Source organism: Monodelphis domestica, chromosome 2 (assembly GCF_027887165.1).
Source record: "Monodelphis domestica isolate mMonDom1 chromosome 2, mMonDom1.pri, whole genome shotgun sequence".
NCBI lineage: Eukaryota > Metazoa > Chordata > Mammalia > Didelphimorphia > Didelphidae > Monodelphis > Monodelphis domestica.
The window spans coordinates 326,877,144-326,949,232 of record NC_077228.1 but is presented as its reverse complement, the minus strand read 5'-3'; the positions used below and the strand labels follow the sequence as shown (position 1 = coordinate 326,949,232).

At 35.2% G+C, this 72,089-nt stretch overlaps 1 protein-coding gene across 1 annotated transcript; it reads left to right on the top strand.

The window, feature by feature from the left end:
* Positions 1-20,184: 20,184 nt before the first annotated feature.
* Positions 20,185-71,673, top strand: TMEM30A (transmembrane protein 30A). Its single transcript, XM_001373889.3, has 7 exons — positions 20,185-20,760; positions 41,398-41,508; positions 53,205-53,312; positions 62,505-62,592; positions 64,667-64,804; positions 65,876-66,082; positions 68,928-71,673. The coding sequence occupies exons 1-7, from the start codon at positions 20,485-20,487 to the stop codon at positions 69,119-69,121; spliced, it is 1,122 nt and encodes a 373-aa protein (XP_001373926.1). The 5' UTR covers positions 20,185-20,484; the 3' UTR covers positions 69,122-71,673.
* Positions 71,674-72,089: the final 416 nt, after the last annotated feature.

The window sequence follows — 72,089 nt, the reverse complement described above, 5'->3', positions numbered from 1 at the left end:
CTCTCTCTCTCTCTCTCTCTCTCTCTCTCTATATATATATATATATATATATATATATATATGTTTAGTTAAAATCTCCATAATTCCAATTCCCAGCTGACTTGGGTATTTTATTATCTGGGAATTTTCCCTAGCAATCAATCATTTAGATTTAAGTCAAAATACTAAAATTATACTTACAATAGACATACAACATGCATACATATACAAAATTATTTTCCAAGGGAAGACACTAAAAACTGGAGGGGTCAGCATATATTTCTTCTAATTCTAATTTGATCTAAACTTTGAAGAGAGTAAAGGATTTTCCAAGGTAGTGGTGAGGAGACAGTGCATTCTTGGCAGGAAGAACAGCCTGTGCAAAGGGACAGAGGCTGGAAATGAAATGTCACGCATGGAGAATAGCAAGCAGTTCAGTGTAACTGGAACAGATTGTTCAGGAAAGAGAGTGATGGGTTGATAGATGGTGACTTCAGGGACTACTGTCATTTCTCTTATTTTAAAACAAAATTTGAAATAGGATCCTTACTTTTTCTATCTTTGGTTCAAATTGATTTTTAAAAATCAATATCTGTCCACAAGGAATTTTTTTAACTTAGCTTTTCCTGACTTTACAATTTAAATCTCATAAGCACTTGATGAGTATACAGCCCAATTTTATAGTTGCATTTAAAGCACAAAATACTTACTATGTTCATATTTATGTTATCATTTCATTTCTTTCTTTCTGCAGAAAAACAAAAAGATATCTAAGCCTGTTCTCTCTCCAGTATCCAACTTTGACTCAAGACTCTGAATGTCCAATGGAAAAAAATTACTTATTTGATTTGTAATTTACTTTTCTACTAATTAGAATCAATACTGGAAGAGAGAATGATATTCCATCAAGATCTTTTCAAAACAATAGCAAAGACATCCTTTATCCTTTGAAGATATGTGGGGGGAAAAGTTGTCAGAATTAGTAAATGGTCATTTTTCAGAAAACAAACATAATTAGTTTCCTTTCAGTGTTCTAACAGCTTAGTCTAGAATGAATAATAGCATTTATATAGCATTTTAAAGTTTGCAAAGCATTTTACATTCATTATTTCACTGGGCTATATTTAAAATAGGATTACTAAGTAAGAATTTTAGGAATGTGTAATATATATTTCCATGTGGGTTATCTAAACATATAGGCAGTTCATAATGGATATGATATGAAGTCCAACCCACCTCTATAGAGAGGAGGAGAGTCAAGGTCTGTGCCTGCAATCAGCATACTAGATGGGAACACTGGGAAGGGAAAAGGACAAGTAAACTTCCAGAAGTGCCTGGACTTTGGGAAGAGTATTGAGCTAGAACTGTATTTATCTGTCTCTGAATACTGTGGATGAGAATCAGGGCAAAAGTCACTTCTCTTAATAACTTAGCTCCTTCCTATCAAGCACTGATTACACAAAAGATCACAAATACTAAATACTGAGTAAACTCATTTATCCAAGAAAAAGGACCCATGGTCCTTATGGTACAGTGGCAAAGATGTTAATATTTCTTCTTTAATGTTGTTTCCACTGATCAAATGATATCAGTTTCTGATATTGAACCATTTGATAATGCCATGAATTTTGATGGCAATAATTTTCTTTTCTAGGTCTTCAAAAGCTGTGGTGACTACCAGGCAGTATCCATAGGAGTTGCTAATTTAGATTACTCCACCCTACTTAGATCTTACTTTAGGGAGAAGATGAAATTGTAATCTCCTGATTGAACAGTGAAGGTACTTAGTTCTTACTTTATAGTGAAGCTAGAACTTTAAGCTAAGTCTATTTTTAGATCTTAATACAAAAAGATGTTAAGTAACAATAAAGGGTAAATTAATCACAAAAAGGTCAAGTAACTAACAAAAGGTGAACTTAACAAAGAAGTGTTAAATAACTCAAAAGATATGATCTAATCAAAGAAGATGAGAACTAAGGAATGGGCATTTAGAGGAGGGGACACAAGGGTAAAAGGTCTATATATCTGGCTCACTTCCTCTCTCCGGGACCTTTTTGGTGGCGGAGACTTGGCTGGTGGCAGCATGCTAGGCCTTTCAACATCTTAACGTGGCTACAAGCTATTATCCAGTTCGGTGATGAGTTTCTGGCTGAGTTTTTTCTCCTTTACTTTCCAAACTTATCCTCTTAGAAGCCTCTAATCTCCTTCAGAGACCTAGCAGCAGAAATCTTGAATTCCCCCTGGCACAGGCCAAGCGAGAGAAAACCTATACCCTCTTCCCTCTTTCTCCTTAAATCCTTCCCTCTATATTAATTAAAATTACCATAAATTTCCAAACTGACTTGGGTATTTTGGGGGGCATTTTTTCCTTGGCAACCAATCAATTTAGATTTTAAGTCACAACCCTAAAATTATCTTTACACAGAATAATTACTGCAGACATTGTGCTTGAAACCTTGGCTTCCCCAAGGCTCTTGGGCAAGTCCTAGGCTGTCTCTATCAGAAACTGAGGGGAGATAACAGCCAAGGTAGTGATAATGGTTTGATTTGCCTGGAATAAGCTGCCCACTGTCTTTTCCTTAAGGTGCTTCTCCGCTTCAATTAGGCTGGCCTGACTGTTCTGTGTGCCAGCTAGTAGGCAGTTGATGGGAATGGCTAGCCTCATTTCCATGGGAGTCACCTCCCCAAATAATGGCATGAAGACTAGGCTAGAAATAGGACCAGTAATCTGGGAGATGTTCCCATGCTCCAGGGCTCTTGTGCCTATTTGACTGGTGATGGCAGTTGGTCAGCAGTTGCTGCTAAAGAGAGTGGAGAAAGTGGACCCCCTTTCCCATAATGATGGCTGCAGGGACTAGGCTGGAAGAAGGTCAAGTGACTTGGGAGACTATTTCTAAAGTTCTTGGGCTCAAGGTCCTGGCTTTCTCCATGAGGTTCCAAGGGGAAATAGGGGTGAAGGTGGTGGTAGTGGTGATTTGACCTACCTGACACATACTGCATCTTGTCTCCCCCTCTAGTGACCTTCTACTTCAGTGAAGTTGGCTTCCTTGGTCTATGGATGGCAGTTGGTTGGCAGTTTGTGGGGGTATCTAGTTCCCCATCCACAGGAGATGCTTCCTTGGATATTGGCTAGTGCTCCCAAGGCTCCTATGCTTATCTGAGGTATGGTGACAATTGGTCAGAAGTTACTGCTGATATGATGAGAAAAGGGGGCTTCTCCACAACAGTTTAATGAAAACAACAGTGCATAATACAGGATAAATTAGAGATAACTAAGGGGGGAAAGTACTAGCACTAAGAGGAGTCAGGAAAAGTTTCTTGCAGGTGGGCCTTGAGCTGAGAATTGGAGGAAGCCAGAGAAATTCAGAGGCAGAAGATGAAGTAGAAGAGAGTTCTAAGCATGGGAGGTAGCCATGAAAACGCTCAGTGTTGGGAGATTGGGTTTCATGTAAAGAAGAGCAAGGAAGCCAGTGCCATTAGATTGTAGAATATATGCATGGGGACATGAAACATGGGGTAAGAAAACTAGAAAGGTAGGAAGAAGTCAGATTATGGAGGGCTTTATAAGCCAAACACAAGAGTTCATGTTTGAACCTGGAAGCAATAGGGGACCATGAGAGCTAACTGAAAGGGGGTTGATAGTTGTGAGTGAAAGACAGACTGGAGAAAGAGACATGAGATAGGGAGACCAATTATTATCACAAGTTACAGTAATAATGCATGCAAGAAATGATAAGGTCATAGCTTTAGAGAAGAGGGAGCATACAAAAGATATTATGAAGGTTATTAAGTAGCTTAGATTTCTTTGAGAATCATCTCATATCTTCTGATTAACAGTTGGGGAATAGCTTTTGTTCTTATGTATGCTATGGGAATAATTTCCTTGTGTATCTTGGCTATCAGACCTTTCATCAGAGTAGTTTTTGCTGAAATTTTTCCCAATTAATGATATCACTCCTCATTGGAATTTTGCGTGTGTGTGTGTGTGTGTGTGTGTGTGTGTGTGTGTGTGTGTGTCTGAATGTAAACTTTATGTGACTTTTGTGACCTTTTCTATCCCTAGATTGGTCATGAATTCTTCTTTTTTAAGCTGAGAAAGACATTTCCTTCCTTTGTCTTGTAATTTATGATGTGAATTTATTTAAATCATGTATCTATTCAGTATCTATTTATGTATGTTTCTATTTAAATCTATATCTATTCATGTGCCTTTGCAGGCTTTGAAATGTTGATTTAACCCTAATTTCTGATAGTTTTCTCTGCAGTTTTTGTCTAATAGTAAGACCTTATTTTAATAGTTAGGCTCTTTGAGTGTATCAAACATTATACTATTATGTAGACATGCTTCTATATAATGTGTACCTAAGTCATTCCAGTGACTGAAATTTCTGACTTTAACCAATCCCAAGTATTTTTGGCGATTGTAATAATTAAAAGGGATTGTAGAGAGTGAAGAGGTATCAGGGGATAAGAAAGGGTTTGTAACAGGGAATGGAGGAGTTGAAGGGACATACGGAATATGGCTGCTGGTGAGGTAAACGGAGAGAGATACATCCTGGTGAGAGGCTGTCTTTGAAAAATGGGGTTCCTAATTGGGCCAACTTTGATAGCCTGAGGGGATGTCTTCTCTATTGATTGATATTGAAGAAACCCCAGGGCAGGTAAGCACGGACCCTCCTGAGGGACAAGCCTCTCTCCTGACCCAGGTCCCTGGGCAGGGGTCCAATAAGGACCATCTATGGTAGAATGGCTGTTCTTTGGTTCAACTCCCTCGATGTCCTCCTGAAATGATAGTCCTCTTATCTGACTGAAGTTTATTTAAATAAAGATAAGTTTTAATAACAAGTTTGGATTGGGAAGATATCAGGGAAGTGAGAAGGATGTCACTAGATTAGGTTTGAATCTGTCTCAGCTTTTGAGCTGAGGCCAGGCCTCACAGGCTGGTGGAGAGTTTCTTTTATTCCTGTCTATGCTAATCTGTGCTAGGTTTCTTAAATTCAAGGTCTTTAGCAGTAGACAGCAAGAGGAAGAAAAGGTTCTGACATTCAGAGCTGGTTGGGCCTGTCTCTTCAGGCTGATGCCCTGAAAACCATCCTTAAAGTTCAAACTGCTCCTCTTAAATCCTTTTGTTCGATGACATGATCACAGGAATCCAGGTAGAGCACACAGTTGGGAAAAGTCCAGGAATAGAGGTACTTCTATCCTGAGACAGGGAGAGAGACTCCTTCTAGTTCGGAGGCCAAGAAAGAGAGACCACAAGCCCTGCTGTCATTCCAAGTTCCCCTCCCCCTACCACCTATCATTCTTGTCAATATCTTCTCTCTAACATTCCAACTGCTGTTTGTTCCACCTGAGTGGAAGAAATTCCAAAACTTGCTTCAGTTTTCCTTTCCACAATCATTCCCCTTTTTTTTGTGACCTTCCCAAGATCACTTATTTTTATTATATTTACCAAGCTACTAAATCTACTTTCTAACTACTCCCCCCAAAATAATAAACTTCCCTCAATTACTCTATCACCATTCTATGCTAATTTTATCTACTCTAAGGAATTATATGCAGGAAAGTTTGGGTAAGGGTAGTTTTAGGGTTTTAAAATAAATTCAGTACAATAAATGTTTGAACAAAACCATTACAAAGAAATTTGAATATTAGTGCTAATACTACTTACTCTTGCTAAGTTAAACTAATACTTTAAAAATTTTTTTTAATTATAACTTTTAAATATTTTTTCCTATTTTAATTATCCACAATTAATCTCAAACTATTTTATCTATCTATCTATACATATTTCCATTAAACACAATTTCAACATTAGCTTTACAATAAACAATTAAAAGTTTACTATCTGCAAATGCAGCTTAAGTCTATTTCTAAATATAACTGTCTATGCCATACCTTAACTTACCCCTAATCTATTCCCTACTTATTATAACTATTCTCTAAGTCCCTAGTCTAATCTATAACCTAATTTTATGTACAACATATATACATACTATGCTAAATATTTACAGACTCTATCACTATGTTGCTAACCTAATTATAGTATATACATTATTTACAGATAAGACAATAATATACATAGTTCCCTAATCTTGATGTCAGTCAAATAGAAATATTTCTTGATCTTTCTATTTGCCTAAGACCTTGTGGAACTAACTATAAACATATTTACATTTTGCATAAATGCAATTTCAGACACTTCTTTATTTAAACAAGGTCTCCCAATATATGTCAGTTTGTGATTTTGTTTTGTGTCTAATTGTGTTGTGTTGAATTAATACTTACTAAGTTTCTTTGGATTTCTACATCTCATGTTGACTGATGGATCTCTTCTTTCTTCCAAGTTATGTAGTGTTGCATGCTATTTCCCTAATATGTGAAATTAATTTTGTTTTATGATTTCACTGCACTCAGTATTACATATAAATCCTGTTTTCCATTTATCCTCTTCTTATATAGACAAATTTACAAAGTTCAAAGTCTTAGTTGTCCATTTCAGCATTTTCTCTTTGTTTCTTCTCTCTAGCAGCTTTTCTTGATGCTTTTCCTCTGGGATGCTTTAAAATCTTTTCTTCTAGGCTGGTTTAAAACCTTTTCCTCTGGGATGCTTTTCCTCTGGGCTAGAAAGTTTTCTTCTCTTCGCTGTGGTATGCTTAACTGCTGGGATGTCATCTCAAACATGATGTGTCACAATTGTTTCTTTGTGGTGTATTTTTTTATGTTAATCAGTTTTTGTTTCCACTTCACAACACTATCTTTTGTGTAGCTATCTTCATCTTTTATGTCTGTTACAGGGATTTTGGATTTTTCTGGTTTTATGTGAGAACAGTGGAACCATGAGTCTTTCCCTGCAATTTTTATAGCTGTTGGGTTAGTAAGCAATACTTCATGTGGTCCAGTCCATTTTATGTCTGTAGCCAATTTTCTGTTGAAATTTTTTAAGTATACTTTGTCTCCTGGTTTGATGTTGTGCAAATTGTAATCCAGGGGTACTCTTTGTTTTATCAAGCCCATTTCATGCACCTCTGCTATTCTTGTTTGTAAAGCTTGTATATATTTTGTTAATTGACAATCTCCACCTATCATTGCAATGTAAGATGGTTTACAAGTCCTTCCTTGCCAAATTGCTTGTCCATATAGCATCTCAAATGGAGAGATGTGCAGATATCCACTGGGTCTTGTTCTCAGATGGAACAGAACTAATGGTAGAATGTCTATCCATTTTTTGATGTGTTTCTGCACAAAATTTTCCTATCAATGTTTTGATTTCTTTTTTTAATCTCTTCACTTGCCCTGAACTTTGGGGATGATATGGTGTGCATTATGTTGCTTGTATTCCTAGATTTTTATAAATTTCATTTAATATTGATTGAGTAAAGTGACTCCCACAGTCTGAGTCCAATTTTGTGGGAATCCCAAATCTAGGTATGATTTCTTTTAATAAGATTTTGACCACAAACGCTACATTGTTCTTTTTGGAAGGAAAAACTTCTGGTCATCTAGTCAGTCTGTCTATGATGACAAGGCAATACTTAAACCCTTTGTCTTTTGTCATATTGATAAAATCTATCTGTATACATTCAAATGGAGTACATGCTAAGGTATTACCTTCTAACCCTTTGGTCTTATAAACTCCCTGATTGAATTGCATACAAATTTTACATTTTTAACAGACTCTTAGGCATATGAGGATATTCCTGGTGCAGTCCAAAATCGTCTCACTGAATCAGTTGCGGCTTGGTTTCCATAGTTTCCTTGTGCATGTATTGCGTTGCACACGTGATAGAATAATATTCTAGGCAGGATAGGCTTGCCTAGTTTTGAAAACCATATATTCCTTATTTGTTTTGCTCCTAAGTTCTTTATCCATGATTGAATTTCCTGTTCATTGTACGCATTAGTTAGATTGTCCTGTTCAACTATTGAGAAATTCAAAACATAAAGAGGTTCTTTTCTAGCTCCAAATTTTGCTGTAATGTTAGCTCTATGGTTTCCTAAGGACAGATTATCTTTAGCCCCTGTGTGTGATCTATAATGGATTATTGCCACTTCCTTGGGCAGTTGTACGGCTTAAGAAGTTGCATTATGACTTTGGCATGTGTTATATCTTTGCTTGCACTTGTCAAAAATTTTCTGTTTCCAAATTTCTGCTGTGGCATGAATTACTGAGAATGCTTACTGGGAATCTGTGTAAACATTGACCTGTTTACCTTTCCCAATTTGTAAAGCATTTAATAAAGCAACTAGTAGTAATAGGCACCTTTCCTATAGACTTTCTATACATTCCCTGTCCCCATTATTTCTCTTGAGATTTGTTCCTCCAAATGAATTATGGTTTTTTCCTGTTCTTTGAAGTAATTCTTTAGTAATATAATTGGAATGGCATTGAATAAGCAATTTGTTGATGTTTAGTTTTTTTCAGTTGTATTTGACTCTGTGATATCTTTTGAGGTTTTCTTGGTGCATACTGGAGTGGTGTACTTTTTCCTTCTCATTTTATACATAAGGAAACTGAGGCAAATAAGGTTAAGTGACTTGCCCAGCATTATATTGTTAGTAAGTGTCTGAAATTGGATTTGAACTCATGAAGATGAGTTCTTTGGGAGTTCATTTGTTGTTTGATGAATTTCTTTTTCTGAAAATGAGTTGCCTAAATTCTTTAGTTTTAATTCTGTTAACCTGGATATTTTGTGATTTGTAAATATTCATCCAAGTTCTTGGATTTAAGTTATAATTTTTGATGGTATATAATTAGGCAAAAGAATTTCTAATCATTTCTTTTAATAATTTGTTGTGCATTTCTCCTTTTCATTTTTTAAACTGGTAATTTTGTTTTTCTCTTTAAAATAGTTAATTTTTCTATTTTATTAGGTTTTTTAAAAATCATAAATCATATACTGAGTAGGTTTTTTGCTTTCATTCAATTTCCGCAATCTTTTCTTTGATTTTCGAAATTTCTATTTTGGTGCTTAGTTAAAGGGTTTAAAAATTTCTTATATTAAGGAAATTTCTCAGGCAAATACCACAGAGTGAGAATAGGAAGGCAGCATAGATAATTGAATTAGAAACATGTCTTTATCATGTGCATAGTAAAACTGAGTTTGATTTAAGGGGTATAGGTTATTTCTTTAAAAATCAGTTACAGATATGTGTAATAGAGAACTATTGCTAAAGATAGATGTATGATTCAGTAATTGCTGACTAGGAAAGAAAAATTGTTTTCTGGAATATTTATGGTGTGTTTTGGTAGTTGTTTGATTTTAGTTATGTAGTTATGGGAGGGTGCCGTAGGGAGACCAGCCCTCACGGGGTCAGGGGGTCCTTGACTGGATGACAGCATCGGCGAATGAATAAGATGGGAGACAGTTAAAGTTTTAACCTGCAGCCAGGAGTCACAAAAAAACTGCTCCGCCTTGGCTCGGACTAATTTCTTTTTTATACCCTCAAATGATTACACATCTACTTGCCACACAGTTTCATTTTCAATATACATGCTTCCTTACAGGTAATGGAATAGGTCATACATTAACTTTTACTAAAAAGTTTGATTGATATTCTATAATTATCCTACATTTTTTGTTCCTATGGTTTCTAACAACAAAAGCAAAGCTTAGAAGATATATGTATTCTTGCCATGGGTGTAGCTCAACTAGAGGTCAGTTCCTCATTAACCTGTAAGGTACTAGACATGCAGTTAAACTAGGAATGATTATTCATTACACTAATCAACTATATAATCCATCAGACTTCAAAAGATACAATTCATACAACATTGTTGCCTAGGCTTTGAGGTCAAAGGGTATAATCAACATAACCCAGTTTAAGTATTATTCCAGTAATTATTTTTCATTTTCCAATATTTTTACTAAGGTTTCCAAGACATATTGCCTTGCCTACAGAGTTAATAACACAATTTAGTGGAGTAGAACGTACCAGCCTTTCCATGAAAGGCAATGAATATACAGTACAGTGTTGGGGATTTATTCTCAAAGGGGGTCCCATCCATGATACCCCATCTAAATGAGTACATAGGAGTCCCTAGATCTGATTTTGTAAGTAGAATCTCTTGGCAATATTTTAAGGGGAATTTCTGTATCATTTCATATAAAGGTGGAGTTTTCCTGGAGCTGAGTGAGAATAGTATTTGTAACAATTCCAATAATAGGGGATGTTAATAAGTGAAGAGTCCCTCAAGGGGTCTAAGTGGGGTTTTCCATCCTTCCTGGGGGCTGCTGTGCAATCCCCGGTTTCCACCTGTGACCATATCAGACAGCGTGGATTTGATGGCTCCCAGCAGATGGGCCAACTTTAAAATCTATTAGTTAAGCTTGGATGATTTTTCTAAAGGACATCCCTGTGGTGCTGAATACTGTCTATATGAAGAGTGGCATGACTACTGCTTGACTAATAAATTTCTAATTAGGTCAGACTGTTCCCTAAGGTAGAGAGACTTTGGGAAGTAGAGTTTTGGAAAAACAAGATGCAAACTTTTGAATGATGATCACAGATCACGTCAGAGCTAATGTAGGAATGCTATCCCCATCCCCCCAATGCAATCCTTGACTTCCAGTGCCTACAAACCTAGAGATGATAAAAATAAACTTCTCTGATGAGTTAGTTCTTTACTTGATTGAGCTAACACTTTATTTAATTCCAAAAGAGTTTATCTACTCTTATGTATCCCTTTACCTATTCTAATCTGTAAATCTTCCTCAATTTCTATTTACTGTTAGAAATAGTTTGAAATGCTTTTTTTTGGATACCAAACAATTCTTGAGAGAGAGCAAAGCTGACAAGAAAAAGTTGTTACCTTTCTGTTGGGAGTAATCAGGGAAAGTGGCTTTTATTTTCATTGTCTCAAAGAGAACAAGACTCAAATATCTGAGGCAGGTTGATAGACATAATTTTAGCCCAGTATCCCACTTGGAGATACATGAATGAAGAAGCATACATCCAGCCACAACCTTCCTCTTGTTCTCTAAGATGGGCCTGACCTGAGCTCATTCTTTTGTCTCTCCATGTGGCATGTGGACCAGATAGGGTTACAGGCACATATACACAAACACTTATAGGTATATGTATATATACAAACACAATATAACCATATAGATGTGAATGTGTCTATCTAATGATATAAATGGTTATATTTATAGACAGAGAGATCATATTTTATTTTTCTAGAACTCTATTCAGGTCCTTAATATTTTTTTGTTTTTTTTTTGCATGCTAGATTTGTTTAGGTTTAAGAAGGGTATTTTGATCCCCAACTATTAATTTTACTACTTATTTCTTCCTTTATATATTTAGATGCTATGTCATTCAGTGAATATATATCTTTACATACATATAATTAATTTATTGTCCATTATGTCTTTTAAAAATAATATAAATTCCCTCTTTATCTCTTTTAATAAAGTTTTTTTTTTTTGCTGTTGCTTTGTTTAAGATCATGTTTGATACCTCTGTTATCTTGGGCTGAGACTATCTCAGGCCAATCCCTTGGTAGTTTACTTTGTCCACTGGAAAGAAATGAGACACTCATAACTTATTCAATCGTTACAAAATATTTGCCTAGTGAAACCATAAGGAGACTGCACAGAGATATACATTGAAGACCAACTGATTCAGCTGGTTAAGTGACTTGCCCAGGGTCACACAGCTAGTAAGTTTCTGAGGCATGATTTGAACTCAGAAAGATGAGCTTTCTGGAGGCTCAGTAGTCTATCCATTGAGACATCAGGAATTAGAAGCCTTAAGCAGTTTTTTATTTCTTTAAAGTTCTATTCTTCCCCCTCAAGGCTTCCAAGATTATATTCATTTTTTTTCAGATAAATTATTCTTGGTTGTGTCTTTAACTTTTGCCTTTGAGAATAGCATGTTCTAAGTTCTCTTTTCCTTTATAGGAGTAACTGCCAAGTCTTTTATACTCTTTAAAGAGTATCTGAAATCTTTTTTTTAGGTTTCTTATAGTAGTTTTCATTTGATCATGAAACTCTGGATATTGGCTATGACATTCTTGGGAGTTTTCATGTTGTTGTTTTTTGAACCCTCACCTTCCATCTTGGAATCAATATTGTGTATTGGTGCCAAGGCAGAAGAATGGTAAGGGCTAGGCTAGTGATAGCAAACCTTTTAGAGACCAAGTGCTCAAATTGTGTCATGTGAGCCCCCACCTAACCCCAGACAGGGGAGGGAGGAAGTTTTCTCATTGGGCTGTTGGGCAAAGGAGGGTCATGTGAGAAATGTCCACAGGTACATGTAGAGAGGGGGAAGGGAGTAGACCCTTCCAGTACCCATGCCATAGGTTCACCAACATGATTTGCCCAGGGTCACACAGATAGGAAGTGTCTGAGGTCAAATGTGACACCTCTAGTCTGTAGGCCTGCCTCTCAATCCACTGAGCAACTTAGCTGCCCTCTATGTTTTTTTTTTTCAGGAAGTGATAGATACTTCCTATTTTCATATTGTCCTCTGCTTTTAGTAGGTATAGGGAGTTTTCATTCATGATTTCTTGAAATATGGTAGTGGGTATCTGTATTGTTATATTTTAATTTCTTATTCTTTCTTTCCTATCTTCTAGTGCATTCATTTATAATATTATTTTAAAACTTGTTTCATTTTTCTATGAATTCTTGTAGAACTTCTGGTAAAACTGTTTTTCTTGAGGATTTTCCTGTAAATTATGTTGTTCTCTTCTAAATTTGTGGCTTGGGTGCTCCTGGAGACATATTTCTTTGTAACTGGGGTTTTCTTTTGTTTAATTATTTGTACAATCTTACCTCCTAAATGGAGATTTTGAGTCAAGATCAGACTCTGCACACTTTGGGAAGGAATTATGAGCCCATATTTGGTACTGATCTTTGTCTAGGGTTTTGTCATTGCTTCCTCCAAGTACTGCACGCTGTGTTCTTCAAGAAGCTCTGGGGAAGTTTGGTTCAGCAAGCTGTACTAGGGTGATCCAGAACTTGGCCTTATCTTTATCTTATCTTTAATGATCTGATCTCGTAGGTTCCCAACCTCCAGTGTGACATCTGAGCAACATAACTAAAAGTTCTAGCTGTCAACATTCTTATCTGACATGGGCACAGTACCCCCAGACACCCAGGCCAACTATTGTCAGGGAAACTCCCTTGCTTTGACTCCTCCTGACTTTTAACCTAGAAACACCCAAAGACCCCACCCAGGGTCCTGAGATGTTTACCCTCTTTTGTCCTCTAGATTTAAGGTGGACAAAGAGGTGGATCTTTATGCCTCCAGGCAGACCCCAGTCAGATGACCACCCCACTCCACCAAATGCCTGAGGGACTAACATTCTGGTCATCTAAAGAGTATATAATCCCCAGAACTGATGTCCTCTGAGGGACAGCCTCTCCATCCATGCTGTCCCCATGGAGGAACAGCCTTTCCTTTCATGCTGTCCTCCCAGGGAACTGCCCCCTATCTTGCTGTTTTACCTTGCTATCCTCCTGGCCACTCTCAACATTACTTTCTAAATTAATAAATCTCTTTTTGTTTTTAAGCTAAGTTTTGGTGTCATTGCATGCTTGCAAAAGGCATCCTTTCCGAACCCAAAATGGTATCTTTCCATGCCCATAACATTATCTACTTTTTCTTGGATACTTAATTGCATATTACAGGTTTCCCTAGCTCTGCACTGGTTCCTATACTAGAAGGCTTCTGTGCAGTGTGCTTTTAGGGTGCTTTTTCTTACTAAAACTCTTGTGCTTTTGATCAACTTTTTTTGTGTCAACCCAGGCTATAAAATATAATATAATTCTTCCTTAGATTTCTTGATCATTATTTGCAACAGTGCTAATTTTTCATCCATGCTGGAGTAGGAGAAGTAGGGGCTCTTCTGCTTTCATTCATTCTGCCATCTTAAGGTAGTTTCTTGATTAGGCAATTTTCAAAAGAAGAAAAGTAAACTAACATTACCTATATTTAAAAAATGCTATATTATCACTAATAATAGAAGAAATGCACATGAAACTTCAAAGTTTTACTTTGTGCCATAAGACTGGTAAATATGAAAAAAGAAAAAATGTGGCAAATGTTGGAGGTGCTTTGGGGAGATATATATTGATAGTTGAGCTATGAATTGTTTCAACTCTTTTGGTTATCATTTGGAATTATACTAAGACAATCACTAAATTGTACATCCTTTTGTTATGGGTGTAGAAAGATACCTTTTGGGGTTCGGAAAGGATGCCTTTTGCAAGCATGCAATGACTCCAAAACTTAGCTTAAAAACAAAAAGAGATTTATTAATTTAGAAAGTAATGTTGAGAGTGACCAGGAGGATAGCAAGGTAGAACAGCAAGGTGGGGAGCAGTTCCCTGGGAGGACAGCATGAAAGGAAAAGCTGTTCCCCCAAGAGGACAGCATGGATGGAGAGGCTGTCCCCCAGAGGACATCAGTTCTGGGGATTTTATACATTCTTCACAACAGTTAGTCACTCAGGCATGAGGTGGGGTGATTGTGCTGGGGTCTGCCTGGGGACATAAAGATTCCTTAGTTTTAGGGGACAAAGTCTGATAGAATCAAGGTGCATCTTTCTGACCATCTAGAGGACGATCAAAGGAAGATAGTCATCTCAGGACCCTAGGTGGGGTCATTGGGTGTTTTTAGTCTCAGAGTTAGAAAAACAACAAGGGAGCTTCCTTGGCAATAGCTCCCCTGGGTTTCTGGGGTACAGTGCCCATGTCACTTTGACCCAACAGAATCAAAATGAAGCCTATATACTATGAAAGTCAAAGAAAGGGAAATCTTTCATATATACAAAAGTATTTATAGTAGCATTTTTGTGGTGGCAAAGAACTGAACGGAAAGCGAGTGCCCATTAGCTGGATAATGGCTGAACAAATAGTAGTATATGAATTTAATAGAAAAATGTTTTACCCTAAGAAATGGCAAATATCAAGAATTCAGAGAAACTTGAGAAACCTTACATAAATTGACAGAATAAAAGAAGCAGAGCAGGAATCAATTTACATAATGACAACTGATATAAAGAAAAACAACACTGAAAACTGGAACCTTGATCTAGTTTTCTGTCAGCAAGATAGCAGACTATGGGGGAGGTGGTAGGAAAATGTATATTTTTCAGATATTACAAATATGTTCATTTGTTTTCTTAAGTGTGCTCATTTGTTACAAAAGATAGTTCTGTTACCAAGAGAATCATTGGGAAGTGACAGTAATGTTAATAGCAAAAAGGGAGGAGGCAACAATAAAACACACACATAAACAATAGCATAAAAAGAAAACAAAAGTGTGGTATTGGTTGGTCAAAAAAGCAAGTGTGTGTGTGTGTGTGTGTGTGTGTGTGTGTGTGTGTGTGTGTGTGTGTGAGATTGATGCCCCTTCCCTTTTTTGCTTTTGGAATTACTTGGATGTTGGTAGAGACTTCCATAATTAACTAAAAAATGACCCTGATCTTTTCTGGCAAATTAAGAACTCCCAAAATATTTAAAAATTTCCTGAAGAGTCTGTATAGTTCTGGGCCACTATACAAGAGAAAAGATCAAACAGTTAAAAAAAAAACTTTTTCCAATTTATAGGAAAGCAATCTAACAAATAAATACCTATTTAGTATAATGTTTTCATCAAGTGTTAAAAAAAATAAGCAGCTTTGCTCTGTCAATGTGGAATCTAGAGAGGTCCCTGCACTTGTAGCTTAGAGGAATTTGGTGATCCTCAATTTATTTAGTTTGGAGAATCCCCAGAGTTTGACTGTGTCACATGAGAGTTTGTCCCCTAGGGAAAATCCTACTTCTCTGGTCTCAGGCTAACAATAGACTTCCTGGTAGTTTGAGGTGGGTATAGCTAATCCCACCAGATGTTAAGTAACTCTTTTGTCCCAATGGTTTCTCACCCTAGGCTAAAGTCATTTACCTAGGTGGCCCAGCTCTGGGCTGGGTGTTTCCCTTTTGTATCCCTTGCAAAGCTTCTTCTCCTTTAGCTCAGTTGGTAGGTAGTGAGACTTTTAGTCTCAGGGTTGTGGGTTCAAGTTCCATGTTGTGTTGGAACTGCCATTCTCTCAAGTTTGGCATTCCCAGGGGTCAGTGTGCTGAGCGGCTAAAGCTCAATCCTTGGACTCTGTGAAGCTGTGTGTTGGCATGCAGCTCTGTGTCGAGGCCTACTATTGCACTGAACCCCTTGTTCTCTTGATTAAAGAGTGATTTTGACTATTTAATAGTTCTGTGTTTTTTCCCAGTCTACCATTCTATTGTCCTAGTTTCTCTACCCTTTTAAGCTATGCAGTTGCCTTTTTTTATCCCTTTTTTCTTTTCTTAGTTGCTGAACCCTATATTCTGTTTTTTAAAGATAAAATTCAATTTCACTGGCTTCTCACAGATCATCCTTTAAATTTTGATCCCACCCAAGTTTCTCCCTTAGCACAATAATTTATTACTTAATGCTTTTTAAAAATGAATTCTCCTGGAAATACCAGAATATGACTTGATTGATTGATTGTTTAGATCTTCACAGATGTGGTTTTAAAGGACCATGGCACCTCTAGAAATACTTAAACAATATTAGAACAACTATAGAACAACTTTTACTTCATCTCAAAAAGAATAACAATTAATAATAAAAACAACACCTAGCATTTATGTAGTACTTCGGAGATTTGCAAAGCATTTTACATGTTATTTTGTTTGGTCTTCACAACAACTGTGAGGCAAAGGTATTATTATCCCCATTTTACAGATATACCTAGGTAAGTAGTTCCTTTCTCCTCTTTTTACCTTTCCTCAGAGACCTACACAGGTCTTTTGACTTCCTGACCTGACTTTAAAAGTTAAGCCTCCTGGGTATCCCACTTTGCAAAAGTAGAAATATATGTGCAAGAGGTAAAGTTACTTGACCAAGATTATATAGGGAATTGTAGAGAGCCAGGACTCAAGTCCAGGATTGCCACAATATCTAGTATTCACTGTAACATGCCGGTCTAATCTTTAGCCTTCCAGTGAACTTTCCTTAAGGAGGTCTAACTGTTCTCCAAACTAACGAAAATTTTCTGAAAAGGGATTTTGTATATAGGATTGTTATAGAATCAGCCAGTTTGAGGCTTAGGTTCTCGATAAAAGAGCCCAAATGTCTACTTTGGGGATTACAGAAAAATTTGTTTGTTTCTTTTGGATAAAGAAGGCCAAGAAAGAGAAATGGAAGTGTCCATGTGTGGGTTACTTCTTGTTGTTGTTTAATTGGTCCAACTCATAATCCCATTTGGGATTTTCTTGGCAAAGATACTGTAATGGTTTGCCATTTCCTTCTCCAGCTCATTTTACAGATGAGGAAATTGCCTGGCTTTTATTAGGAGGAAATGTAGCAGAAACAGAAATGTTGATTTATTTTAAAACTTGGCAATATGGAATCTAAAAACTCCCAAACTTGTAGCCTAGAAAGCTCTGATGAACCCCAAGTTTTGGGTTAGTTTGTAAGTGGAGACCCCAAGTTACCGAGCTTGCCCCAAGGGAAGTTTCAGATTTAGCTAGTCTCAGACTGAACAATATACCCTAAGGTAAATGATAATCTCAGTTAGCTGGTACTAAACTGCTAAATTTCACTTTATTTTAGAAGTTTTCCCCATTGTATGGGGCTGATTCTCAAGAAGACCAAGACCTGGGCAAGAACCACCCTTTTAATATCCATTATAAGTAGCCCTTTCCCTTATACCCTAGCCTCTAGCTATGATTCCTTTCCCAAGCCTGATTTTATCCTGTCGGTGTAGTTTGAACACTCCCATTTTCTTTGTAGCTATAGTGATGTCAATCATCTTTCCTGACCCTGGATCCCCCAAATGGTATATAGGTTCCCCAAATTCTTTTGTTTCTCTGAGTTGTCAGTCTAGGGCTGTTGGCTCTCCTAGGGGTCAGCGTTCAGAGCAACCTGGGTCTTGGGGCACTGCATGGGTATGTAGCTCATAGCTCTGTGTGGAGGCCTTAAGGAAAGCTAACCCTAAACTTGGGGTTCATCAGATTTTAATAGGCTTCACGTTTGGGGGTTTCTAGGTTCCATGTTGATAAACTCTTGTTTTAAACCTGGGTTCTGTTCAATATAAATGTTTTAAAAAATACCTAGGGAATCACTCGAAGAAACTACTGCAAGTCATTTTCTCTCTGCTAGACTCAAGTTTCTTCACTAGTTAGTTAGCTGAAGGGAAAGGATTCAGTGTTGGCTAAGACATGGCCAGAGTGCTGGTATGGAGCCAGCACTCACTGCTCTGTTCCCCCTCTTCCCTGCGCCTGAGGACAATTTTTGAATGACCCACCCTTTTGTCCAGCCCCCCAAAGCAAGCACTTTCTCCCTCTGCTCTCTCTGGTAATGCTGGGGTTCACAGACATCTTGAATTTGTCCTCTGGGCACTCAAACTCAAAAGGTTTTGAGGTATTTCTCAAGATGAAGTGGAAGTGATGGGTGGCTGGAGCACTGGGCATGGAGTCAGGACAACCGAGTTCAAATAGGACCTCAGGTATTCTCTAGGTGTGTGACCCTGTACAAGTCATTTAAACCCTTCTTGCTTTATTCCATTGACGAAGAAATGGCAAACTACTTGGTTATTATTGCCAGGAAAACCCCATACCAGGTGCAGAAGATTGGACACAACTGAACCACTGAGCAATCTAGTTCTCTTAATAGGTTTTTAAAGCCCATCAGCCACGCCAGGAAGTGTGGGGTGTGGAAAGGGTATTGAGTCACAGGGCTTTAGTTCAAATATAACTTCAAATCCTAACTTTGCCATAGACTACTTATGAAGCTTTAGGTAAATCACTCTCTGGGCCTCGCTTCACCTCTAGCACCTCAGTTTCTTCATTTTCAAATTGGGATAGCTGGGAGATTTAATTTTTGAAATCCAGTCAGTAAGTCCAAAGGTCTGCATAATTTTTATTTAAACCCTTACCTTCCATCTTAGAATAAATACTATATATTGGTTCCAAGGCAGAAGAGTGGTAAGGACTAGGCAATGGGGGTCAAGTGACTTGCCCAGGGTCACACAGGAGAAAGTGTCTGAAATCACATTTGAACCCAGGACCTCTTAGGCCTGGCTCTCAATTCACTGAGCCACTCAGCTGCCTCCTGTATAGTTTTTGAAGAGAGGTAGAAAGAGGAGAAATGAAACTTATGTGTATTTGTAAAATGGGCATAACACCTAAGCCTCACGGATGTTGTGAAAAGAAAAACAAAATAACATGTAAAATACTTTGCATATTCCACGATAGAATACAGACATGTGTATAGAGTCAGACACTTTTTTCTGATTTTTGGAATTGCTCCTGTTTCCTTGACCCCTCTAAAATTAGACAGTCCCTAATATATCCTCCAATTAGAAATCAGACTACAAGATTTATATCTTGTTAATTGTTTCTTCTATTGCATAAAATCTGTCTCCATCTTTATTTGATATCCTGTGCCAAAACTGAGGCAGCCTGTTCCCTATTTATTATGCAATTGGCAAGTATTGCTTAATAAATCAATAAGCTCAGGTTCTCAATTCTTTGTTTTTTCAGTCATTTCACTTTTCACCCATCACAAGCTGGAACCTTGAAACTGTTTTCATTTTCATTTATCTTATTATTAATAATCTGAAATTATCTTTCACCTAGTTTGTAATTCTTATGTGAACTTTTAATTTCATATAGTCAGTTCTTTTTTGTGTGTTGGGGAGAGTGAGTAAGCCACCTTTAACTGGCCGCCATGCTTACCTGGAAGCTCATTTTAATTTATTTTTAACAATAAATACTCACTAGGAAATGAATCTCAGTGTTATATTTTATATTTTTGTTTTAATTCCCAATATACAATGGTATATCATATTTGTATTAGGAATATTTGTTATAAAATATTCTTTCCCCAATTAAGCCCTTTCCATGTTGCCCTACTTGAATTGATTTTGTTCATTCAAAATCTTTTCAATTTTATGTAATAAAATTATCTTTTGTATTCTGGAGTTTGTTTTATCAAGGATTTTGGCAATTATTGAGGAAAAGGAAAGATTTGGATCATTTCAACAACAAAGAAAGCAGTATATAAACGGGGTGGATAAGATGACTACAAAGGGCCCTTCGGGTTCTTTTGTGTGGGGCTGTACGACCTAGGGGTTCAGGAGGACGACCAGAAGCTTAGAGACGTGGGAACCTAGATGGAAAAATTGAGATTAGCGACGCGCTTTACGCAGGCGCACTGGCCCATTCACTGCGCGTGCGCCAACCCCACCCTGTCAGCTCCTGCGGATGAGAAGTTCGCGCAGTCCCCTGGACAGACGGTTATAGAGAGCTCCTCCTCTCCGCGTCTTCGCTCTTCCGCCTTCCCTTCCTCCAACGCCCCCAGCTGACGCCCGTTTCCGGTCAGTGGGCCCTGGCTCGAGGGCGTCCCGCCCCTTCCGCCCTGACTGAGGCGGTCCCTCCTCCTCCTCCTCCTGGTCTCCTGTCACATTCGGCGGCGACTTCCCCTCTCGGAGGCTCCCAAGTGTGATCGGGAGCCTGTGTCTAGGGGTTGATGGCGATCAACTATAATGCGAAGGATGAGGTGGACGGCGGACATGGTTCGAACCTAGTGATGGGAGGCCATTCGGCGACTGGGAATGCGATTGGAGGCGGCGGGCCAAAGAGCAGACGACCGGACAACACGGCCTTCAAGCAGCAGAGGCTCCCCGCCTGGCAGCCCATCCTGACGGCTGGCACTGTACTACCGGCCTTCTTCGTCGTTGGCCTCATCTTCATTCCCATCGGCATTGGAGTATTCGTCACCTCCAACAACATCCGTGAGTTTGAGGTGAGTGAGCGACGGAAAGACGGAGGTGGTGGTCAGGGAGGGGAGGGGTCGTGGGACACCGAAGTCTCTTTCCCACTCCTCCCCAATCCATCCGTTCATCAGCCCATCCCTTCTGTAGCCGTCTGCTCCGGCTGACCGTCCCAGATCATGCCCAGCCATCTCCTTGCCTGCCTGCCTACATGTCGATTTCTCTGTTTCTCTCCTCTCTGTACGGGTCTTCTGCCCAACTTGCTCCTGTGTTGTTCAGGGTCCAATGTGTGACTGATGAGAATAAGTTGATGAATGTGGAGGTTTTTATTTTTATTTTTTAATTTTAAGGGGAATAGGGAAATAAGCCCCTTTATTATGGAAGGTGTGTCTTGACACTTTGCTGATGGCGGATTTTTGTAAGTCTTACTCGACCCGGCTAATTTCTTCTGCTCAGTCTGCTGTTAAGCCTTACTGGAGGAAGTGAAGAAAAGAAACGATACCCTCCTGGACCTGCAGAGGCAATTTAAAATGTCATAGCGTAATTACCTGGCTGGGAGATTGTTCTGGACACCAGAGTTAACAACTGGACTGGGGAAAAAGAATTAGAAACACGCAGATGTTGATAATTTCCATCTGAAACATACAGATCAGCTATTAGATTAAATGCCAATTCAGGAAAGAGCATTTCACGAAAGCCCTCTGGGTTTGGATTTAAACAAATCTTTTTAGGTTTAAGGTATGAGATTAATAAAACTTTGAGTGAAATGTCAATCTTATTTTAAGTTTATAAAGTTTTATACTGTAATTTAGATGTCTTATTGCTAATCCTGTTCTTCATAATACTGAGAGGTAGGATATAAGTACTTTCCCAGCTTATGAAAATGAAAGACTGATTTTGATCTTAGAATTGGTTGGAGTGGGGAGAGAGCATTACCTTAAAAGAATGAGACGAGTACTTGTACTTTTGTTGGTAGTTTAGTAGCAAACTTTTATTACTTAAATCCAGGATTATTTTCAGAAAACCAAGACCAAATCTCCCACTAATGACTTCTGTTAAAATAGTAATCAATGAACATTTATTAAAGTCTACAATGTGCCAGGAGCCCTGGATACAAATAAAAAAGTGAGGCAGCCTCTGCTTTACAGGAGATTATGTTTGATTAGGGGAAGATAGGTGTTCACAGATAAATAAAGGCTATATATTTTAAAATATGAAGTGATGTCAGGGGTAGTACTAATTGGGGAAATAAGGAGTGGCCTTGTAGGAGGTGACACTTGACAACTTGTAGGGAAGTAGGAGTTTCAAAAGGCATAGAGATTGTAGCTTATTCCATTGGAGATTCAGGGGGATGGAGTGGGAATGGATAAGTGGATCATTTTGGTTGGAAGATAGAATGTTTGAAAGGGAATAATCTGAATGAACCCAGAAAAATAGGTTGGAGCTAGATTGTGCACGATTTTAAATGCCTAGAGGAGAAATTTTATTTTGACTTAAAGGCGGTAGAGTTATTGAAGCTTCTTGAACAGAGGAATGACTTGTTCAAACCTGTACTTTGGCTATATAAATTTGACTGATATGTATGATGGATGGTTTGGAGAGAGGAGACACTAGATCCAGGGACATCAGAGTACTGTCTTGTGTCTTTGCATCTAGCTTTCTGTAGGTAAAAATGGGTTTTAAAATGCCATTTTAGAGTCTAGGTGTTACCAGTAAATTAATTAACACTTCATGTACTATACAACCATGTATTATTATCTTTTTGCTTCTTTGAAAACATTTTGTTACTTTTAAAAGGAGAGAGATGAATACTGAAGTGTTTTGGTTTCTCTCATTTTTGGGGTCAACTGCTTTATCCATTTGTTTTTATAAAATAGTACAAACAGCTTGTACTTATGGGTATCCTAGTAGAGCTTTCTAGGTTATTCCTTCTTTCTATGGGGATATGTCTTATCATTTAAGGACACAGATGCTTGTTTTCCTATGTAATTTTTTTTGTTTAATTTACAGTTTAATACTGTTGAAGGCATTCCATTTATATAGATATGTGTGCATGTACTTATATATTTACAATTATATACACTCAAATGTGTGCATATATTTAAATCCTATTTCTGTGCTAATAAGAACTTTATAATAAAGAGCAGTGGCCTGGGAGTCAGGAACCCTGGGTTCAAGCACTGTATCTAACAGTAAATGGCTTTATGACTTTGGAAAGTTACTTAAACTTTCTGTGCCTCAGTTGCTTTTTCTATAAAATGAGGGATTATGAGAGTGCTAAAACCCCTTAAACCTTTAAAAGGTTATTTGGGAGCATGCATAAGTAATTTAAAAAATCTTGTTAAATTCGTTTATTTAAAGATAATGACAAATAAATCTTACATTTCTGTAGAGCTTTGAAATTTTCCAGATGTTTTGCTACCGTTGTCTTAATATCCTTACAGTTGCCCTCCAAGATTGGTAGGTGACTTATTTCCTTTTTACCGAAAGGAATCTGAAAGCTGTTTGAGGCTTATGGTATGCAACAAAGACCAAAGTGTTTAGGTTACTGGTCTAAGACTCTTTCTAGTACTTCAGAATTTTATCTAAGATAACTAACTACATTTGACTAGAAAAGAGCAATTCCTAAAGATGTTTCAAATAGTCGTTGACTTAAAGATAATGGGCAATAACAATTTGGACTTTATGAGAACATGTATCAGTTATGCTTGTTTACTTAGTAGTATTAAATTTTTTTGAGTAGTAATTATAATTATGATTATGAAGTTAAAATTCTATTTTTATATCATTGTGGCATGGAGGTGACTCTTGGGTCCTAGAAGGCACATGAGCCCACAAACTCTATGTGTTTGACTAAGTTCGGAGAAGTCCATGGTAGTTTCTAGGGCCCCCACAAAAATCATCAAGTAAGCTAGATTCTGGTGATGAATATTTTTGGTCCCAGAAACTCATGAAATTATTTGTGTGTAGGTCAGAGGAAGTATCCACGCAAAGCTTGGACTTGAACCTAGATCTCCTAAGTCCAAATTTAGTGTACTTTTCTTCCACAACATGAAAACCTTTGCAATATTAGCTTTAGTTTTGTAGAATGAGAAAGTTGAATAAAATGATCTTTAACAGATTCCTTTAAATTTTAATATTCTGATTCTAATTTTGTCTTTCTTTTACAAATTTTTATTTAAAATTTTGTTACTTTTGGAGATTTGTAGAAATGACAATGAGACTTTATCCTATCTTTTTAACATATAAAATTCAATAACTTCTCCAAACACTGCCCATTGTACCACCAGGACTTTTAATTTCATGGTTAACTTTAGTTGTCCAAGTATGTAGCCCAAAGTATCTTGTGTTTTCATACAGCTGTATAATATGAAGTTCTTGTTATCACTTAGAAACTGAAAACCACCCATACCTTTTAAGTTTATTTCCCCATTTCTCAATTTGTTTGTCTTCATTTTGTTGTATTTCACAAGAATACAGGGCACAGCAAATTTGGTATTTTTATGTAGGATTTCATTTGAAGATCAGGATATTTTTGTAATCTGCTTCAGATTTTCAAGTCTGAGATAAAGTTAGTTGATCATTACTTGCCTTCAAGGAATGTTACAAAAAGAGTAATAATCTATAGATTGGGCATCTAGATGGCTTAGTAGATAGAGCACCAGCCCTGGAGCTGGGAGCACCTAGGTTCAAATTTCACCTCAGATACTTCCTAGCTGTGACTCTGGACAAGTCACTTGATGCCATTTGCCAAACCTTTGTCCTTATGTCTTAGAATTGTCCTAGAATTCTTAGAATACTAAGACAAGGTAAGAATTTTTAAAAAAAATCTATAGATTACCTTGGACTCCCCTGAAAAAAGTCTGTTTTTTCCCTATTCAAATGCTCATACCTGGCAGTCTGCTTTTTTCTCCCATCAAATATATGTATGTATCCATGTATTGTGGGGTTTTTAGATTTACCTATTGTAAATAAAATGAAATTATTAGGAATAATGTAGTTGTAATCTTTTATACTTTGAAGTATATTCTTCAATGGATCTTTGATTTCATCACTGTAGAAACTAATAATCATGCATATTTTAACTCATCTATAATCTTTGACTAGTTCTCCATAAATCCTCGGTATTTTTTTTTACACAATTTCTCTCATACAATTATAGAATGGTACTTCTTTTAGTTTACTTAAACCTACCATGTGACTCTTTATTACCCTTGAAGTGGACCTCAACCTAATTGATATAATTCTTTGAAAATATTTCTAATTTTTAATCATGTCACAAAACTTTGAAATATATCAAAGAATTAATTGTATTTTCTTAAAGTATGTAATGATAAGAGGGGGCTAGTTAAAATTTTCTGAAGCAAAAGTATTTTTTTTTTTGGGCCAAGGCCCTCATTCGCCTTAATTGTGTTTGTAAGTTATATTGAACTAAGTTAGAGGAGGTCAAATGAGAGGATTCTTGAGTTTAATATCAATATTAAATAACACATGGTTATGTCTTTCCAGTTTAAATTTCTGTCCATAACGGAATTAAGACATCCAGAAGGATTATCTTTGTAAATTGTGAATATAGTGGAAAGAGTCCTGAGTCAAAGGACTTGCATTTGAATTGGAGCTCCAATACTTGCTACTCATGTGACTTTGTGCAAATTAGTTAACCTTTCAAGACCTCTTTTTCTTCCTTGTGAGGAGGTTGGTGGACACCTAGGATCCCTTGCAGTAAAATGTATTCTAAATTAAGATGCCATTTTAACAACCTAAACTTTGGTTCTTTTTTATATTCAGGACTATTTAACTTTTATAGGACTTAGTTCAATTTGAATTTAATGACTTTTATTGACCTCCATGATCCCAAATGAATCATATCATCCTTCCTCTCTTCTTGTATCACTCTCAGATGCTTAGAATAATTATTTTTTTAATCTCTGATTATTTTATCACTTATTTAACGACACTTTTGTTATTGTATGTAATGTGTGGCTGGACTCCCAGAGTCACTTTAAGTGTTATAAGAACAGATTTCTAAGTACTTCAAAGCAATGCTCTATGCACAATTGACACTTAAAAATACTTTTGACTAGGTTTCAGAAAAAGACATTCAGTAGAAATAGATCTTTTAAAAGTGAGCAAAATTATTTTAAAATGAAAATGAAAACCACAGGATTGGACTCTCATGTGAATAAAATAGTCTCACATGTATAGTATTAGTCTCTTGGTAACCGAGGATGACAATTGTCTTTGTGCATTTACATCTATGATAGATGAGCGTGCACAAAGACACTTGTGTGTGAAGGAGATTTAAGTGGAAAAGTCGAGGCACAGAGACAGTCCCACTCTCTCAGCGTTGGAAGCCGGGTCCAGTGGTACAAAAAGTTGTTACACCTGGAGACTTCCTCAGCTGCATTGGATGGCCTTGTTGTGCCTTGCTGCATTGCCCTCTCAGATGTTGAACCTTCTTGTTGGTTTCTTCCACCTGTTTGGCTGAAGCAGTCTTCACATGCTGGGTGAGCAAGGCCCTGGTTCACCAGGGGTCGACGACGACCTGATGGCTACCCTCACAAGGTTTAGCTGGCCTGTTGAAGCTGTTGCCCTGGGTGTGGCCGCTGCCACATGCTAGCAGCTACTAGGAGCCACAAGTGAGAGCTGGGTATCAGGTGGTGGTCAGAGGCTGGAGAGCTGCCCTAGGGGGGCATGACAAGCCCTCCATACCATAGATACTGCCCCTCCCTGAACACCCCATACACCCCTATGTATAAAATAGTCTTAGAATACAGTTCTGTGACAGTTCTATGTTCTGATTTTTTTTGCTTAATTAACATTTGCTTTTTAAAAAGAAATATGGATCTAGTATTTGTTATAAATGAAATATAATTCAGAGTATTTTGATGTAATTTTAAAAACTTTTTGAATCCATCTCCTAGTATATACATAGGAGAAACCATAAGACAAAATTAGCAACAATTTGGGGTCAGATAACCTAAAAATCTAGTGTTCTGATGATTTAATAACCTCTTCTCAGCCTGAAATAGTTCATTCAAACAGAAGATTTTTCCATTCATTACTAAAATACTTTCATGTTAATGTGTCTCAGATAGGACATAAAGTTCCATTTTGATATTAATATGCTTAATTCTACTGGTAATATACTTTGTTACTCAGCATTTTTGTTGGGTTACTTAATATAGACTTCATATTGATTTCCTTTAGAACTTAGTTACATTAAAAAAATAAAAGCTTTCCACTATTAATGTGCAGTGTATAAAGCTCATTCTTTACTTCTACCTTTTCCATAGCAATGGCCTGATAGGCTTTTCCTTAGGAAATAGAACATATTTTTAGAATTACCAGTTCTAACTGAAAAATTCAGTTTGATTTAGGGAAGTGATTACAGTGGTAGGAAAACAAAGTTCAGAAATATGATAACCCCTAAACTAATCTATTCATCCACATCTGCCCTCCTGCTTTGCTTCTTGTTTATTGTCTTTAAGACTTAAACCTGCCTGGCAGGTAACTAGCCAATCATTGTATGCTGAATTGTCCCTTTCATCCTTTTGACATTTAATAAGCATGAATTTTTTAAAATAATGGAACCTAAGCTGCTCTTAGAGCTCCTTGATACTTGTTATTGCCCTTCCTGAGTACTTTTTTTTCTTTCTGACTATAATAGAAAAGATCTGACTTATTATCTTTAGTACAAAACTTGTTTCATTCACAGGTATTATAGCCAACAGATTTCCTTACAAAGTGGACATTAGAGAGAACCAACCACCCTTGATGATTCAACTGATGAAGAACACTGTGGGCCACTTGAGTAAGGGTGCTGATATATTAAATTTGTAAAAGCTTTTACTCTGTAAATATATATTGAGCACCAGTGTATATAGGCACTGTAGAGAATACAAAGTATGAGACATAGTCCTTGGTCTAGGGTCATATAAATCTATTTAATGAGATAAGATATATGCACTTAGAATTAGAAAATTGTGGTGAATTAAGTCCAGGTTAGTCCAAACTCCTCATTTTTCAGTTGAGGAAACAGTGATTCAGATAATTTAAGCAACTTGATCGAAGTAATTAACTAGTATAGGTGACACTGGAAATGGGGTTTCTAGAACACTACAGGCATTTTTTTAGGATCTCAGTTTTCTCTCCAAAATAGAAACAGATATTAAACTGGTAAGACTTTTTTTTTGTTAATGATTTATTAATGATTTTAAATGACTACTTATATAAAGAGTTACTTCTAACAGTGGTGGATTTTTATATTAAAAGCAATGTCTATATACTGTAGACCTATAGTGTCTTTTTACAGTCTTTTTCTTTCCCCTTTTCTTGAAGACAAGTACTAGAATTGAATAAAGTTTTCTTTAGGTCTGTTTTCATAGGCTAACTTTCAGCTTGACAGATTCAACTTTGGTCAAATTTCATGCTTCTGCGTCTGCCACCAGTAACACAAAGTATTCAAATAGACGGTGTTCACTTATAAGAGATACTGAAGAAATTCATGCCTTCAGGAAGGAAAGTTGGACTAGATGATGTGTAAAATTCCTTCCAACTTAAAATTCTCAGGATCTAAGGCAGAAAATAAAATAAATATTACAGATAAGAAAATGAATAAGACAGATTTAAGTGACTTGTCCAGGGTCACACAGCTATTTGTCTGAGGCCAAAAGAGTTATAGTTTCAGGAAGGAATGTAAAGATTAAAATTTAGGGGGAGACTGAGGCAGGTAGAAATTAGTATCTCTCTGCAAGGAGTATTATATTTTTATGAGGTTTATTAAAGATTAAGGATTAAAGAAAATACAGGATAAGAAACACGTGCCTAGGCCAGAGAGACCTAGACAAGATAATCTCACATCATGGAAGAGCCGCGTCTGCTCCAAAACGGAAGTCCAAAAGAGACACAAAAGCCTTTGCAATCAGGTTAAATCCCTTCTCGATTTTGGCCCACCTGAGAATTCAGTGAGATTACAAAGCATTTTGGGGAAGTGGAGCAAGGAATTGTGGGGATTGAAGTCCAGAGTTAAAGTCCAATTTTACAGGAACAAGTACTTGCTTATTTTTGTAAAAAACAAACAACCTTATTGATAACTATTGTTTTTAGCCTTCTCTTATGTTAAGCAAAACCACTTGACATTAGCTATATTTGACAATGTATGCAAAATTATAAACCCATAGTTTCTCACCTAACCAAAGATTATAAGGATCATAGATCTAGAGCTGGGAGAGGGGATCCCAAAGACTATCATTTTATGTACAATGAAGCCAAAGTCCATGAAAGTGAAGTGTCTTTTTAAAGAGTTTTTAAATGTTCTATTTATTTATTTTTAGATTTTTCTTTTTTTCCCTTTTTTTCTATTTTAAATTTAGAATATTTTTCCATGGTTATATGATTCATGATCTCCCCCCCCCCCCAGCTGACAATCAATTCCTCTGGGTTATACATATATATGATAAGATTTTTAAAAAAGACATCTTCACTTAATGCCTCCATGAAGTGACTTTCTTATAGTAAACATAGTCTCATAATAAGTTTGGTTCAGTCTTTTTCAGTCATGTCCAACTCTGTGACTCCATTTGTGGTTTTCTTGGCAAAGGTACTGAAATCGGTTTGCCATTTCCTTCTCTAGTTCATATTACAGATAAGAAAACTGAATCAGACAGGTTTAAATGACTTGTCCAGGGTCACACATCTAGTTGTCTGAAGCCAGATTTCAAGAAAATGAATCTTCCTTACTGCAGGCTCAGGACAATATCCATTGTGCCACCTAGCTGCCCCCTCATAGTAGTAGCAGAGATAGAATTTGAACCCAGGTCCTTTGACTACAGAACCAGTACTTTTTCCATTGTATCATATTGCTTTCTCATCTCTTTTCTGTAGCCTGCATTTATGATTATAATTACATAGCTATTCTTTTTTGCTTTATTATACTTTAAATTTATATTGTTGGCATTGTATATATTTGTTTTTCCCAGTTCAGTTTACTGAATGGATTTGTATCCATTTGTCATCCCATGTTTCTCAGAATTCCTTATATTCATCATATCTCATGAGGCAATAATATTTGTTACATTCATCTATTATAACTTCTTTATCTCTAAAAAGAGGTCATTTCTATTTATATATGAATTGACATTTTAGCTGGTTGTAGAAAGTCATATTGGATTGGATAAGCAAATAAAAGGGGAAAGGTATTCTTTATCAAGAAGTAAGGATTATTGAGAGTGGGGAGATGTGAGTAAAGACAAAAGAAATATATGTGTAGTGAGGGGACTATTTGACTGAAATAGAAATTTCACATATGAAAGGATATTGTAAGGTATAGTTAGAAAAATTAGTTGAGTTTAAATTAGAATGTGAAGCTAAAGTATTTGAACTCAATGCTGTAGACTGTGGTAGAGGCATAGGGGTTGGGGAAGGAAGTTTTTTTTTAAAGCAAGAGTGAATTTTCAAACAACATTTTAGGAAAATGAATTTAATAGAAATGTGCAGTTTAGATTGCATAAATAACTTAAGAGACTATTGGAGTAATGTACCATGAATTGATAAGAGCTTGGATTTTGGGTAGTGACTGTGAGAATAATAAGGAAAGTTTGGGTGCCAAGTTGAAAGTTACAAAAGAAAGATTGATAAGATTTGGTGACTGGTTTGGTTTGACATGAATAGGAGAGAAGAAAGGAGTCAAAAACTGAACTTAAGTGACTAGGAAAATAATGGAGCTAATAACAGACATAGGGAATTAAGGAAGGGGGAGAACCTTTAAAATAATTACTGGGGATAGAGGGCAGTTAGATGGTTCAGAGGATAGAGAGCCAGGCCTGTAGATGGGAGGTCCTTGGTTCAAATTTGGCCTCATATACTTCCTAGTCGTGTAACCCCCATTGCCTGACTTACTGCTCTTCTGCCTTGTAACCAGTACACAATATTGATTCCAAGATAAAAAGTAAGGGTTTTAAAAAAAAAAGAAAAAGAAAAAAGGGAGACAAAAGACAAGGTATAGTTGAATGAACATTGATTGGACTTTAAGTCAGAAACCCCAAGTTGTGACTCCAGTTCTGGGACTAACTAGTTATGTACCTTTAGACAAATCACTTAGCTGCTCTTTGCTTCAGTTTCCATTTCTTTAAATAGAAGGATTTCATTAGTTGATTTTTTTCAAATGAAAATTTTTATTTAATTAATTAATGGTTACGTGATTCATGTTATTTACCCTCCCCCCCCATCTCAATTCCACTGGGTTTTACATGTGTCATTGATCAAGACCAATTTCCATATTATTGGTATTTGCACTAGGGTGATAGTTTAGACTCTAAACTTTAGAGTCTACATCCCAATCATATCCCCACCGAACTGATCAAGCAGTTGTTTTTCTTCTGTGTTTCTACTCCCACAGTTCTTCCTCTGAATATGGACAGTGTTCTTACTCATGAGTCCCTCAAAATTTTCCTGGATCATTGAATTGCTGCTAGTAGAGAAGTCCGTTACATTCTATTATACCACAGTGTATCAGTCTGTGTGTATAATGTTCTCCTGGTTCTGCTCCTTTTACTCTGCATCAATTCCATGAGGTCGTTCTAGTTCACATGGAATTCTTCCAGTTCATTATTCCTTTAAGCACATATACCACAATTTGTTCAGCCATTCCCCAAAGGGCATCCCCTCATTTTCCAATTTTTTGCCACCACAGAGAGAGTGGCTCTAAATAGTTTTGTACAAGTCTTTTTCCTTATGATCTCTTTGGGGTATAAACCCAGCAGTGGTATGGCTGGATCAAAGGGCAGGCAGTTGCTATCACTAGATGATTTTTAATGGCCCTCTAGGTCTAAAAACTAATGAAGACTTTGGATTGAGATTGCATTTAAGGTGACAAAAAATGTATAGAAAGTTGTTGGAAATGTAGAACTTGTGCTTGGAAGAGAGCTCAGGGCTAGAGATAAATATTTCTTTTTACTTTAAGATTTACAAACTACCTTTCTCATAAAAACCCAGCAAGATAGTTTGTACAGATATCATTAATCCAGTTGTACAGATTGAGAAATTGAGGCTTAAGCAAGTGATTTGCTCTCAAGATCACAAAACTAATAGGTGTTGAGGTCCAAACTTGAATACATATTTCTGACTTAGACTAGTACTTATTCAACTATATACCACATTTGACAGCCATGTATTTTTGTAAATTCACCACAGGGGCTCCACCCATTGTTGGGGCCCTTTCTTCATCATGTCAGGATACAAGTGGAACATGTAGGCTGCCCATACATTAACTCTTGCTAGTAGTAGTCTCTTGGTAACCGAGGATGACAATTGTCTTTGTGCTCTTTCATCTGTGATGTAGATGAGTGTGCACAAAAAACATTTGTGCGTTAAGGAGATTTAAATGGAAAAGTCTGCACAGAGACAGTCCCACTCTCTCGGCATTGGAAGCCTGGGTCCAGTGGCACGAAAAGACATTACACCTGGAGACTTCCTCAGCTGCATGGGATGGCCGTGTTGTCTTTTGTGCTCCAACACGCCCTTAGCACTCCACAGTGCTTTGCTGCGTCGCCATCTCAGCCGTTGAACCTTCTTATTGGTTTCTTCTGTCTGTTCTGCCGAAGCAGTCTTCACATGCTGGGTGAGCAAGGCCCTGGTTCACCAGGGGTCGACGACCCAATGGCTACACTCTCACAAGGTTTAGCCGGCCTGTTGAAGCTGTTGCCCCGGGTGTGGCCGCTGCCACATGCTAGCAGCTACTGGGAGCCACAAGTGAGAGCTGGGTGTCAGGTGAGGGTCAGAGGTTGGAGAGCTGCCCTAGGAGGGCATGACAAGCCCTCCATACCAGAGATACTCCTCCTCCCTGAGCACCCCATACACCCCAATAACCCTTGCTATTATTATACTAATGGACCATTCTTTTTTAGTCATGAGTTTCTTTGCATCTCTCCTTTATACTGTTTTTCCTACTCAATTCCTTGTTTATATTTTGTTGCAGCCTGATCCCGCTTATCATGTGCCCCTTCATTGCCCTTCGGGTGATATTTAACTTCAGTTCATTGGCGATCGTGGCAACCATTCAACATCACTAGAAGAACATTGATATTTAAAAAGATAGTCTTGTTTCAAAGAGATTCTTGGGGTCATTAAAAGCACTTTATAGTTTCTCAATGAAAGTTTACCTCAGCTCGTTGTCCATTTTCATTGCCTTTGTAGTGTGTGCCCATATACACACAATGGATGAGCTCATTTAGTTGTTCATCTCTTGCACAGCATACTCTGGACACATTTTTCTTCTACATAGTTAGGGAGAGTTTCTTCTACATTAGGGAGAGTTGTCAGACTCCTTAAGTGATTATGTAACTTATTAGGATTTTGAAGCATTTTTTGCCCTCTCAAATCAAATACTTATATTTGTGGTTAATCTATCTGTTCTTTACATCTTTCAGACTTTTTTTGAGATGGTAATATGTAGTCTGCTATGGAATGTCCATTGCAAAAACCTTCATATTCCCTCTACCATATTTGCCAAGGACGCCCTTGTTGTGTATAGATTTTTCTCATAAAATTTTATATAGACATAAGCCAGGGGTTAATAATATTTTCTCAGTTACCTAATTTAGTTAATAATGAAGTTTAGGATTTTCCTTACACTTTCAGTATTTTTTTCTTTCCTTCAAACACCTGAAATTACTTCCTCACAATTCTCAGCTAGCCACAACCTTACAACTAACCTACTATAGGAACCTCTTTTGTTTATAGGACCTAGACTAGTTGTTTTTTCCATACCATTTCCTCAAGAAGTTTGTCTGGGGCTGTGAGGTTAGAATTTCAAATGTGCTATCTCATCTGTTCTTGGTGATGAAAAGAATCCCAAGAATCTTTACAACCTTTTTCTGTCTTTGGTGCCCTTCTAGTTTCATCCATAAATACACTTTGTTCTGAGATTTCTTTAAATATGTTTTCCCCATGCTGCTTCTTGATGTTTTATGAAAAGATTACATGTAGACACAATTTTTAATAACTTGAATAATCTTTTGTTAGTAGTCTAGAACCTTGCTGGTTGAGATGCAAACTCAAGTCCCCTTCAGGCTTGAATGAAGCACCTGAATAGGACCTTAGTAAAAGCTACAAATTATAGTATCTTTTAGTTCCTAAGGGTAAGAAGAGGTGCAGGGAAGGTAGCACTCAAGGGGAGGGATGGGAACAAGGGGATGAACCTTTCCTTATTTGAAATGCCAAAATCTGTGATTTCATTAATGTTGGGGATTCCATGAGGAAATTCCCTTTACAATGCAGGTTGGCACCTTTTCTGAAGCTTAGAGTTGTAGAGAGTTGCCTGGAACCTGAGAAGTTAGTGACTTGCTCAGAGTCACAGTTCTTTTATGTCAGACTGGAAACTTGAACATAGGTCTTAACTATGAGGCTGGCTCTATCCATTGCCACATTATTTTCTCATCTAATCACAGAATCAAGAGATTTGGAGCTGGGAAAGGATATTAGAGATCAGCTAATCTAACCCTCTCACTTTATAATTGAGGATATTAGGCCCAGAAAATTGAAATGACTTGCCTAAGGGTATACTGGCATTTTAATGAGAGCAGAGGTTATCGTGTTGCCATAGAATTCTGGTTGACTAATAATAAGAATAGTCAAGATATAGTATATTGGAAACTATCACTGGATTAGGAGTCTTTGCCTTTCCTTGTCCAATACCCTTATGTGTTTTGATACTTTTTTAAAATTATTTATTCTATGTAAAATGGAAATAATAAGTACCTTGTCTGTCTCCCAAGATTGCTATGAGGATCAAAGGAGATTTCATCATATATTTAAAAGTACTTTGGAAAATGTAACACATTTCATAAGTATAAGGTGGTATGATAATGACATTTTAGTAGCATGTACATGTACATCTTTCACACGTTCAGAATCATTCAGTTTCCCCATTGCCTACAAGGTAAAGACAAACTCTTTAGTTTAATAACCAAGGTCCTGTATAATCTGATTCCCAACTTTTCTCGACTAATTTCATACCACTTTCCTTTTTATTAATTTACCATGCCAGCCATATTTGTTTTATGATGTCTACCACCTCTTTTCCCTTTCTTCTACCCCCCACCCCAAACAGAAGGAAAAGAAACAAAAAAGAAATGTGAACACCTAATCAATCCAGTTCTTTTGCCTTTGAGAAAAAAATTTTGGGGGGTGGGTGATGTAAAAAAATAGACTCGAATACAGGACTACAATCCCCATGAGCCTTTGCTCCACTTCCCCAGAATGCCTTGTAATTTCACCTGGGCTGAGAAGGTATTTAAACTGATTCAAAGGCTTTTGAGGGGCTCTTGGCTCTTTCTGGGACTTCCGTTTTGGGGCAGACATCGCTCTTTCCATAATGTAGGTTATCTTGTCTAGGCCTCTGGCCTAGGCACGTGTTTTTTCTTATTCTGTATTTTCTTTAATCTTTAACTTTTAATAAACCTCTAAAAACAATATAATACTCCTTGCAGAGAGAAACTAATTTCTACCCGCCTCAGTCTACCCATCTCCCCTAAATTTTAACTGTTATAATGACAGGGGGTCAGGACCTCATGGGGTAGAAACTCCACTGATGTGGGTCAGTGAGTGATTCTGACTTGAGATATAATAATTTCGATGACCACGTTATTTCATATAATTTAAGTCCAACCACTAAATTTAACCTTTACAGTCCTTAATCTTAGTATTTGACAGTTTAAAAATACTTTTAAATGCTTTTAAGTCCTCCTTTCTCCAGAACTGCACATTCTATATTAATGTTACTATATAATTCCTCAGACTTTTTGTTTTTTTGTAAAGATTTTATTTTACCAATTACATGTAATAATTTTCCACATGTTTTCTGCAGTTATATGATCCAAATTATCTCCTCCCCACCCCATTCTTGGAGTGGCTGCCAAGGTCATACTTGAACCCAGGGCCTCCTGCCTCTAGGCCTAACTCCCTATCCTTTGAGCCACTTATCTGCTCCCAACAAATATTTATTAAATACCTACTCAAAAAAAAAAAGCAGTTGCTGTGAAACTATTAGCATCTCTAAGAGCCCAGAAAGCAGGAGTCAGAAAAAAACACCTGCCTCTGCTAAGTGAAGAGACATAATAGGGATACAGAGAAAGGCAAAAGAAAGCCCCTTCTCTCAAGGGACAGGCTAATGTGGAAAGCATCAAGCAAACAAATAGATATAAACAAGCTATCTGCTGGATGAATCAAATAAAGTATGTTACCTCAAAACAATAAAAACAAAATTAAATCTACCTAAATCTTGATGAGATTCAACTAGGATAAATTACCAAGTATTTCTGTAGATGAAACTGCCAGGACTATGATAAATTCAACACATTTTAAAGTATTTGCGGCTGTATTTACGGCTGTATTTACCTGTATTTAAAGCATTTGCCTGCTCAGTATTGTGTAACAGTTAAAATTTAGGGGAGACTGAGGCAGGTAGAAATTAGTTTCTCTCTGTAAGGAGTATTATATTTTTTAGAGGTTTATTAAGGATTAAAGAATATACAAGTAAGAAACATGTGCCTCGGCCAGAGGCCTAGACAAAATAACCTCACATCATGGAAGAGACACCTCTGCTCCAAAACGGAAGTCCAAAAGAGACCCAAAAACCTTTGCCACCAGCTTAAATCCTTCCTCGATCTCGGCCCACCTCAGAATTCCCGTGAGATTACAAAGCATTTTGGGGAAGTGGAGCAAAGGCTTGTGGGGATTGTAGTCCTATATTCGAGTCTATTATTTACATTCCTCTGTTTGATCCTCTGGGAAGAAGTCCTTTCCCAAAGGATCATAAAAACATAATCAATTTAAAGATTACAATAATTTGAGGATAAGAAAATAAAAAGAACAAAACCAATAATTACTGGACGCATTGACAGAAAGCCAGTTAGGGGGCAGTCCCCTTTGGCATAAATGTTTACATACAGATAAATGTTCAATCAACCATACCCAAAGTTCAATTTTGTGCAACTTGTGGTCTGGAGGCTTCTTCATGATGGCTTCTCCAACAGTTCAGTTCTGGATTCAGAGAGGTAGCATCTTCTTTACCTAAAATTCTTCTCAAAAGGAATTAAACTTTGCAATTTAAATAATAATATTTTTTACATTCCCCCCGTTAAGAGGGTGATTAAAAAAAAGGATCACTTAGGGATGCATGGCTGAGGTATGAGGTATATGAATCAATTGGCAAGAGATATTAAAAGGATATCAGAAAAATCCAAAAAGAAGAAACATTTCTGGATGAAAATATAGACTATCAAAGTCTTATGTGTAAAAATTCCAAGTAAAGAAAAATAAATCTATAACAGGTCCTTCAATCAGGGCCCAATTAAAATGATCTAAGCAATGATGCATTTACCCAGTCAGTAGCCAGGACTACAGAAAGGTACCACATTATGGAAGGCAGAAAAGGGGACCAGATTATAGGAGCCAAGTAGGAGCCAAGTTTTGGGGATACTCTGTATCTTCAGAGTGAGTGTGGACACAAGGAAAACCTATGTCGTAACAACATGTTAAACACAGTAACCTTGAGTCTTCACACTAGGTTCAAGACCTTTGTATTGGCCTGGAAGTGCATCAATCCATCCTGGATTGGCTTTTCTTTGGCTCTGTGCAATGGCTCTCGTGTGTATATCTTGTCCTGGAATCAGACAGAATCATTAAGCAAAGTCCCATAATTTATTTAAATAATTAGTGGCATCATTTTTATACTCACAAGCATTTTAAGGGCATGCATTGACAAATGTATCTTAAACTTGTATTACTGAAAGGTCAAAAGGTTAAAGAAAATCTTAATGCTGGTGACATGTGCTTCAAATATAAAAAAGGGAGAAAAAAAAAACAAATAGTATATTGCACATGCAAGAAAAATATAATAAAAGTCTTTTAAAAATTCCAAAATATAGCTTACAATGATTACATTGACATACTGTGTCAGCTAAGAAAATAAAGATTACAAGGCTTTCTCACCAAAAATGAGATCCATTTCCTCTTTGTATCTGTATTTGTATTAATAACAGATTCTAATTACACAGTGGAGAATAAACACATCTGGCCACTTGTATTAGACCATTGCTGATATTGATAATCAAAGGGTCACCAGATAAATTTCTCTGTTGTGATATCATTCATGGGATTTTGTATAATTTAGGTATATGTATGGTAGATACTTTGGTAAAAGAAGGCCCTTAAGATGGTGGCACACAATGGAAAGAGTGTTAGACCTAAAATTAGAAGGATCTAGGATCAAATCTGGCCCCAGATACAAACACTTCCTAGCTGTGTGACCTTGGACAAGTCACTTAACCCTGATTGCTTAGCCCTTGCCCTTTTTATGTTTTAGAATTGATACTAAGATAGAAGGTATGGTTTTTTTTTTTAATGGTGGCATAGTTGATAGAGCACTGGACCTGGAGTCAAGAAGACCAGAGTTCAAATCTAGCTTGACACTTATTAGATGTGTGACCTTGTGTTAACCCATTTCTGCTTCAGTTTCCTTGACTGGAAATAGGGATAAAACAGCATCTATTTCATAGGTTTGTTGTGAGACTCAAATGATCCTTTTTAAAGCACAATGCCTAACATGTAGTAGGTGCTTATTAAATGCTAGTTCCCTTCCTATTTAAGGTGGTGATTTGCTTTACTTTCTTTCCTATAGATATCTACTGAATTTATCCCTTAACATCTTCATAATTTTGTTACCTCTGGCATGGAAATTCACAACAACTGGTTTTCCTTTTTGTGTTCTTTTTAATGCCATTTCTGTCTCTTCTATAAGTTCATCTGGAACTATGATTTTAGAGTCCAAGTGATTACTCAGCTTATTTTAATGGTTTAAAAAAAAGTTTATGGTCTAAAAATCTTTGCAGATTGTCTCTTCCATTTTTTATCAACTTTCCCATTAAACACATATTGAATCTCCTTTGAATGACTGCTTATTTGGGTCTTTTGCAAGCTTTTGTTTAGATTGGTTTTGGCCATCACTGCATCTTTGTTATATGAAGTTTTGGGTTTTTTTGGAACCCTTACCTTCCATATTGTAATATTGTGTATTGGTTCCAAGACAGAAGAGTGGTAAGGGCGAGGTAGTGGGGGTTATAGGTGACTTGCCTAGGGTCACATAACTAGGAAGAATCTAAGACTAGATTTGAACCCAGGACCTTCCATCTCTGGGCCTGACACTCAATCCACCAAACCACCTAATTGCCCCTACTTCATAATTTTCTATCAACGTTCTCCCTCAAATTTTACAATTAAATTTATATTCTAAACCATTGTTGTACTTATTTGCCATATTCCATCTTACTGAGTAAGTCAGATGTGTACTGATGAATTTGATTTTTAAGCCTTTTTGATGTCCTTGTTATGATTGTTGGTTTTATATTAGTTAAACTTTTTAGGAAATTATCATGCACATTATGTCATTTCTTCCATTGATATTATATAACTGGGGAAAAATGACCTAGTCATATAACAAGAATTAGAGTTAGTAGATGGATAATGGGGGTACTGTGATAGTGACCATGTTAAAAAAAAGTTTTGGTAACTATTTCAATATATGTAATTTGTTGTCATATGTATTGAATATTATGCATTAAAAAACATCCAGAGAAGAAATCCACAGACCACCAGATTACCAAAAAAGACCATTAAAAATAGTTAAGAATACCTTATTGAGAGTAAGGCCTTTTGTTAGTAGATCATCTGTATGAAGAAGAAGAACATCGGTAAATGCCAACTACAAATTTACTTATTTTAAACAGAAAGGCAGTAACAAACGTTATTTTATGGGTAATTTGGTTATCTTAGCTTGAAGTGCTCATGATAAGCATGGGCCTCTTTTTACCTTTATAATTTTATTTCACCCCCTTTTTGCATTCTTTGATTTAGCCACATTGGACTAGTCACTGTTCTATAAGCACTACCTATACTCTCATCTCCCACATTAATGACTTTGTACTAGTTCTACCCTGTACCCAGAATGCACTTCCTCCTCACTACTACTGTATCTTGGAATCTGGTTTCCTTCAAGACTCATCTTAAGCACCAAACTCCTCCTTGGAAGGCCTTCCTGTTCCTCATCAGCTGTATAACCATACTCTCTTGTATTCAACCTCGTATTCATTTTGTACACATTCTTTGTATACAGGTTTTATCTCTCTTTAAAATGTCAAATTCTTGAGGGCAAGAAATTATTTTACTTTGTCTTTGTATCTCTAGTACTTAGCATGGTGCCTGGTATACAGTATGCATTTAATAAATGTTTGTTGATTAATAAACATTTGCAAGAATACTAATAGGAAAGTAATGGCAATTTATATATTAACATACATTACAGACAACAATGAGAAGATAGAGAAATTCTAAGAAGTTCTATAAGGGGCTTTATGAGATTCTAGAATGTGACATTACACATAGGAGAGGTCAGTGAAAATTATGTTTGGAAACAGAGTAAAATTAAGTAACAAATGAGACATCACTTAATTTACCAACTAGCATTTATTAGGCTATTATTGTTAATATACTATTTATTAGGCTACATTTACTCTGTGTGGGAATCTGGTAAACAATGGAAATACAAAGAAAAAAGATAGTCTCTACCCTATGGTAGAATAGATTGCTGAACCTGAAGTCAGGAAGATCTAAGTGTGAATGTGCCTCAGATACTTTACTGGATGTGTGACCTTGAATAAGTTATTTAATCACTGGCAGTTTCAGTTTTCTGTAAAATGGTGATAACATCTACTTCATAAGGTACATTGTAAGGATCAAGTGAGTTTTGCAAATCTTTATGTGCAATATAAGTACTATTATTATTTTATTATCCTCCCAAATTTAAATTCTGTTGACAGAAATATGTCCACATAAAAATAAATTCATTGTAATTGTAAGGAAATACTAGCAGGCAGGGGAATTAGAAAAGAACTTGAGTTGGCATTTGAGTTAAATTGTGAAGCAAGCTAGGGACATTGAAAGGATTCTGAAGGAAGTATACAGATGCTGCTGAGGGACAGAGGAAAGGCATGAGAGATGGAATGCTGAGTTGGAAGAATAGCAGGTAGTCCACTTTGCTTGGAGCATAGAGTGCTTGAAGGAGAATAATGCATAATAAGCCCAGAAAGGTAGGCTGGAGCTACACTGTGAAGGGCTTAGAATTCCAAACAGTGGTTATATATATAAGAAAAAGAGAGAGAGAATAGCTTTTGAAAGGAGTAACTTCTGCTGGATACAAAAAGTCTTAATATTATATAATAAGGGATTTATCACCCTTCATGTATTTTTTAATAATTCAGACATCTTATTTTACATCTTGTGTTTTCTATAAGTATAAACTTATATATCTTTTCTATAAATATGATTTCACTAGAGAAATTGTGATGTAGTTTTTATACAAAGGGCTATCTGTGTAACAACAGAAGTTAGAATGTGCAGTGTTTAGATTTTTTCCAATTTATTATTATTTTGTTACTTTTTTTTCTATTGTTACTCTCTACAAGAGATGATGTTAAAAATAAATTTTCTCGATCTTTAAGTTGCCTGGTGTAGACTAATTTCCTTTTTTGTAATAAGCTCTTTTAGCAGCATTTAGCAACTTTTTAGCAGGTTTTCCTGACTAAATAATGATTACTATTATTTTTTTCTTACAGATTGACTATACCGGAACAGATGTTAATGATTCCTGCAATAAGTGTTTGTCCTGGAATGACACAAAACCCTGCATTTGTGAGATAAACTTCACATTGGAACAGCCATTTGAGGTCTGTATTTCAAAGGAGTTTTATTAGAAAAAGAGTTTAAATTTATAGTCTTATAAGATATGAAAATAATTTTATATTACAGCAATTTTTCCCTAAAGAAAAAGCATATCATCTTTTTATTTTTGTAGGAAACTAAAGATATTGTAAGTAGACCATATATTTTGCTTTTTTGCTTAGTTCTTTGTACATTTTAGTAATCGATGGATATCAGTAGATAAGATATACTAATCAGCAGTGAAATAATGCATTCAAATCCTTTTTTCTAAATAATAAAATTATTATATTTTTATATTATTTTATCTGAAATGTTGGTGAAAAGCAGTTTATTTAGACTCTCCTATGCAAATCTCTTGTACTCAAAGCTACATAAGCAATAATTTCTACTTGATTTCTCATTCATAGTTCCTGTATTTCCATCCTAAAAAATCCATTCCATTTCTAACCTAAAAAAATGTAATATCAAAGCAAATTTTATGTTAGAAAACAGACTACTGTCTTTATATTACTTTTATTTTTTATTATTTTTAGATATAAATCATAATAAAGAAACACTTAAATATTTATCATCTCATATACTTTTAATTAGCAGTTGCTGCTTGTTCTGTTTTCTCCTCTGCTTTTCCACTTCACATCCATTTCTTCTGATTAAGGGGTTAACATCAAAACATAGTCTTCTTTGCCACTTGAGTGTAAAGGTTTAGAATTTCCTGTAGGATTAAAGAGCCAATATTACCAATTCTGTCTGCCTAGTCACTCGAAAATAGAACTGTGTAACTTTATTCAATCTTAGTGGGTTAAATTACATTCATAGTTTCACGTATGTATTTTCTGAAGGTATTTTCTTGATTCCTTTTATTTAGAAATGAGTCATTTTTCTATCCCTTAGAATTCTGATCTGCCACCTTGTGGCTATTTATGTTATTCTACCACAGTGAGGGATGGATAATACTAACATCTGAAGAAAAGTATAAACCTATAAAAGCTTTTACTCTTAGCAACATTGATAATATATAAACTTAACTTATTTAAAAATGTCAGTTTTTTAAAATGGTAGAGACATTATTAAGAATTTTACATTCTTACTGTTGTTAGAACAGCAAATCTATTAAGATGAAAGGGGATGGAATAAATTTTGAGGCTTTGGTTTCCTATTCCTCCCCATTCAAAATGCTTATTTCAGAACTTCTCTTCTGCAAAGGTGATCATCCACAGATTTATTCTTGTGGGTTCTGTGTTGTGTCACAAGCCTAAGCAGACTTTGTGAATTGGACTAAAGTACTGTCAGGTCACCAAAACAATGCAAGTAAGTTACTTTGTTTCAGTATTCATTGGAAGGTGCTTCATTTTTTCTTTTACTGGATTGAATTTACAGTTCTGATTCTAAAAGTGAATTATTTTTAAAAGTCTCATCACAGTTCATCAATATTTCTGTGATGAAATTTCACTGTATAAATTATGAGAGTTTCTTTAAACAGTTTCTTTCTCCAGAAAGTCAAGGTTTGTATAATTTGACAGCTTAAAGTAGGAAACTAAACTTTTTTTTTTTAACCTTTCCCTTCTGTCTTAGAATTAATACTAAGTATTGGTTCCAAGGCAGAAGAGTGATAGGGCCTAGGCAGTAGTGGTGAAGTGACTTGCCCAAGGTCACATAGCCAGGAAGTGTCTGTGGCTAGATTTGAACCCAGGACTTCTTGTCTTTAAGCCTGACTCTCATTTAACTGAGCCACCTAGCTGCCCCCTAAATATCTTTTTTCACATAGAAAAATGTTAGAGAACATGCAGCCAGAACTTTAGATAATGTAGTAGGAAATAGAAAAGAGAAAAAGGTTTAGTGTTTTGGTAAACATCTGTTCTTTTAATAGAGATTCTGGACAGTGCTTTAATAATTAAATTAATTTTATTTCAAAGTTGGCTTTATTGAATATGTTAAGATATTTTATTTTGCTGATTATTGAAGCATAACATTACTTTGTATACATAAAAATACTTTAGGAAATTATCTGATATATCTTACACATAGATATGGAGAGGAACAATAATTGGACTGATAATGAAAATTTCTTTTAAAAATTTCTAAGGTTTTGAAGAATGAAAGACTTAGCGGCAGGTATTGAAGAATACAGTAAAACTTTTTATTTTGGCCAGTTGGGGAGAATACCTAGTTGAAATGAGAAAAAAGCAGGAACTACAATATATTTAAGATATAATTTAAAAGTTTGATTCTGGTGCCTCATGGCAAGGATATGATTTTGGGTCAACAGAGAATCTGTTGGTAGAACATAAGCTCTGGAAGGTTCTGCCATCCTGGGAAGGCTTTTGAATGTACTTCTAGGGACAGATTGTATTTGCTTTCTGAGAAAGGGTCTGACTAGGTACAGCAAATTTCAATATCATTAGGTCAGCCACTTAATGAATTTTTAGTTGTGGCTAATCATGAAACAAAAATACAAAATGATCTTTATCCTGTAGCCTCCTTTCACTTGTACACAAACAGTATTAGAATAATGGATAAGGAGGCAATGAGTGCTGTGTCATATATTTTGTAGAGCAAAGATTTCAGACATGTGGCCCATGGGCCATATGTAGCCCATTACACTTCCAGGTGCAGTCCAAACCATATTAAAGTATAATTGGGAAATATTTAGAAAAAATTAAATACAATAAAACATAGATAATGTTATTATGTGGTTCTCTAGGTCAATATGTGACCTGTGGGGGGTCTTTATGTATTGGTTAGTAGCCCTTGTTTTTATTTGAGTTTAGGACCACTGTTGTAGACCATCTATAATATAACTTTGTTAGAATGCAAATTGTGAGATTTCTTATTCATTGACCATAGAGTAGATATGCTCTTTTAAGAATTGAATTATATTGAGCTTGACATTCTAGCTACATCTGAAATCCAAAGACAAAAGAAAAATTCAGGCCTATGAAAGCATGGCTCACAGGTTTTCTTTGAAGAGGGCAATAAAGGATTTGATAGAGTTGGTTTATTGTACAACCAAATACATCATTTCATGGGCCATTTAGTCATTTCATGTTGCACTGCTCATAATGAACATTTTTGTTTGTTTGTTTTAAATTTTTGTTGGATTTCCCCTGTTTTTATTCCACCTTCATTCCCAAATGTATTCTTCCTCTTCTCCTAGAGAGCAAGTCATTTCTGAAAATAAAGAGTAAAAAAGAGAGAGGGGGAAAGCAACTGAACAAAACTAACAAATACATCAAGTAGGTGTAACCATACATGTAATATCACACAGCCTTAGTGTCTAATGTATGTACAAAAAAGGAGACTTGTATATTTTCTCATCTTTGAGGCCAAGCTTGGTCATTATAATTATACAATATTTAATTTTAGACTGAACATTGTTAAATATTTCCATTATTGCCATCCTTGTATATGTTGTTTTCCTGGTTCTGCTAAGTTTACTCTCTATCAGTTCATATAAATCTTCCCATGATTCTCCAAATTCTTCATATTCATCTTTTGTTAAGGCACAGCACTATTTCATTACATTGATGAACTACAATTTGTTTAGCCATTCTTCACTTGATAGACATTGACTTTGTTGCAAAAGAAGGATTTTTTTTTTGCACATTGCCATGAAAATAGTTGCTGCTCATGTCCTATCTTTTTCAGAGACTGAGGCAGAGAAAATTATGAGGAATTCTAACCAGTGATTTAAACACTAAAATAGACATAAGGTAATATAGCTAAAATATGTTGGAAATTGGAAATGAAAGGCTACAGGTTTTTTTTTTTAGACTATATAGAAAACTCATATCAAGCTATGGCACACAAGTAAAATAATTCTAACATGACCAATTTAAAGAAACTTTTGATGCTAAAATATGGGTTATGACACAGGAATGGACTTTGACACACATTAAAATAATTTCCTAAAAAAGTTGAATTGATGTAAGTAAATTGTCATGAAAAATTGTCTCAACTAATAAATATTTGATGTCTTTGCTAACCAGAGAGATATGGCAGCCAAGATCATCCCTTGTTTAAATTATGATTTTGTTTCTAAAAGCAAATAGTTGAAAATTTTGAGCAACATTGCTTTCAAAAACAATGATAGGGGTCAGCTGGGTAGCTCAGTGGATTGAGAGTCAGTCCTAGAGACAGGAGGTCCTAGGTTCAAATCTGGCCTCAGCCACTTCCCAGCTGTGTGACCCTGGGCAAGTCACTTGACCCCCATTGCCTAGCCCTTACCACTCTTCTGCCTTGGAGGCAATTTGCAATACACAGTATTGACTCCAAGATGGAAGGTAAGGGTTTAAAAAAAAAAACCAATGATAAACAATAGTGGGAAAATCAAGTTTGAGGAAAGCTTGGCAAAAACCCCTCAAATAAAAATAGTCCAAGGATATTTGAAGATGAAATTGGAAGAATGACAAATAGGTCAAAAATGTTTAAGATCTGTATAGATTTTTATAACAAATTCTTTTAACTAGCAAAAATAATGGAAAACACATGAACTATAATGTCACATTCTTGATGTGCTATATCAAGAAATAAAAGACACGAAAGAAAACAAAAGATGTGAAGATAAAGGGATTTGTGGGGTTCATAGACCTAGAAGTGGAAAACTTATAGGTGATGGCAAGATTAAGAGTATGATTGTATATATAACTGAGGTGGGATGGAGAAATGGATCATGGCAATTGAGTAGATTGAAGAATTGGGAATTTAGAAAATGTAAGTTGGATCAGTATGTATACTGAAGACTCCTAGTATGATGACAGGGATTGGGATAGAGAGAATGACAGTGAGCCAGACTTGCACTTAATGAAGAAGGAAGAAGAATGTTCTGGGAGTCAGAACAGAAGGAGGCCAGTTTGTGAGGATCACAAAAGACAGAAGGGGAAATAATGTACAATGTGGTTAGAGAAAATGGGATATGACTGTTAAAGGGCTTTAAATGTCAAAGAGGAGAGGAGTTTGTATATGATCTCAGAGGCAATTAGGAACTATTGGAGTTTATGGAGTAAGAAAATAACATTCAGATATGTACCTAAGGAAAATCTCTTCTGTCACAGATTCTAGACTCTTCATTATCTGCTCATGGTTATCCTCCTTTGGATGCTTTCCATGATATCAATATCATCTTTAAATTGTAGCATCTAGAGTTGAACATCATACTCAGTTACGTTCTGACCAGTATAGTGGAACTATCACTTATTTCTGGAAGCTATGCCTCTTTTAATGTAGCTCAAGGTTGCATAACTTTTTTTTGACTGCTCATATCTTGCTGCTGACTTTTTTTTTTTTGAGCTTGCAATCTACTGAAACAACTAAATCTTTCACATTCTATAAAAATCTTTTTGGATCTTTACTCTGTCATCTAGTATACTATCTATTTCTCACAACTGCAAATTCGATAAGCATGCTATCTATGCCTTTTACATTGATATATATATTAAATAATTCATAGCCCAACAACATTCTCCATAATACTTACCTGGAAATTACTTTCCAAATGGAGATTGAATTAAATTGGTGAATGCTTATTGTTCTGAGCATGATATATATTTCAATGGACAACCCATAGCACTTATCCATCTGGATTATATATCTTCAACTCCCTGACTCCTTCTGATTTACACTAAATTCCTAGCCATCTTTAACTTTACTCAGTGTATTCATACTTTTGATCTTAGTGAGAGAGTCAGAATACTCGTTTTTCCTCATTGCCAATTACCAGTTTCCTACCACCATCACTCAGTAACATCACCTTTGAGGTTCACTCTGTTCTAATTTATAATCCAATTTGGATCATGATGATTGTTATCTGCTAACTCCTATGGTGTTTTTCTTCCTTTTTCAGTGCCTAGAATTAAGTCTTTTCTACCCCAACTTTTCCCCTTATACATAGTTGAAGATGTTTCCTCAAATATTCTAATTTCCCAGTTCTTCAATCTACTTGGCTCCCATGATCTACTCTGTTCCACCCCAAGTACACATAGGGATTACTGTAACCTTATTTGTTATAATCATTTACAAGTATTCTGCCTCTGTGTTCAAGAATTCTGAAATTCTTCTATTTGTTCATAATCCACAGAATATGGGTTGCAAGGGATTTTGGTAGACATATAGTCCAACTTATTTATATTGGAATCCCCACAATAGCATATCTAGCAAGTGGTTATCCAGACTCTATTTGAAGAAGTCTTAGGAGAGGAAACTTAACCACTTCTTGAGATAAATCATTCCACTTTTACACTGATCTAAGTGCTAGGAAATTTTTCCTGAAATTGGACCTAAATTTGCCTCTTCTCATTTTTTTTTCAATCGCTCCTAATTTTAACCTCTTAGAGATAGAAGGAACAAATCTAACCCACTTTCCATATGCCAGCCTTTCAAATATTTGAAAGATAGCTACCATGTTTTTTTTTTCCTGAGTGTGATCTTCTTTTTAACTAAACACGCACAGTTCATTCAGCTGGTCCCCATATGTCACTAAGTCAAGACCTTTTACCATCCTGGTTGCCTTTCTCAGGACAGTATCTTGTTTATTATTGCCCAGGCTTCTTGAACCATAGTGTCCAGAATTGGACATAGCATTCCAGATGAGATCTGACAGGAATGGATTAAAGTGGGGTTATCACGAATCTGTTATGCTTTGCACACCTCCTAATAGAGCCCAAGATTACCTTACCATTTGAACTGCCACATCATGGTACTGATTCAAATTGAATTTGTACTCCATCAAGAGTCACACATCCTTTTCAGAATAAACTGTCATCTATACTTGCCTTATCTTTTTGTGGAGTTGATTTTCTTTTTTTGTACCAAGGACAAGATTTTTATATTTATCCCTGTTGAATTTTATCTCACTAGATCTTTTGTCATTCCTTCTCTCTCCATGCTTTATAAAAACTCTTAAACCTATGCTTCAACATCACATTGATCTCCAATCCCTCCATCTTTGGGTATTTTCCTAGGCCTCTTACTTTGATTATATTCTCTTTCCTTCCCAATCTAAACTCCTTGTGAATGAGTTCAATTCTATGCCATTGCCTGTTCATGAATACCATGCTCATTATTCCTTGCCAAATTCCAAACCTGGATTAATGCTTCCATCTGACCTTATTGCTTACTCATAAATAAATTTAAAAAGGTGGAAGAAATCAAGTAACTGTACTGACTGAAACTACTACTGATTTGTCAACTGGGCCCTCACTAAAACAAAAAAATCTTTTTACTCTTCTCTAATTGATTCTCTATTCAACTTATAACAGTGGTTATACCAAACCTTTCTCTTCAAGCCTCTCACAGCACCACATCCTCTCTGCTTCCTAGATGAGGACTTTGCCTTATATTTAGTCATGCAGGTCAAATTCATTCACCTGAATTTCTTTTTTAATCATTCATATCCATCTGACACTATATTCTATAATCTCTTTCTTCACTTTAGTTCCTAAAGAGGTGGCCTTTCTTGTAATGGTCAACCCCAATGCAAATATCTTTGATCTATCCCCTCTTATTTTCCTTAGCATAATGTGCTTCACTGTTATCCATTATCTAACTTCTAGCTTCTTCCCTGACACCTATAAACATTACTAACTTTCCATCCATCCTTTAAAAAAAAAATTCCACTATCTTAGATATTTACTTCTCTTCTCAGCTAAACTCCTTGGGGGTTGGGGTGTGGGGATGGGAAAGAAAGCCCACATTTGATGCCTACATTTCCTTTTTTCTCCTCCTTTAAACCTTCTGTTGTTTTGATTTCTGATCCCAATACTGAATTGCCTCCTCAAAAGTTATCAGTGATGTTTTAAATTGTCAAATCTAGTGGTCTTTTGACAGTCTTTCTTTCTTGACCTCTTTGCAGTATTTGCCATTATTATATACCCTTTCCTTTTCTATATTTGCCTTTCTGGTTTTCTTCTTTCCTTTCTATAAATTCCTTTTCAGCCTTCTTTGCTGAATCATCATCCATGTAATGTTCTCTATGTATACTCCCAAGGTTCTGTCTTTTACTTTTAAACTCTTTCATTTGGTCATCTCATATCCCATCAATTCAGTTTTCATCAATAAGCCAATGAGTCTCTGGGCTATATAGCTAGCTAGTCCTAGTCTCTGTCCTTATCATTAGTCCCCTATTACCAAATGCTTATTGGATATTTCAGATTGACACATGGTCATCTAAAAGAGTTTATATTCTTTTTCCCGAAATGTACTCATCTTCCAAATTTCTCTTTTTTCCCCCCTCCCAAAGATATTATGGTTCTAGGTACCCAGATTTTCAGCCTTAAATTCATCCTCAACTCCTCTCTCAGTCTATATATTTAGACGTTTGCCACGTCTTGTCATTTCTATCTCTACAACATCTCACATTTATGTTCCTTTCTCTTTCTTCACAAAAACACTACCCTAAGTATAGGCCTTTATCAATTCTTATCTGAATCATTCAGGTTAACTTGATGTTTCTCTTTTCTTTTTTCCCCTTCTTCTTTATTCTATCTTCCATACAATCACCAAAAGCATAATTCTCCTCCCTACTCAGTAAAAAAATAAAATATAAATCACTTCCCTACTCAGTAAACTGCAGTGATCCTTTTACCTCTAGGATCATATGGGCTCATAAAACTCAACGTGTATTGATTCTTCAGTATTCAAGGCAAAACTTGACCCTTTTCCACCTTTTTAGTCTTCTTACACATTCCTTTTGTGGCAGGTGAAAGAGGAAATGACTGAAGACACAAAAGTTCAAGCTTCTGATCATATCAGTTTTTTAAACAATGCATACCAACCACATAACAAATCAGGATTGGGTCCTTCAGTGTTGGTACGAGACTCTCAGAATACAGGGAGAGAAACAGATTTTTATGTACTGAAAACTAGCAATCAAAGAAGACTGATTAAGCAAGAGAAAATTAACCAGGATTCAAAGTCAGGTAATCTGATTTCTAATTGGAGGAAAGATTAGGAATCTTCCAAGTTTTGGGAAATGGGAAGGGAACAGATGCAATTTCCTGAAATCAGAAAAAAGGTGTCCTACTCCTCCCAAGTGTTTGTATTCAATCAAAAGAACATAGAAATAATAACTGATTGACCAGTAATGGACCAGCTTTTTGTTTTTTCAGAACAGATATATGGGTTACTTGAAATGTTTAACTTTGAGAAAACTTCTTGCATTAGTATTTGGATCTGACCATGTTACTACTCAGCAAATCTAGATCCTTAGTTAAAAGTTTCTAAGCAGAACATAGAGGTAGTCCAGCTTCTCAGCACATGAGAAGCTAGATTTGAACAAGACAATAAAATTTTCTCACAAGGCAAAAATCGCATCAGACCCGTTATTGAATGGAAAGAGAACTTGGCTAACTCTGCAATTGAGTGATGAGATAGTCAGGGTGGTTCACTCAATTCCCACTACCATTTGGTGTTCTAATTCTCTCACTCCCCTCCTTACACTCTTAAGACTATTCATAATTGACTTGCTCTGTTTTTCATACAACACTTTATCTCCCATCTCAGTGCTTTTAGACTGGCTGTCCCTGTTTCTGTAATGCTCTCTTTCTTTTCACCTTTCCTCCTCTTTGGAATCTCATGTTTCCTTTTTTTTTTTAAACCCTTAACTTCTGCCTTAGAATCAATACTAAGGACTGGTTCCAAGGTAGAAGAGCAGTAAGGACTAGGCAACCGAGGTTAAGTGACTTGGCCCAGGGTTACACAGCTAGGAAGTATCTGAGGTCACATTTGAACCCAGAACCTCCTGTCTGTCTCCAGGCCTGGTTCTGTAGTCAATGAGCCACTTAGCCACCCCTCTTTTATTAAGGAACTAGTGTGTTATACTAATAATTATTAAAATATAAAATGATATAACATGATATTTTGTATGAATTGTATATATACTTTACCTTTTAATAACTTAAAACTACACTAAGACTTTTGGGATACGTTGTGTATACATATATATATATCCCTATATAGAACGTGTGCTTCTTGAAAATAGAGACTGTTTCATTTTTGTCTTCGGATCTCCAGTACCTGGTACATAGTAGATAGACACTTAAAAATGCTTTTTGTTTGATTGGGCAGATTCTGAAAATCACCTAGAATCAGGTTCCAGAATAGATTAGGAGATAGATGATCCATTTGCTTTTGGGAAATGAATTCTTTTAATGTCTTAGCTTCTTCCTGAGACAAAATTCATCCTTTTTAATATTAATATTTTCTTTTGTTTTATGTCTTCAAAGAATTGTTGGAGGTTACCCGAGAAGTTGGAGGCTACCTAAAGATCAATAAGGAGTTACATGGTGTTCATAAACAGCCTACAACAAATTACAAATGAGTAATTGTGCAGGAGATTAGGTGTAAAAGATGTTGCCAAAATGAAGTGTAGTCAGAAAATAGATGGCTCAGTCATGTAGCAATACTGAACAGGCCATATGCTCCATCCATATCCAGGCATTATCAGGATGTTTTAGAGGAATATTCCCTAGCTTGTTGGGTGGATCCCTTGTGGTGAATTTTTGAGAGAATATGGACTAGATTTGTACAGGATAGTAAGGCATGAGTGGATTGCAATCTGCATCACTGGAAGGACTACCCATATTGATGAAGTCCCATGGCTTCTGTCAAATTGCTGTATTTTAAAATTTAATTATGAGTAGCAACTCAAACTAAGGTAACAAAATTTTCCTTATTAGGATTCCTCAGAAGGGGAATGATTTAGTGAATAGACCATTGATTTCTTAATGTCACAGTGGATCTGTGAGCTCATCAATGTGGGTATTCCTTCCATCATCGTTGATAGCAACCCATCCACACTTTCTCATCCTGTGTATTTCTTGTCCATATTCTATCATAGATCCTCCACAGAAGATCCATCCAATGTGCTGGAGGCCTTTCTCTAGGTCTTAAACCATTTCGTGAGTACCAATGTAGCACCCAGGCTGTCCATCTTGTCATCTCTTTCATTATATAACTGCCTCACCTCTTTTTTCCAATCATCTATTTGTGTAGTATCATCAATTATATCACTTTTTACACATAAGTCATCACTAGAAATAAACTGAAGCCTTCTTGGGTCCATTTTCTCTCCACTGTCCTTTGAGTAAACTCAACACATGAAACAAAGATCAGTTGCTTACTGTACTTAGATGGTCCTTCTAACCTATTTAAAGTTACTTAAAAACAATTTTCCCTGAAATATTGCAAACATTTCCTTTCAGTTTTGCTTACTTGATTAATTTGCTCTTGTCTTCAAGGAAATAGATTGCTAAGCAAAACCAGAATTTAGCCTAGTACCTAACTAAATTATCTCTGTTTTTTAATTAAATTGGAAGTGAATGAAGATGTGGTATGCATATTAAAAGTCATCTTTTGCTAACAACTTATTAAATGCTTCGTTATGTGGAGGTGATTCTGATCTCTCAAAACCAAACCAGCAGGTTCTTCTGTGCTGAAACAGCTTCAAGTCTAATCTGTTTGGAGAGACATCACCAGGTTTGGCTGTAGGATGATGAATTTCTCAGCCATAACAACTCATGAAGACCATCTGCTAAAGAATAGGTTGTTTGCAGTCTGCATCAGTGGAGTGGCAAAATCATGGAACCTTGAAATACAAAAAAGTCAACCTAAATAAACATAAGGCATCATTCATACCAGTATATACTGTGCTTCAAAATTTTTAGTCTTCAAAATAAAAATCTTTTTTTTCCTTACAATCTCTCCACAGGGAAATGTATTTATGTATTATGGACTGTCTAATTTCTACCAGAATCATCGTCGCTATGTGAAATCTCGAGATGACAGTCAACTTAATGGGGATATTACTGCCTTAAAAGTAAGTGAAAATACAAATAAATAAGTAAATTAAATACAAACTAGTGACACTAATGATATCACCATGTACAATTTAACAATCAAAAGAATTATTTGTGGGAAGATTTAATGTAGAATTAAGGGATCAGGGGGTAGTTAGGTAACTCACTGGATTGAGAGCCAGGCCAAGAGACAGGAGGTCCTAAGTTCAAATCTGGTCTCAGACACTGTCTAGCTGTATGACCCTGGATAAGTCACTTAACTCTAATTGCCTAGCCCTTACCTCTCTTTTGCTTTGTTTTCTAACTCAAGTACAAAGCAGCAGACCCTATATTTCTCACTATTTAATTTGCTTTAGTGATGTTGTGTGTCCTTTATATCCCATTCTTGACAATTTTTAAAGTATCTAGAATAGCAGACATCTTGGGGTACTCTTATTAAGTATGATCTGACTTGAGAATTTGAATTGGGAAGTTCATACTTGCCCAAAGTTCCAGGACATGGATCTTCATCTGTAAAAAATGAATAGGGGCTTTGACTTAAGACTTTCTATATATTTAGAATTCTGATTCATTTTAGAATATTTGGAGCCTGGAGGATGCCCCAGGGGGGATCCTTGCATCTTTGAGTTTAACTTAGGGGTAAAGAGGGTCCCATAAGATACTCTGGGAAAAAAACAGTAAGTTCCTAGGACTATATATATATATATATATATATATATAATTTGATGGGTTTCATTTTAAGATTATCTTTGGTCCTAAAATTGGATAAAAGAGAGCTTGCCTTTTGACACACTTTGAAGTAAGCAGATGTCCTTTCTGTAAAAAGAAAAAAGTATCTTTTGTTAATATCTTTTGTTTCATATTACATTTATTTCTGATTGTGATGATGAGAAACAATGTGGCATAGATAAAGAGCTGGCCTTGAAGTCAGGAAGACTTGGTTTCAAGACCTGCCTCTGAGACATTCTGGCTGTGACCCCGAGGAAATCACCTAACTTCTCAGTGCTCGAGGCAACTCTTTAAGACTACAAGTTATAGAAAAGGTAACCTGCATTGGTAGAAGGAGTTTCTTCACCTGGTAGCTTCCTATACAAATGAAATTATGTTTAGTCCTATCCCAGTGATCCTTATATCTTAAGTATATTCCTGCCCTACCTAGCAATCCAGCCCATGTTAGAAAGATTAAAAAATAAAAAAGGGGAAAAAGCAGTTCAGTAAAACTAACCAACATGTCATCAGAGTCTTGACAGGTTTTTGCAATATTCTGTGTCCATTGACCTTCCCCTCTATAGTACAGGGACTAAAAGGTATATTTTTTTCAGCTTTTGTTTTCTTTAGGGCCAAGATTCTTGGTTATGTAATTTTTGGTTTCCTTTGGGCAAAGGGGTGGATTTTCCATTTATAGCTACTATTGTGTAGTTTTCTAGTTTTCCTCGTTCTACTATTCTCATGCTTCATCAGTTCATATATCTTCTCTTGCTTCTAAATTCTTTGCTTTCATCATTTCTTATTGTAAGCTAGTTTTTTATTACATTAATTTACCAAAATTGTTAACATCCCCCATCATTAAGCTTCTTGCTTTGTTTATTTCTAGTTCTTTGCTATCACAGAAAGTACTGTTATGAATATTTTTTATATCTGGAATCTTTCTGATTTTGACCTCCTTGTGGTATATTATTTGCAGTGGAATCTTTGGGCCAAAGCATATGGACATTTCAGTAACTCTTTTTTAAAAATTTCATTCCAACTTTTTTCCCAGTCTTGTTGAACTAACTCACATTATCTCCAATAGTGTAGTAATGTGCTTGTCTTCCTGAAGTCCCTCCAACATTGGTTGTTTTTGTTTTGCTATCTTTACCAATTTTGTTGAGTATCAAATAGATACTCATTTTGATTTGTAACTTCTATAATTAGTAATTGTAGAAGTCATTATATAGTTATTAGTAGTTCGCAATTCTTATTTTGAGAACTATATGTATCTGTTATAAGGAGTTTTCTTAATTTCATTCTATCTCGTTAAGAGCAGAATTTATATGTTAGAGGGAGTTTCTGAATCTCATTCTGTCTCTTTAAGGGCAGAATTTATAAGCAAGGATTGAGTTGACAGTTGGGCTTTTTCTCCTCAGTACTTTGAGGGAGAAGGAGCTGTTGGAGGGACTTGACTCCTCAGGGCTTCAGAGAGAGCAGGGGCTGTCTGTGTCTGTGACAGGCAGTTTATAACTGACAGTTAGTAGAATTGCTTTAAGGAGTTTGTTATTGTTTAATGTTCATTGATTAATTAATTAGCTTAAGATAGATAGTGAATTTAATCTTAGAGTAGATAAATTAGGCCTGCTTTGTCAGGCAAGAAGATCCTTAGATTTAGGGTTTCTTAGAGATTTAGTATAGGGTTTAGATTTTTAGGCATAATTATATGATATAATAGATATGCTCTCCTATTTCCTATACCTACTCTCCTCCAAATAACTAAGTAGAGGTAGTTTACCAAACTGGTCTCTGGACTTTTATCACAATATTATTAACCCCTAAAATATCTTTTGACCACTTATACAATAGAAAATGACTTTTAATCTTATGTATTTTTATTAATTCTCTATTCATCTTGCATATCTGCTTAATATCAGAAATATTTGAAGCAAGTCTTTTTTCCAAATTGCTGCTTTCCCTTTTCTTTGTTTCAGGGGTTTATTCAAAAGCTTTTTAATTGGATGTAATCAGAGTGTCTTTTGTGATTTCTTCTATTCTATGATTAAGAACTCATTCTTTAGCTATAGTTGGGAAAAATTTCAGACCTCTTTCCACATCTTTTATGGGTTAACATTGTGCCCTCTATTTAGGATACAAATCTATTTTTAACTTATTGCAGTACATAGTTTAAGATGTTGATCTAAACTCATTTTCTAACAGACTGCTTTCTAATTTTCCCAGCAATTCTTTTAAGATAGGGACCTTCCCTCCCACATTCATGGTACTGTGAGTTATGGAGCACTGGAGGTTTGAGTTTGATTCTCTAATATAAACAAGATGGTTTACCTGTTCTGATGTTTCACTGATCTTTTCTCTGTTCTTCTAGCAACAAATTGTACTAACCTTTTTTTTAGCAGAGGCTCAAGTAACAATTCCAAGTTTTACATGAGAATATTTTTTTAATGGATCATGCTTTATGTATTTATTCTTTAGGGGGAAGACATTTTTACTAAAATAAATTTGTATTGACCCTTGAGAACTTAAGCTACCCAAAATTATGCTTACCCATCCTCTCTCTCCATCAAAATAGCATAAGACCAAATACCATGTCTTCTATCTCTTTTAATCTTTAGTACTATAACTGGTTCCTTTCTGGAAACAAATATTCAGAAAGTACAGTATATGTCTTCTTATTGATAATGATAACAAATTACATTTTGTGTAAGATTTAAATGAATGTCCAATACTCCAAGAATTATATTTTATGATGTTTATTAATAATCACTTGAAGTAGAGGGAATAAAAAGGAAATAGAAGTTAAAAAACCCAATTGTTTAACAAAATTAAGACCATGTGACTAAGTTCTCCTTGCTTGTTTAAAAAGCCTGTTCCACCAAAGCCCTGACAGGAAGACCAGAGAGCGAGAGGCGGGGCTACACCAAATTTATATCCTCCCTATGTCAGCATGCAACGTGGGGAGAGTGGGATGCTGGGAATTGTAGCTTTTAGGGTAACAGATTCTAATTATACAATGCATAACATGTTTTTTAAGAAGGAATAATTATTCCAAAGGTGGATTAGGCCTCTTCAAGAGAAGGGTAAGGTTTTTTCTTAAGATACTTTATTTTACCAATTATATGTAATATATGTAAAATATGTAATAACAATTTTCCACATAAATTTTCTGAAGTTATATGATCCAAATGGTCTCCTTTCCTTCCCTCCCTCCTCCTTCCTGGATATGGTAAGCAATTTTATCTGGGTTATATGTGTATTATCATGCAAAACATTTCCATATTGTTAATTTTCGTAAGGCAATAATCCTATAAAACTAAAATCCCCAAATAATAAAAACACAAATATGCCAAAATGAAAAATAGTATGCTTTGATATGCATTCTTTCTCTGGAGGTGGATAGCATAAATCCTTCAGAATTTGTTCCAGATCATTTTATTGCTGAGTAGCTAAGTCTTTCATAGATGATCATTCCACAATATTGCTGTTACTGTGTACAGTGTTTTCCTGGTTTTGCTTATTTTGCTCCACATCAGTTCATGTAGGTCTTTTCAGCTCTTTCTGAAATCATCCTGTCTGTCATTCCTTATAGCACAATAGTATTACATCACCATCACATACAACAATTTGTTCAGTCATTCACCAACTGATTGACATCCCTTTAATTTCCAATTCTTTGCTACCACAGAAAGAGCAGCTATAAATATTTTTGTATAACTAGGTCATTTTCCCCCTCTTTCATCTCTTTGGGGTATAGACCTAGTAGCGGTATTATTGGATCAGAGTTTATGTATTGTTAGAGCCCTTTGTACATAATTCCAAATTGAGGGACAAGATATTTCGATAGTTTTTCAAAGGCTTGGTAATATGCCTAGATCCATGGAGCTCACAGAAACTCAAGATTTGTGTATAGCAAAATATTATAGTGGAGTAGTGTGACAAAGAAATCACTTTAAAAGACTGATATATATTAATTTAAGGTCGCCAAGGAATTCAGCTATGTAATTCCTAAATGAAAACTCAAGTCAGCAGTCAAACAGGAGGAAGAAAGGAATTAGAGATAGAGAGAGGGAGAGAGAAAGGGGAGAAAAGGGAATAGGGCTTAAATACCCCTTCTGTTTAGGCTGGGCCAAAAGGCCCAAGCCCTTAGATAGCTGAGGCAAAGAAAGGAGATCAGTCCCTATTACTCACGTGACCAAAATGGAGAAACAGTCTCAGGGGCCTCCACCTCCAGCTTCCTTCAGAGCCAACTCTCAAAGCACCACCTCTCAGACCAAAAACCTCTCCAACCAACCCTCCTCAGTCCTCAGACCCCTCTATCTTTAAGGAACCCATCCAAGTTCCCTCCCCTCAGTTCTCACATCTACCAATCACTGTCCATGTCTTCCCTGTGCCAATGGTGGCTCTAGCTTAACCCAGGACCGCCCAGAGGTCTGTGGCTTGCCACATGTATGTTGAAGGTCATATTCTCAATAATTAAATCTTGATCCTTTGCTGCAGCCCTTCCTAAATCCTGTTAGGACTGAGTGGGGTGGAAATTGTATTTTCCAAGACCTGGTTCTGTCATTCCAAGTATTTCTATTGTATCAATTCTAAAATCAATCATGATTCAAAGAAATTCCTGTTCTATGCTTAAGCATAGGTCAAAGCCCTTTCCATTGTTCAGCAAAAGGTTTCTGTCCTAAAGTAATCTTAAGAAGGGAGGAGGAGGAACCTCCCATGCCAATGGGGTTCACATTCCAATAGAGTTCTCACTATCAATAGGAAATTTTTCAAGTATGAAATTTCCCAATGGTGAAATTTCCAACATTTATAAGTCTAAGAAATTTTAAGGTTTACAGTAGTCCTATCACACTTCCATTTTCCTGTTTATTCTGGAGCATTCACATGTTTTTTAGTCTGCAAGTTACTTTTGTTAAAGATTTAAATCAATATAAATAACTCCAAGTATTAGTTTACCTTGGAACCAAAACCACAGTATTGATTCTAAGATGGAAAGTAAGGTTTAAAAAAAAAAGTAATGGAAAAATACCACTGGAAATACTGGAGAGGTTTATATATTTTTTTTCCGCTCTGCCACTATGCTAGTTTAGGCCCTCTGCATCTCTTCCCAGAATTTTGCAGCAGTTTTCTACTTGGACTCCACCATCTCCTCAGCACTCTGCTCTGTGTTCCACAGTTGCCTGAATGATCTCACTTTAAGCACAAGTATAACAATAGTATTCCCATGTTCAAGAAGCTCCAGTGGCTCACTATTGCCTCTTAAGATAAAATGCAAATTCCTCAACTTAATTTTAAAAGTCTGGCTCCAGCCTACCTTTCTAAGATGATTGCACATTATTACTCTTCAGAGACTTTATGTTCCAGCAAAATGCCCTCAAATTTGTTATTGCATCTCCCATCCTTGTGCCTTGGTACAGTCTTTGCCCCATGCTTGGAATACATTTCTTTTTTTCAGTTCTCTCTTGTAGACCTTTTAGCTTCCTTCAGGCTTCGTGTACCACACATTCTATGAGAAACCTTTCCTGACCCCCCCCCCCCTCCCCAGCTGTGGTTTCAAACTTAAATAGAAACAAAATTCATAATGATCCTTGAGAGCTGCAGATATTGACCTAGGAAACCACAAATTTACATTATCTCATTCTTTTTTATATATTTTGTTAAATATTTTCTAGTTTTATTTTAATTTGACTCCTGGCTGCAATGCTGTGATTGAAACCTCTTCCCTGTAGCACCAATTAGTTGTTAGTTCTCTCTCCTTCCTCAAATTATATTATGTTTTCTTGTTTCTAGTCACCAATAAATTTTATGCTTCTTTAGCCTAAGGACCATTTAAAATTTCTGTCATATTTTTAATGTCTAGCATGAGACAATGTAAATAATTTTGTGATTATATATATGTATATATGTAAATGCTTATTGAATTGGAAGTATCAGAAGTTAATAAGTTCTTACTATAAAACGTCAAAACACAATGACTACAACAATGTAATTGAAGGCAACATTAAACAGCAACAAATTTAAAATACAAGACACTGCATTATTAAAGTTCAAACACACATATTTCCCCTTCTATTAACAAATGTCAAACTATAAAAGTGAAAAGTATCCTGTGTTATTTGTTACATTTGGTTTTTTGCTTTTTTATTTTCAAGGAATGCACTTTATGAAAGAATTTCAGCTGTGTCAGAAAAATTCATCAGTTAAAAAACAAATTCTAATATAAAAACATTTCATGAGGTAGTGGGATATAAAGGAAGTACTGTGATATAATAGAACTCTAGATTTGAAATATAGGATAGACCCTGCATCCAAGAGAATTTAAACATTTTATAGAAAAGATAACTCCATTATAAATTTGTAAAGCTTTCTAAAGCAATAAATAGGATTTAGTATTTTGCAGTACTTAATTGGGATTAGCCAAAGTATATTATTGCATCATATTTGTCTTTGTAGCTTATCTAGTTCTATGAAGTAGATATTTATTAAATATTTTTTGTTATTCACATGATGAGTTCTGTACTCTATTTTAAATAACAGATATTAGCCTGTTGATGTGTCTTCAAGGCTCTTCTAAGCATTTAATAATGGGTAATGTTCATAATTAGTTTAAACTTGCATTTTACAATTGTAGTACTACAGAGAAATGTAACTAATTTGTGAAATCTTTAAGTTTGTGTAAAAAGGTATTAAGGAAAGAATAGTAGTAATGACAATAGGCCTTTCATTCTTTCCTTCTTGATTCCCTATTCCATTCTTTTTTTTTTTAATTTTTATTTGGTCATTTCCAAACATTATTCATTGGAAACAAAGATCATTTTCTTTTCTTCCCTCCCCCTCCCTCCCACCACCTCTCCCATAGCCCACGCACAATTCCACTGGGTACCACATGTGTTCTTGATTCAAACCCATTTCCATGTTGTTGGTATTTGCATTAGGGTGTTCATTTAGAGTCTCTCCTCAGTCATATCCCCTCCACCCCTGTAGTCAAGCAGTTGCTTTTCATCGGTGTTTTTACTCCCACAGTTTGTCTTCTGCTTGTGGATAGTGTTTTTTAGATCCCTGCAGATTGTTCAGGGACATTGCATTGCCACTAATGGAGAAGTCCATTACATTCGATTGTACCACAGTGTATCAGTCTTTGTGTACATTGTTTTCCTGGTTCTGCTCCTTTCGCTCTGCATCATTTCCTGGAGGTTGTTCCAGTCTCCGTGGAATTCCTCCACTTTATTATTCCTTTTAGCACAATAGTATTCCATCACCAACATATACCACAATTTCCTATTCCATTCTTAGCAGAGGTTGTTTGAATTCATTTGTTCTCCCCTCAAGCCTCTCATTCTATCTTTTCATTCACTTTCTTAGCTGATGACCCTGATTCATATATTTTAGTGAGAAAATAGAGACCAATTCCTCTTTTCCATGTCTCCAAGGTCCCTCCTCTTTTTAAGTATCTGATATAGAAGAGTGCACACTTTTCATGTGCTTTTTTTAATCCTTACCTTCTATCTTTGAATGGATACTAAGTATCATTTCCAAGATAGAGAGAGAGAGGAGTCAAGTGACTTCCCCAGGATCACACAGTTAAGTGTCTGAGGTCACATTTTAACCCAAGACCTTCTGTTTCTAGGCCTGGCTTATCTACTGAACCACCTAAGTGCCCCAGTAACATGAAACTTGATGTTTAACTTGTATTGATAATAAATAGATCAAGTCAGTAAATATTTATTGAGTACTAACTATGTGCCAGGCATTGTGCAGTGTTGGGGATACCAATACAAACAAAATGGACACTCTCTGATCTCAAGGAATTTGAATTCTAATGAGGAAAGGCAACCATAAAAGAGAATTGAAAAACAGATAGTGGTAGGAGAAAGAAGTTTGGTGACTAGAGAAAAGAAAAGGAAAGGGCTACTGAGGCAGTGGAATCTTCCAGGGTGAGAAAGCCATCAAGGCATTGTGGAGAAGAGTGGAAAGTTAGGAAGTAAGTGGTTATAGAAAAGATCACAGATTTAAGGATTACAGAAACCATCTATTCTAGTCCCACCATCTTACAGATGAAAAAACCAAGTTCCTGAGAGGTTAAGTAGTAATGCTGAGAACAAAACCCAGTTCATCTGATAATAAATCCAGTTATGTCTATTCCTAATTCTTCTTGCTGCATAGATAAAAATAAAAAAAAACTATTCAGGTAAAAGATAAGAATGAAAAATTAATTCATATTTAGTACATTTTTTCAGATTGTTTCAATTACTATATTATAGTGCCATACCTAGGTAAAGCATTCTTTTGGGAATTCTTGAAGGCAAAACTCTTTACAAACTGTGTTTACAAACTGTGTTTACAAACTCATTCTTAATTAGTGTGTTAAAATTGGAATTACTTGGGATTTATATGGCAATGTTAACTACCTACTCAATATTTTTTAGACAGATTAAGAAATGTTAGACCATGGTTTAGTCATAATGTTTGTCTTTATAATTTTGTTTTTCTTTCTTTATAAAAATCAGAATCCCAGTAAGGAGTGTGAGCCCTATCGCAGGGATGAAGATATACCAATTGCTCCTTGTGGAGCTATTGCCAACAGTATGTTTAATGGTATGCTCTTTCAAACTGCTCCTTGTTTTGAAATATCATGACAATTTATGTAGTATATTACAAACTTAATGTTTTAGTAACATGGATAAAACAGAGAACTCAAAAGTTTTAAGTATGAAAATCTAAGACTTTATTAAATAGAAAATAAAAGTAATGTATGTTTTTTATCTTTTGAGAGTCACTGTAAATTTTAGAGTGCTATTGTCTTTTGCTGTGTGTATGTGTATACACACATACATTTGGTTGATAAATCTTTGCCCTCTTGTTCTATTTCTCAAAATATTGTAAAAACTTTAATATTTTGTGACTTTTTTGTAACAGTTCTCCATCCTCCTGGGAAACTTTTAACCAAAGGGAAGGAAAGAAAGGAGGATAAGCAACACTTAGCAAAGGAAGCACATACAACTTTCCATCCTATTTTAGATATAATGAAATGGTCTGCTGACCAGTAATACTACCAAACTGAGAGTAGTAATGGAGAATACAAATGCCATTTAATTTAGCAATCCATTATTTAATTTTTAGGGTTGTTTAGTGTGGGTGGGTGGATCTGGGTGTGTAAGTGTGTATTTACTGTGCTAGTTTTTATTTTATTTGAGTATTTAAAAAACACCACCACTTGAATTCCCTTTTAAAATATCTGCTTGTTGTAGGGTCCAAAATTATACTTTGTAGTTATGAAAAGTTAATGTACAATAAAAAATGTAGTACATACACATGCTGAGATCCAAGTCCTACTGTAAGTTAATATTCATTATGTAAAATACTCCAAGATACCTTAAAAGAAAGAAATTATTTTCATATATTTCTGTATATAGCGGTTATTGTAGTTGTGAAAAACTTGGAAATAACCTAAATGCATAATGGTTGAAAAGTGACTAAACAGACTGTATTTTGTGTCAAAGTAATGGTTTATATATTATTTTTTTAATGATAAATATGTTAATAGTTCAGAAATAGAGAAAACTTTATGAAATGAATCACATTGTCAAAAACCATAACTAAGAAAACTGTAAATGTGCCTTATTAAGGTATATTATTAAGGAACTGTTGATTTTGGAAATTTGCTATAACCTAAGATTTGAAGTCTTAGACTTGTCCAAGGCTCAGGGAATTTAAATGACCTGTCCATGGCAATAGCAGGGTGTGCCTGCCAAAGACCCAAGTCTTTCTTTCTGACTCAAATCCTACACTTTATCTACTATGCCACATTGCCTTTCTCTTGAAAACTTTTTGTTAAAGATTAAGGTAGAATTGAGGATCAGAGAGGTATATATAGACTTACGGACAGAGTTGCTATTGTGGACTGTTTATTTGTACTTTTTTGGGAAAAAATTGGATACAAAATAAAAGGAGAATTATGTGATATACAAGAGGTTGGAAACATTTTTTTTGGTAATACTCATACTGTTAGAATGTGGCTTTTAAAAACAAAACTCATATTAAATCAAAAGCTTTTAACCTGGGGTCTATGTATAAATTTCTTGGGGTCTGTAAATTGGAAAAGAAAAAAATTACATCTCTATTTTCACTAGAAACTAAAATAAAGCTAAACTAAACTTAACTAAAGCTTAGGATTTCCTTTAATTCTAATTTCCTTTAATTTTGAATGTAGATAACAAAACATTCTAAAGAGTCCATAGATTTCACCAGAATATCAAAAGGTTCATAACAAAAAAGGTTAAGAACTCCTGAATTTAACATGTTTGTTGTATGTCTATGTTAATGGATTCCAGAGAGATTTTTATATCAATCTCATCTGTATTAGTTTATAGATTTGTATGATTTAATTTAATGACATACAACAGAGATACATAATTATTATGTTTCTCCCCATAACAATCCACATGTACAGCCTGGAACTGGAGGAAGTGTCTTACAGAGCTCACATATCTTTTTTTTCATTAGTTTAATGAGTTTAACAAATAGCTGATTATTTTCTTGAGTGTTGGGGGAAAGTATAGGACAAGAAACAAAAAGGAAGGAAGCACAGAAAGAATAATCCCTGATAGGGTAGAATGAGGCTCTGTCAAGTAAGTGTATAAAGCAACTATCTTTTTTGTCTCATTTTCAGATACATTAGAATTGTTTCAGATGAATGGAACCACACCTATGCCTATTGTTATGCATAGGACAGGCATTGCTTGGTGGACAGACAAAAATGTGAAATTCAGAAATCCACCTGGAGACAATCTGACTGAAACTTTTACAGGTAAGGTTAAAATAAAAGGGAAAAAAAAACCAACTTGAGGTTATTTTAAGAAGATATAAATATTAAAATTTGTTTTTAAAAAAGCACATAACCTGAGGAATGCTAAAGAGTCATTTGCATTTTCTTATCTTGTTAAAGCTTAAATATTCATAATTTTTACTTTTCTTTCCCCAGGTAAATTGCAATTTGATAGTTTTGGTAACATAGTATGGAAAACTGGCCTTGGAACTGGGATGATCTCTGTTAAAGTATTGCCTTTGGCAACTTAACCTAATGGTTGTGTGATGCTGGGCAAATCACCTAATTTTTTATTGCCCTTATGCAACTTTCCAAAATTATAGGTTGCAAGGAAGGCCCAGCTTGTTTTAGTAGAAAGGATGCCTCATAAGGAACTACAGCATTGACTTAGTCCCTATCCTTGTTTAAGGGAATTTTTAAAAAATCCTAAAACTAGTTACCAATGTTTCTGAATATTTTAAAATTTAGGCAAGGTTTCATGTTATTGCTTTAGAGTTATTCACAAAATATTTTGCTCAGTGCAACTCTGAGATAGGTAGCATGAATATTATAATCTATACATTACAGATAAAAAACCAAAGATAACTTAAATGACTTGTCCAAGTTCACACAATTAGTGTTAGAAATGGAATTCAGACTCTGGCTTCTTATATTTAAATTTAGTGATCTTACTATTATTCTCCTGTGACTAAATCTCCTAAAAATAAAAATATCATGATTTTTTTAAAACAAAAATTTATTCTGCTCTTGATATACTCAATTATTACCATTATTATATCTTTACATTTAAAAAGTTGTCTTTTGAAAGATATGCCAGTGTTTCATTTGCTTATTTTACTGTTTTACATGTAAATTGTATAATTGGCTAAATTTTCATTCTTTTTTATTGTTATTAATAAGGTTGTTTTGAAAATGAAGAAATAATGAGTTATCTGGGATATAATTATATTTAAATCTTCAAGATTTAGAAAAGCATATTCTTTAATTCTTTATAGTATTTTTTAAATAAAACTTTTCATATGTAGTGAAGATTTTGCTCCATTTTCTTTGCAGGTACTACAAAGCCTAGAAACTGGCCCAAACCAGTGTATATGTTGGATAAAGATGAAGAAAACAATGGATTCATAAATGAAGATTTTATTGTATGGATGCGTACTGCAGCATTACCTACTTTTCGGAAACTTTATCGCCTGATAGAGCGAAAGAATGGATTACATCCAACGTTACCTGTTGGACAATACCTTTTGAAGATCACATACAGTATCCTTTTTTTGCTACTTCTATAGAGTTCAGGCCTATAAAAAGGCCTTTGACATATCAATAAGTTCAATCTTTTATTGGCCAAACAAGCAATTTTGGTTTTTAGTTTGTGTAACAAATATTATTTATTTGATTTTAATTTTTATTAAGGATATAGATAAGAGTAGGCTTTCTGTTTCAATTGCACAAATTTTAGATTTTAGAGAAATTCCTTGAAAACTGTATTCTTATATTCCCAAGAGTGCTTTAGGCCTTCATGCATATTTTATGGTAAGAGATACCTAAACTTTATCCATTCATTAATCAGTATGTTACCTATATATTTGTATTTTGGTAACATGCTGATTTACATATATATGTATCTTAAATATGTTGAAAATTCTGGACCATTTGCTGTTTAACAGTGTATAAGAACTATGGATGAGTTATGGATAAAGATTGGACCTGTAATTTCATTGATTAAGGAAACTGAGGAAACTTCCACCAACAATACAGGTTGGATTTCTGAATTTCACATTTTTGTCTGTCCACCAAGCAATGCCTTTCTTATGCATAGCAATAGGTATAGGTGTGATTCCATTCATCTGAAACAATTCTAATGTATCTGAACATGAGACAAAAAAGATAGTTGCTTTATACTCTTACTTGACAGAGCCTCATCCTACCCTATCAGGGATTATTTTTTCTGTGCTTCCTTTTTGTTTCTTGTCCTATACTTTTCCCCAACACTCAAGAAAATAATCAGCTATTTGTTAAACTTATTAAACTAATGAAAAAAAAGATATGTGAGCTCTGTAAGACACTTCCTCCAGTTCCAGGCTGTACATGTGGATTGTTATGGGGAGAAACATAATAATTATATATCTCTGTTGTATGTCATTAAATTAAATCATACAAATCTATAAACTAATACAGATGAGATTAACATAAAAATCTCTCTGGAATCCATTAACATAGACATACAACAAACATGTTAAATTCAGGAGTTCTTAACCTTTTTTGTTATGAACCTTTTGATATTCTGGTGAAATCTATGGACTCTTTAGAATGTTTTGTTATCTACATTCAAAATTAAAGGAAATCCTAAGCTTTAGTTAAAGACTAGTGAAAATAGAGATGTAATTTTCTTTTCCAATTTACAGACTGCAGGAAATTTATACATAGACCCCAGGTTAAAAGCTTTTGATTTAATATGAGTTTTGTTTTTAAAAGCCACATTTTATAATTTCTAATTGTCCAGAACATGAATGCCCAGGATCACAGAACCAGTAGATGCCAAATATATGTCTTAACTCAGGTTTTTCTGACTTCAGTGGCAGTTCTGCCCACTACACACTGCCTCTCTGGATGAGTTATTTCATTTGAATGTAGTTAACCTATTTCATACATGCTTTGTTTAAATTTTAAGAAACCTAATTTTTATTTTTGTACTTGTAATGACTACATCTCTGTAATTTAAAATACTAATTCATCCAAGGGATCCAGATAATCTCTCAGTATTGCCTTAAATTTCATATTAGTAAAGTAAGTGCAAGTAGGTGGGTGTAGTGAATTAGAGTGCAGGTCCTAGAGTCAGGAAGACCAGGAAGACCATAGTTGAGATCTGGCCTTAGATACTTACTTAACAACACTTACACAGCTAGTGTGACCATAGTTAAATTACTTGCTTTGTTTCCTTTCATTCCCTCATCTGTAAAATGAGATGAAGAAGGAAATTGTAGTACAGTATCTTTGCCAAAAACCTTCCAACAGGGTTACAAAGAGTTGGACATGGCTGAAATGAGTAAACAAATTTTAGGAAATTTCTCGGTTACTAATGCCCAGCAAAAAAGCAAATTAATATTGCCAACAAAATCAATTATAATTCCTTACTTCCCTAAGTATCATTATTAGATTTAATTTTAGAGATAAAAATATTTTAAAATTATTGGTATTCTAATTTATATGTTTGGCATCTGTGTGTATATACACACATACACGTATATATATATATATATATATATATTTCATCAAAATTTAAATTAACATTTAAAATTTTTTTATTTTATATTTAATTTAAATTAATATTTATTTAATTTTTTTAAGATTTAAATGAATAATTAATAATGCTTTCAAATGAAGTGCTTCCTTGAGTCTTTATATCTGGAGTGACTAGTGAAACCATATAAACAAAATATATTTTATTGGAGTAGTAATAAGTACTCTTATAGATCAATATAAATAGGTAGTACTTTAAGGTATGCACCTTACATATATACATATACATCTTAAATGAGAAACTGCATATTTGTTCACAATTTTCTTATTTTATAACTGAACAGTAAGTTTTCATTTAACATTAAGTACATATAAAAATTAGGATTTTGAATATCCACTATGTTCCCCCCACAATGTTATAACCATCTTAAATTACAAAAAAGAACACATTTTTAAAATGGCAAATAGAACAACTATATTTAAAAAGTTTAAAGTAATAAGGTATCTGCAATATTCAAAGAATGTCTTCATTGTTTTTACATGTAAATATTTTAGTATTTTCTGCCAAGAAAAATCTCATTTCTTAAATTGTTGTGCCATAGTACTACATAATCCTTGTGGTTAATGAAAATATCATAAGCTTATTCACTTGTATCTTTTCCTAGACCCATAACCTAGCATTTCTGATAATTTTTTAGGAATCTCAGAATTTATTTTCCCTTAGGTATTTGTAAAGAAATTCCATCCTAGAGTCAAAGTGCAACAAATTAATAATGCTTATGAAAGATAAAATATAGAATGCCAACTAAAGTAACATTTTCAAAATAAGCTAACTGATCATAAAAAAATATTCCTATACAATCTTCAGATTATCCAGTACATACTTTTGATGGACGAAAACGGATGATCTTAAGCACCATTTCATGGATGGGAGGAAAAAATCCTTTTTTGGGTATTGCTTACATCACTGTTGGATCTATCTGCTTCCTTTTTGGAGTTGTACTGCTAGTAATTCATCATAAATATGGAAACAGAAATAATAGTGCTGACATTCCCAATTAATTTTGTATTCTGAAAAGAAATCTGCATGTGCGTCAAGGCCAGTCCAACCCAGCCTCCCTGTTGAATGCTAAGTGTCTGGTTAGTATGTCATTTCTGAAGCTGGCTGCATAACTCTTTATTTCCCCCTAATTTTTAAAATAGCTTTGTCCTATGCTTCTTCATGGTGGATGACTTGTGAAAATATGACGGGTATCTCAAAAGAAACTAGCTGTAGCTATAATGATCATATCAACACTGTGACTGCTAAAATGGCTTTTTATGTTTGTTTTTTATTGGCTAGGCCACATGTTGTATACAACCTCTTTCCTATATTATATATCTGCTGCTTTAATGTTTGTGCTCTGTGGGTAATATTATATACATATGTAAAGCTGTATGCTTATTGTATGAAGAAAAGGATAACAAGATGTATAAGAATATATTATGGCTTAGTATCTTTTCAGGAATCTAAAGGTTATGAGAAGATAAACAGATAAATCTAAATAAAACATTTCTTCTCTTTTGTATGTTGTGTGTATAGGCTTCAAGTAGAGTCTTTGTTAAGGTGGTTAATATATTCAATTTATCCAGTAGAGCCTTGTGTCAAGCCTAGCTCTAATGTAATAGGACATGTTTAACATATATAGCATAGGAATAGATGATTTGTCATGTCTAAAGAGATTAGGTCACTTACCTTCTGGATAGAATTTACAATTTTTATTTCCATTTGTTTAAGTCAGTACAGCCAGGTGTTCCAGCTAACTTTAAATGTTTCACATTGTGGTCATTTCCCTTCGAGCTTCCTCTTCACAAGAAAGAAGAAAAGCTGAAATGGGAAATTAGTACTCTTTGGTGGCAGAGCTATATCTTATGTCTGAGGATAAACCAGGTTTAAGTACTTAAAAGTGGTTAAGATTTCGTTACGGGGGATGTTTAGCACTGAGAAATTTGCCTCACCATTGGAACTATCTCAAACTAAGTTTATTTTTACAGGTAAGTGTTTTGACTTGTGTAATAAAGCTGTAGTCCAGAACACATTAAGAATATTAATCCTTTTACCTAGGAATTATTCCAATTTCTTAGTTGTGAAGTATGTTCAACCTCTTGTGTAATTATAGATGCCAATTCCTTTGATTGGATTTCCTATGAGTAAACTTAAAAAAAAATTTCTTTGTTACTGATTAAATTCTGAGGAAGATTATGCATATAATAAATTATAATGTATATGGTGGAGGTTATTTTATATGCAGCTATCTTGGTAAATTATACATATTCACTATTAAATAAATGCTGTAATTTGTTAATGAAACTTATCTTGAAGTGAATGTAAAGTTATTTTCTACATGCATGAAAATGTATGTTTTAATTAATAAGAAAATGTGGCTTAATTGAATTCAAAATTCTTTTTTTGTTTACTAAATTTAATCTTCTATATATATCTGTACATTTATATAGAAAAAAAGTATGTTTATTCTGAAGTGGTTTATCCCATTGTTATGTCTTAAATCAAAAGTCTGGGTATTATTTTAGTTTTCATTAAATGTATGCTCATTCAAGAACATAATGATTAATAGTATAAAAGGTGCCACACATCTTAATATTTTATATAAATTTACAATAAGATTACATGAGTCATACACTGACCTGATTCATTCATAATAAAATGATTTGCATGGCATCCTTAACATGTGACTATCACGGAGACTGTCAAATATCTGACTCTATAGTTATATGAGGTGTTCTTTATATGGAAGCCTTTTTTTAAAAAAAGTTAGTTCCCCAGCTTTTGTCACTTGTCTTCATCATTTGGAACATCCCACATGATAAGTTATGCTTTATGAATTAATATTAATAAGGGATTCTTTCTTGTACAAATTGACAGCAAGGAGTATAAGGAGAAATATCTTGCATCTTTAAGTCTAATCTGAGGGACTAAGGTGCCATTAAAAGACAAATAAAGAGCTTTTCCATAAATGTCTAATATATATATTGAAAATGGAATTCCAAAATGGCTTTGAAATTTATTCATTTTTCTGATAAATTTTAGACCTAAATCCTCTTTTATCTCTTCTAGCCTCCATGCCTCCCTTTGAGCCATATACAAAATTATTATTACCTAAGTCTAATGAATATGGAATATTTATTTGGTTTCTGTGAAGGATAAGGGAATGGAAATATTTTTATCTTTAAAGGCTTTATGTCAGTTTTGGGGCATTCTGCTTTCAAAAAATTAAACTTAATTTTAAGGCACCTAATTAGGCTGAGGAAGACTAATAAATACATTATAGATTGTGTGTAAACTTGCAGGAAATATTTTGAGGTGTTAAAAGGTTTCCCATTTTAAGTAGTTATGCAGTAAATAAAGGCTTAAGAAATTTCATTTAAATCATAAAGCAGGTTTTTTTTTTAATTGGAAAATTATTGTATATTACTTAGTAGAGGAATATCTAACCAAAGGGAGAGTTAAGTTGGAATATAATTTGTTTATTGACTGGTGATAAAAAATTCTTTGTATTTTTGAGAGATTACTTTGTTAGCATCTGTTACAGGTTAATAAAAATGAACTGGATTTACTTTGGTATGTTGGCCATGTCTTGTTAATAACATTTATTGGTGAGATTCAAATACAACTGCAGCCTAAGCTCAAAGAATAAATATTAATAACTCCTTGCTTATATTTCATTTAATATTTTGAGCACTTATCTTCATTTTTTAAAATTATAGATATTTTAAAATAGATGATACTAATATACATTAATTTTAGGTGCTACACACTGAACCATAATTGCTAGGGGAGTAAGGGAGAGGGAATTGGAAGCATATTAGGAATTCTGTGTTTAAAAAATGTAAAGGTTTTAATGATATATTTTTCTTACCTATTTAAGAAGTGATCAGATTCTCACTTGAACTCTAGTCATACCATTAAGGTTCTGTTAGTTTTTAGAGTAAAGACATAGGAATGGAGAGCTGAAGAAGGTATGAGTTGTGG

Coding starts and splice junctions, on each gene's coding strand:
- TMEM30A (XM_001373889.3), top strand. CDS start 20,485: ATGGCGATCAACTATAATGCGAAGGATGAGGTGGACGGCGGACATGGT. Junction 53,313..62,504: donor GGGATATTACTGCCTTAAAA/GTAAGTGAAAAT, acceptor TATAAAAATCAG/AATCCCAGTAAGGAGTGTGA. Junction 66,083..68,927: donor CCTTTTGAAGATCACATACA/GTATCCTTTTTT, acceptor TACAATCTTCAG/ATTATCCAGTACATACTTTT.